This window comes from Coenobita brevimanus, chromosome 15 (assembly GCF_032717465.1).
Source record: "Coenobita brevimanus isolate Jiangsu-jjx chromosome 15, ASM3271746v2, whole genome shotgun sequence".
NCBI lineage: Eukaryota > Metazoa > Arthropoda > Malacostraca > Decapoda > Coenobitidae > Coenobita > Coenobita brevimanus.
In genome coordinates, this window is record NC_136968.1 from 19,931,204 (window position 1) to 20,003,292 (window position 72,089).

General features: G+C 41.8%; 1 protein-coding gene across 1 annotated transcript; it reads left to right on the forward strand.

The window, feature by feature from the left end:
• The first annotated feature begins 38,497 nt into the window (after positions 1-38,497).
• Positions 38,498-44,120, forward strand: LOC145390693 (sulfotransferase 1C4-like). The gene is made up of 5 exons (XM_080265483.1): positions 38,498-38,604; positions 40,712-40,868; positions 41,468-41,594; positions 41,863-42,141; positions 44,029-44,120. Exons 1-5 carry the CDS (start codon positions 38,498-38,500, stop codon positions 44,118-44,120), a joined length of 762 nt encoding a protein of 253 aa, XP_080121609.1.
• The last annotated feature ends 27,969 nt before the right edge of the window (positions 44,121-72,089 follow it).

Below are 72,089 nucleotides of genomic sequence, written 5' to 3' on the forward strand. Positions count from 1 at the left end.
TCCATTGTCGCATTTGCTCGGGATTTACCAGTCCCATCTTCGAGCTCTGCCACTGCTAGTAGCTTCCTTCTATGTAGTCGGGACCTCCAGAAATGAGGATTGCTTGTCTGCTCCACTGTACCTAGACACTGTCTAGGTACAATACATGTGATTTTTATTCCTTTACTCCTCATTTTCTCATCAAGGTGAACAAAGTGAGATGCAGGTTGGAGGATTTGAATAAAGATTAACACAGTAAGCTAAAATCACCAAAAAATTAGCATCACAATTTTTTAGCTCGATAAGGAACCTCAGGATGAAATTTAATTTCATTAAAAATGATGTCACTGACTTTCTATTAGACCAAAGAATGGGAAAAAAATACCATCACCTACAAATTTAAAACTTTTTATTTTTTATTTTTGGAACCACCCTAGTGTGGAAGGTGGAGTGGGGCAGCACCTCCGTCACTAGGCCGTAGTTGTAGGCCTCATCGCTTGTTAACTGAAAGGCAGGCGTAGCAATACAACAGTTTTATGGAGAGTATGAACTTCCTAACACCTCCTGCCGCAGCGATTTATTCTGAACATCAAACCCCATCGCTTGTTAACTGAAAGCAGACATAGAAATACAAGTTTTCTGCATACCATAAAATACGTAACACCTATTACCTTAGAGATTTATTTTTCACCTCAACAAATCGCCAAAGAAAAGGTGTTTGGAAGCCTGCTTTAGCTCCTACAAAACCGTCCTGTGTCTACTGTTTGTAAAGATAACTCACCAGTTATGAAGATCAGAACTACAGGGGTTAAATATATCTTTCACTAATCCATTTACTACAAGGGATATCCGAAGCAGAATTATAATATTTTACAGGAAATAAAAAGAAGTTGAGGTAGTGAACTGGCCATATGGAAGCTGAAATTGCCTTGCATGCAAAAAAATTATTAAAACAGACAAACACAGACATACAAATACATACAAAGATGCAGACAGACACAAAGACAGAAGGGCAGACAAAAACAGACAGAGAGAAAGGGACACAGGCAGACAAAAGGAGACAGACATACAGAGACACAGGCAGACAGACAGTGACAGATAGACAGAACCAGACACAGACCTAGACACAGAGACACAGACAGAGACCCAAGCACAGACGGACAGACAGGCAGACAGACAGACAGGCAGACAGACTGACAGACAAAACGACCACAGTCAAGGAGAGACAGACCAAAAGACAAAGACGGAAACAATCGTTTGTTTACCTTTTCCTCCAGCATGAGTGTGGTTGCTGCTTTGGTGTAGCCCATGAGACGAGGGAACGTGAATGTACAGCACCCGTCTGGAGTTACACCGTCAGTTATGTAGGTGGTGTGGAAGGTGGCCTGGTGAGAGAGAGAGAGAGAGAGAGAGAGAGAGAGAGAGAGAGAGAGAGAGAGAGAGATTGATGCAAGTACTGTAGTGTTAAAGGTTGGCCTGCTGGTGAGGGAGTTGTCATGGTGAAGGTTAAGTTAGAGAATGGGTGGGGGCGATTCAAGGACGGGGCGGGGGATCAAGGACGGAGGGGTGGGGTGAGATGAAAGTACAGCGTCCATGGCCATTGTTTTGGTTGTGTGAAGTCAGTGTGAAGGAAGTTACTCTGTGGATGGCAGGAACACATGGGTGTACACGACATATTGGAGAGTTACAGTAAGTTAGTGTTAAACAAAAATCTATCTATCTATATACCTAGGCTGCTTCCCCCAAGGAAAGGGAGGTAGCCGAGACAGGACGACACACTCTCCATTTACTTATCCATTCAAACACATTCATTCACATCTTAGCCCCAAAGGGGAGAACGGACAGATCCTCACCGCACCACACCGCACAAGGGTCAACTGCGCAATGCAATCAGTGACATTCGCAGCAGGGCCCGACAGCAGAACTGGTTTACCCCTGCCTCATCATCACAGACCCATCCCCTTACCCGCACCTGACCTGACTAGCTGATCAGACCAAATGCGGGAGAATATCCCCTCAAGGCTGCGTCATCACTTATTTATTCACAATTTCTCTCCATTTATTTCTGTCACGCACAGCCACACTTCCTTGCTCAACAGACATCCCTCTCACATCCAGCGCTCTCTTCACACTGTCCATCCATCCTATTCGTGGTCTTCCTCTCAGCCTTACACCTCTCACATCAGATCTAGTTATCTTTTTCACCAATCGCTCATTATCCATTCTCTCCATATGCCCAAATCATCGCAACACCCTCTGCTCAACTCTACCAGCCATCTCCCGAACAACTCCAGTTCTCCTTCGCACTTCATCATTTCGCACCCGATCCATACGCGTCACTCCACACATACTCCTCAGACACCTCATCTCCATTACATTCAAACTTTACATTAAACAAAAATAATTAACAATAAATATGCTCAGTAAACTTGAATATGGCGTTGCGCTGCAAGTGACTTTAGAAAACCTTAACACCTATTGCATTAGCGATTTATTCCGCACATTACACTTTAGTATCCCCTTGCATGCTACTGGTGCACACTGTGTCTATATGAAAATAATATCTATCTATCTATCTATCTATAGCCCGACGCCCGAATCCCGCAAAGGGTGGCCGCAGACAAAACGCCTCCAAGTCGCTCTGTCACCCACCATTTGACTACCCTCCCCCCAACTCACCCCCCCTCCCTCATATACCTCTCAAACTCCATCCCTCCACCTCATCCTCGGTCTACCTCTCCCTCTCCCTCCCTCCACCTCACCTACATACACCCTCTTAGTCAGTCTTTCATTCTCCATTCTCTTCACATGTCCAAACCACCTCAGTGTATTTCTCCTAATCTTCTCAACCACATCCACATCCACCCCACATCGTTCCTTCACTTCTTCTTTCGTCAACCTGTCCCTCCACGTCACTCCACATGCTCCTCTCAAGTAACTCATTTCCACTGCTCTCACTCTTGACTTGTTCCCCTCTTGCAAGGTCCATGCCTCGCTTCCATACGTCAGGGTAGGGATCACAATACTATCTTGCAGTGACTCACCTCCCTATTTCTCATCACTGCTTTCAGCGTACCAACGACATAGCACATAAGATTGTTAAAGTATAGTAAGCAAAATATATATATTTTTTTTTTGAATAACAGAACAGAGGAAGGAAAAACAAATGAATAAAAAAAAAATTCATGCACCATATTACTGGTGTCCTCTGTTCATAAAATATCTGTAACAGTTAGACCTGAACAGCTGTAGGTTGAAGTTTGGAGGGAAACAACTCTGGGGAAGCGAGTTCCAGAGAGATGCAGTTCGAGGAATGAAAGAATTCTGATAGGCAGAAGTTCTGCAGTATGGCTGAGTGACATTCCGGTCATGAGCACTGCCAGCTGCCCGTGTAGCACGAGGGAAGGCATGGAGAGGTGGCACCATGGACGCAACTCCGTCTGAGCATTTGCTATAGAAATATCAATAAAATAACGCAAGGGAGGCAACATTCCTTCTTACTTGTAGGGGAGGTAGTTTATTAGTAATAGCAGGGTTAATAATAAATCCAGTAGCTTTGTTCTGAATTTTGTCTACTTGTTTTAGTGCAACCTCTCCACATCCACTCCACAAGGGTTAGCAGTATTCAAGCTGACAGCGCACATGACTCTTATAAATTATAACTAACTGCTCGTCAGTGAAGAAGTTACGGACTCCGTACAATAATCCACGTTTCTTTGAGGCGGTTTTAGCAAGTGATCTAACATGAGAGGTCCAGCTGAGGGCGAGTCGCCGAGAATTTTAATACTTTTGGAAATGGCAATATTTGTAGCACTGAAGGTAATATACAATCCTGGAAATACCTGTCTATTAGTAAATTGTATATATTTAGTTTTACTAGCTTTAAATAAGACAAGGTTATTTTGTCCCCATTCACTGATCGTGGATAAGTCATGGAAGAGGCGCTACGATGCATCACATTAGTTTGATGGCGGTCAGATATCAACACTCCCTCTTCTGTACCACCAACGACACGTAGATAAGATACAGATAGGATACACACATACAGACAGGATAAAGATATATAGGACACACAGACAGATAGGATGCACAGATATATGATATACCTAGATACACAAGGATAAATACAGCGAGGGCAAGTGATGGTAACAAACCTGCCTTGTATGCCATAGACACGTATAGAATCTAGGAAGGATATATTGTATAGATAGGATATACAGATGGAAACTACAACTTTAGGTAAGAACACACATGTGTAAAGAAACATAGAGATACGAAAGGATACATACTCATACATAGATAAATGGATTTATAGATGCTTCAAGATACAGATAAAAACTAGTCTTATCCGAGGCATACACAACGTCGTATAGAGGCAAGATAGCGGCCATGGTGCCAACACACTCGCCGTTTACTAGGGCCACCAGAGGCTTAGGGAAGCTTATCTATTCCCTCACCAACCTGTAGGCAAGCATAGAGCAGGTCAGTAAATGCATAGAGAGAGAGAGAGAGAGAGAGAGAGAGAGAGAGAGAGAGAGAGAGAGGTTCGTTAGTTCAGGTCAGTGGGAATTCTTCGGAATAAAGTTTATTAGTGACGCAATACAAAGAGGGTGGCAGAGGTAGTACAAAGATGGTGGCAGAGGTGGTAGAAAGAGGATGGCGGAGGTGGTACAAAGAGGATGGCAGAGGTGGTAGAAAGAGGATGGCAGAGGCGATACAAAGAGAATGGCAGAGGTGACACAGACATGTGTAGAAAATGAAGGTTAACTGTGAGAAGATATGTGATGAAACCGAAGGAGCAGACGTGAGCAGACATAAAAACCTTACGTAAAGATCCCTAATTAAAGCAGCACAAGACTGACTAACCCTGAAGAGCGGGTATCCAAGGACCAACGTTTATTAAAGTTAGACGGTCAAATTCTGTAAAATGTAAATGATAGGGTGAAAATGATGGGATGTAAAATGACGGGATGTAAAATGAAGGGGTTAAATGATAGGTTAACTGATGGGATGTAAATGATTGTGTTAAGTGATGGGATGTAAAAGACAGATTTCATCGACGGGATGTAAATGATACGGTTATTTGATGGCATGTAAAAGATACGGTTCATTGATGGGATGTAACTGGTGGTTAATTGATGGCATGTATATGACAGAGGTTATTTATGGGATGTGAATGATAGGGTTAATTGATGGGATGTAAATGATAGGGTTAATTGATGGGATGTAACTGATAGGGTTAATTGATGGGATGTAAATGATAGGGTTAATTGATGGGATGTAAATGATAGGGTTAATTGATGGGATGTAAATGGTAGAATTGATGGGATGTAATTAGAGGGTTAATTAATGGGATATAAATGATAGAGTTAATTTATGGGATGTAAATGATAGGGTTAAATGATGGATGTAGATGATGGGGAAGCAAATGATCGGGACTCAAATGATGGGGATGCAAATGATGGGGATGCAAATGATGGGGATGCAAATGATGAGGATGCAAATGATGGGGCTGCAAATGATGGGAATGCAAATATTTCGATGGAATGCAAAATAATGGGATGCAAAATGGTGAGGACGCAAATGATGGGGACACAAATGATGGGGACACAAATGATGGGGACGCAAATGATGGGGACACAAATGATGGGGACACAAATGATGGGGACACAAATGATGGGGACACAAATGATGGGGACGCAAATGATGGGGACACAAATGATGGGGACACAAATGATGGGGACACAAATGATGGGGACACAAATGATGGGGACACAAATGATGGGGGCACAAATAATGGGGATGCATAATAATGATGGGGACACAAATGATGGGGAAGCATAATAATGATGGGGACACAAATGATGGGGACACAAATGATGGGGACACAAATGATGGGGACACAAATGATGGGGGCACAAATAATGGGGATGCATAATAATGATGGGGACACAAATGATGGGGATGCATAATAATGATGGGGACACAAATGATGGGGACACAAATGATGGGGACACAAATGATGGGGACACAAATGATGGGGATGCAAATGACTGGGATGAAAAATGATAGGGATGCAATATGGTAATAAAAATGATAGGGATGCAATATGGTAGGGATAAAAATGATAGGGATGCAATATGGTAGGGATAAAAATGATAGGGATGCAATATGGTAGGGATAAAAATGATAGGGATGCAATATGGTAGGGATAAAAATGATAGGGATAAAAAATGATGAGGATGCAAAATGATAGGGATGAAAAATGACGGATGAAAATTGATAGGGATGGAAAATGATTTGGATCATAATGATGAGACGTCAGCGATAGGATGTACATAATACAGACTCCCGCCTGCACTAACACTTAAGCAGTATAATGACCACTTTAGTTACGTCACTTAGTAGAGAAATAGATTACAGAATTAGACGTTTAAAAAGAATGTGGTTAAAAGAAAAAGTAATTTGAAAAAGGTGATACTTGTTTACAAATGTTCTGTGACTGTTTAACGACGATCAAGACGTGTAATGAAATTCGAAGTCTCTCCTAAATCAATAAAACAGATGGTAGTAATATAAACTGTAGAAATGAAGAGATTAACATCTAAACGCCGCGTGACGATTATATCCAACATGAAACTGGTGGATAGGGGGCACTGGGTGACGGCTAATATCGCACGTGTCTTCGCGCCACAGTTTGAAGTGGCCGCCACTTGATCTCTTCACAAAAAGGTAGGGATAGCCTCCCAGCACCCGAGGCAAACATACCGCAGTTGTCTCAGTGACTCTGCCAGCTCTAGGACGATGTTTTCTTACGTCTTTTATCAGATTTTGTTCCCAATTTATGTTGACCTTTGCATCATCCGCCCCTGCCAAGCCTCTTTCCAAGAATACTAGAATAAGGCTCAATGATAGTGCGATAAGACATCCCTTGGATGTAGCACTGTCTAGTTTATCTAGTAGTGGAGTAAGTTATCACCTTGTGAGCAGAGCCATAGTTGGTGCCGTGGGCAGATGAACGAACATGTCCTGTTTGCACGCCGCTCCCGCGGCGAACATTAGTTCTCTTCCTCACGTCATTACTCATTAATGCAAAGACCTATAAACCAGAGAATACCTTCATTTGCAAGAGGAAGAGTTGATGAGTAAAATGGTTGTAATTCGTTTCCCTAAGTGCAACATTTTCCTAGATATTAAGGTTTTAAAACAAGTAATTTTCAGCACTCTCCAAGAAATTGTCCATAGTGAGGTGACTACTGCGTAAAATGTTGCCTGGTGTGTAGGGTTTAAAAACTAGTAAAAAAAATTAAAAGCTTCTGAAAGAAACATCAGTGGCTTCTGAGTTCAATGACGACATTATTCTTGAGTCCTAGCTTATCGTATCATGTTGTATTATTTATGTAGGCTCCGTGCGTCGGCCTTGATCACCTATTGGCGACTCTTCACGCTGGTTGATCACTAGCAGCCCTGAGGTTATACTATGACCTCATCCCAGACCATTAGTGATCTGTCGCTAGTTACCCTAACCCAGACGATCACACTTCTCACCTCCACCCAATTGTCATCCTCCATCCTCCCAACATGCCCAAACCATCTCAGTCTACCGTTCCTCATCACTGCACCCATACATTCCAGTCCCTTCCTTCCTCTCACCTCTTCAATCTCAGTCCTATCTCCCTCCCCCCTTCAGGCCTCGCATTCAAGGACGCACTACATATTCATCTAATCATTCTTATTTCTGTGCATCTGAGCCAACGAGTATCCACTTCCTTTACAGCGCAGGTCTTACTACCATAGAGCATTACACTCCCAACACATGCTGCATACAAAGATCCTATGGCATGGAGGGAGACCTCCCTTAATGCTAGTAAAGGCACCAGCTCCCTGAAATACAATAAATAAAATGACTAGGGATAAACAAATGGTGTACTCACACAGGAACAGCTTCAGAAATCAGCATCTCTGGTTGCTTAGTGAAGATCATGACTGTCTTTGCCCGTCCCCCACAATAATAATCTCCTGTAGCAGTGGTGACGGTTGTAAAGGAAAATTGTCAAGCATCTTCAGCTGTTGAGTGAAGGGAGATTTTTGTTCCACTATTCTATGTTCGCTTGAAGTAGGTGTAGAGTTGCGTTCTCTCCATTTTGAATGAAGAGTTGTAGGAAGATATTAAATTTAGAATATGTTGGTAATCAGGAAGGTGCGTTATGGAAAGGATATAGAACCGTGGTATTGTCTTATTCCGCCACTGACCAGCGAGAAGTGTTTCAAAAGGAGAAATTTCTGCAAATTTAGAGTGAATGGACTATAGGTAACTAATTCTCTCTGCCTGTACAGAAGCCAAAAAATAATCCAGTATGCACCCTAGGTATTGATTTTTATATTACTGTAATTAACCCTTTCATTCTGGCGACGTGACTTGTTAATTTCCTCTTGTTAGCTTCACACGACTTAAGTATTTGGTATCTGTTGCATGGAAAGATTAAATGAAGACTGCCTCACCACTCGTACAGAAAGTTTCTTCAGTATTAAAACCGAGAGTTTAAAAAAATCATGAAGGGAGTTAAGCTTAAGAAAAAACAATGCAAATATAAAAGATGTTAAATAATTCCTTGTTGTAATTAAGCCTACCTGAAAACAAATGCCCCACAAAATTTTGAAAGAGCAAACTGTCCTACGGGTCCTGAGATGGTGTTCTTGTGGTCCTGCCTGTCGAACACAATGACCCTGACCTACCCATTTCTTCCGTCTGGAAATGTATACGCATAATAGCTGGTAAGCATCTTCCCATGCCTTCCCCTGTCCTCCATTTGGATGGGGAGTCAGTTGCAGATGCTCGTCTAGTTGCTAACGGCTTAGGTCTTCATTTTAATAATGTTAGTAGCGGCTCTCATCTCTCACCTGAATTCCATGCCCTTAAAGCTGCTACTGAATATACGCCTGTTGTCTTCAAGCTGTCGTCTAGTCAGTTGTACAATGTGCCTTTTACACTTCATGAATTGTCCTCTGCCCTTCGTCTTTGTAAGAACACTTGCGAGGGTCCTGATGGCACACACTGTAATATGCTCCGTCACCTTTCCACCCAGGCCCTGATCTTATTAACTATTTATAATCATATCTGGACAAAGGGTGCTTTTCCTTCCTCTTTTCCTGATGCTGTCATTTTCCCGTTTCTTAAACCGGGAAAGCAAGGCCATGCCCCTCAAGATTATCACCCCATTGCCCTTACTAGTTGTCTGTGCAAACTGTTCGAGCAAATGATAAATCATGGTCTTATGTGGCTCCTAGAATCCAAGCAGGTTTTGTCATCTGTACAGTTTGGTTTTCAAAAAGCTCGCAGCACCTTAACTCCCCTCCTAAATCTAGAGACTTATATCCGCTCAGCCTTCGCCACTGGGTAATCTGTTGCCGCGGTGTTCTTTGACCTTGAGAAGGCTTATGACACACCCTGGCACTACCATATTCTACGCATAGTTCATTCTTGTGGTATTGATGGTAACCTTGGGGTTTTCTTAAAGAATTTTCTATCAACTCGTTTCTTTTGAGTCTGTGTTCAGCATACGTATTCAGATCCATTTCCACAACACGAAGGTATTGTTCTTAGTTAGGCAGTGTTCTTAGTGTTACTCTTTTTTTGTTGGCAATTAATGGGATTGTTTCTTGCCTCCCAGTTGGTGTTTGCTCTTCTTTATATGTAGATGATTTTGCTTTTGCAATATTAGCCTCAAATTCTGACATCTCTGCCCTTGATGCTTTTCATCAACGTGCGGTTTCTGCTGCCTCAGAATGGGCTACTTCTCATGGCTTTTGGTTCTCTCAAGTCTCATGCTATTACTTTTACTCACTCTCATCTTATTTCTCAACCACCTCTTTTTCTCTATGGCTCTCCTCTCCTATACAAAACCTCCACTTCCTTTTTTGGCCTTCTTTTCGACTCTCATCTTAATTGGAAGGATCTTATTGCCTCCTTGAAAATCTCAGCCTTACAACGTCTCCATCTCTTACAAACTTTGTCTCATATGTCATGGGGTACTGATCGAACTACTCTTCTTCGTCTCCATATTGTTCTCGTTCTCTCCAAACTTGGTTATGCTTGCCAAGTTTATTCTTCTGCTTCAGACACCATCCTCCATCAACTTGAATCTGTGCATCATCACGGTTTGCGTCTGGCTCTTGGCGTCTTTAAGTCCTCCCCAGTTGAGAGTCTGTATGCAATCAGGAGTTCCATCACTTTCCCGTCATCGTGCTCTGCTTTCTCTTCGTGCCTATGCTCCCCACATTCAGCACTTCCCAATAGGGTGGAGTAAAAGGCTTTTCGTCTCATTAATTCTCCTCCTCTTACTGGCTTCCTTCAACCTCTGACTCTTCGCTGCACTGTTGCATCTTTATTTCTTTTCTATTGCTACTTCCATGGTCACTGCTCCTATGAACTGTCTGCTTGCATCCCTCCACCTCTACGATGGGTGTGTAGCACCTGTCTAGCAACAAACTCTCGTCCCTTTTCTGTCCAACTCTCTAATGCAAGATTTAACCTTGACTCCCAGTCGTTCATTTATGCAACCGGTCAACTCTGGAACTGTCTCCCTCCGTCTGTATTTCCTACTTCCTATGATCTCTAGTCTTTCAAACGCAGTGTTTCCAGGCATCTCGAAATGAACGGATCTTGAATTTGGCTCTCTTTCGTAATGTTTTTGTGTTTTTCTTGGAAGGAACAGTTTGCAGGCTCCTAGCCTTTGGTTCCTTCTTCCTCACATAAAAAAAAAGTTACACTGTTTTCCTCATACCCCTTCTCTACTTCGTCCCAGTCCTGACTTAGACATGTTTTCCACTCTTCAGACCAAGCCATCTTTTGCAATTCGAGCTCGTACTGTCCTCTCGCACTCTTCCCTTAATGTTAGTAATGTTTTTTCTTTCTGTACATGTGTTCCCCCGTGGCTACTTCCGCTATCCCACGTTTGTCCTTCCATTTTCCCTTATTCCAGATCCGATTCTTCTTCAGTCATTCTCCATTCCTGGTTTTCTGACCGTCTATCTCACCACTCCTCTGCAGTCCCTATATACACTGATGATTCAAAAGCCCCAGCAGGTGTTGGATTCGCGATTCTCTTTCCTGACACCTTTTATCATTTTAGCCTTCTTTCTTATGCAAGTGTTCTAACAGTAGAGTTATGTGCCCTCTTGTTTGCATTGCAGTATGTTTGTCGTGCCTCCTATCCCTCATTTGTGATATTCTCTGATTCATATAGTGCTCTGTCCCTTCTTCAGTCACATTCTGCTTCTCACTCTTTAGTCCTTCGTATCTTGATATGGTTGTCCCGTATCTCCTCTCGTCGTAAAACAGTTTATTTCTGTTGGGTCCCTGGACATGCGGGCATCGCTGACAATGAACATGCTGATCAGTTGTCTCGCTTGACTGTTGCCAGAGATGCCTCTTCTTCCTTCCTCATTCCAGTCTCTGATTTTCTTCCTTCCCTATCTTCCTTCCTTCAACACCGGTGGCAGTCTTGCCGGGAATCTATCACTATAAATAAATTATATGTTGTTAAACCATTTATTTCTCCTTGGTTGACCCCTTGCCAAAGTAATAGGAGGTGGGAGACTGCCTAAGTTTGTCTTAGAATTGGCCATACTAGCCTTACCCACTCTTATTTGATGTCTGGTGGTCACTCTCCCCTTTGTAATTGTTGCAATACCATTCTTTCCGTGTGCTATATTGTCCTTGATTGTCTTGTTTACACTATACAGCGACATATTTCATTTCCTTTTTTGTCTCATCTCCAACGTCCCCCCCTTCTTGCAGACTTTCTCCGAGAATAACTGTATTTTTCCTTCAATATCATGTTCTTCCTTACCTCTATTGGTCTTCTTTATGACATCAAATTCCGTTCCTTACTTCAGTAGCCCCATCTGTGATATGATACACTTTTTCCATTGATACATTTCCTTCATGGTTCCGTGTCTGTGCTCCCGGCTTACCCAGCGTACACAGCTTGTAGCCGATGATCCGGCTTTGTGCTGGATTTTGGCACTAGGTTCTTTTTGTTCTTCTACAGAGGTCTGAGATAAAGATACAGAAGAACATAAATGGCTAGGGAAATATGAGACAAGTAAGTCAAGGCCTGAAAGTAACCTTCAAGAGTGTAAATACTGCAGAGGAAATGTTTAAAATTGCCAACAGACCCATAGGAATTTTTGAAGGTATTAAGGAAAAATGCCTAACTCAAGAGGAACTGGGAACACTAAAGAAGAGGGAGGAAGCAAAAACAAAGAACGAGGAAAGATCAGAGGAAGAGAAGAGTAAATTTTTTTACAAGGTAATTGGATTGCAGGTACAAAAGTGGTACATAACCAGCAAGGAATAAAAGAAGGAAGGTAGTAGACTCAACCTATGGCAATTGTGTAAACAAGATGATTAAGTTGATCTACTCAGATGTAGATGGAATGGCGTCTAAACGTTTGGAGATGAAAGACTATACCAAAGAAATGGATCCACACATAATCTGCCTAACTGAAACAAAATTAACCCCAAGGATATCAAACGATGCCCTAAACTTAGAGGAATACAATATACAGAGAAGAGACAGAAATTTAAAAGAAAAGGGGAAGGAATTATAACATTAACAAAGAAAAATCTACAAGTCAAAGAAATACAACTAGATATACCCTCAATAGTAGAACTAATTGCAGTAGAGATTAACCCGTCACGTCCCGAGCTATTTCGCACCTCCGACACCCCCCAATCCCGAGGAATTTTTGAAAAAAAATTTTTGTGCTAAAACCTCTGCTCTTGGTGAGAAACATCGAAATTTCATAGAGAAATCGCTCACCTGAGGTTTAAAATACTCGATCCAGGTAGCAGGACCTCCTTACCTGACTGGGTTTTCTAACAGGCTGGCACCAAAGAAAACAAGTTCTATGGGAGGGTAACTATTTCACACCATTCACAAACGGTATTTATTTATTTACTTGGTACGAATTTATATGTAGTACGAGAGTATATTGGTTTTCAAACAGTAATATAGGCATTACACGCATTGTTTCACTCACTAACTCATCACCATACCTGACCTTCTTTTGCCACATTACCTGATCATCATTTCTGACTGTTTCTTCCTCTAATGCTATGTAAACTTTGTCCTCTACATTGTCATCGATTGGGGAATCACTCTGGCCCTGAATGTCTTTATTGGCCAGGTCACTGGTAACAGATAAATTGCCGAGACAATGGTGTGCGAGGGGGAGGGGGAGGTTATGCAGTGTAAGGCATTGTCCCTGCTTGGCATCTTGTAGAGGAATAGAGGAAGGTGTCCCGTGTATACGTACAAAAAATCACTCCCGAAAATTGAAAATTGTGCAAATTAGGGACCTTGCAATTGCACGACGTACCAGTACATCGTCAGGACTGGCAAATGCAAAATGTTGCAACGTACCCATACGTCGACAGGACGTCTCAGGTTAACACATCTGAAGAGAAACTTATTGTAGCTAATTCATACATGCCACCCAAAACAAACACTTGGGAAACAGGCGAATATGTACACATGGCAGAGAGTACAATTTTGAGTTTAAGAGCATTACTTCATAGAATGGAAGAGAAATCTGAAAGAATTATATTAATTGGGGATTTCAACACAAAAATAAATTGGAGTACTCTAGATGTAAGAAGCCATGAAAGATGTTGGGACCAAAAGCTCCTGGATCTTGTGCTGGAGTTTTTCCTAGCACAACATATAGAGGAAAACACCAGAAAAAGAGGACTTGATGATCCATCAGTACCAGATCTTATATTTACTAGGCAAGAAAATGACACTGACAATGTAATCTATCACTCTCCATTCGGTAGAATCGACTATGCAGTATTAAACTGCAACTTCAGGATTGCATTTGACATAGTTAACAGTAATGAAAGTTACAAAATGAGCCTAAACTACAAAAAGGGCAACTACCATGACCTAAAGAAGTACTTCTTAGAAACAGATTGGGAAAAGGAGCTTAGAGGGCAAGATTTAAATGTTATATGTAGAAAATGCTGCGAATTTTATGAAATATGAGCCCAAAACTACATCCCACAGCACAAAGAAACAGAAATGAAAATGAAGAAATGGTTTAATACAAAATATAAAAAAGCAAAAGAAGAAAGAGACATGCTGTGGAATAAAGAAGACACAAAATTGAGAAGGCATATAACAACTATAAAGGGGCAAGAAACGTGTATACAGGGATAAGGAGAGAAGCTCAAAAAGAGTTTGAGGAAGACATTATAAATAAAAGTAGTGATAACCGAAGCTATTTTACAGTTACATCCGAAGCAAAACCCAAGTTAAAGTTAAAATACAGTCCATTACGGACGAAGGGATCATCAATACACAAGAAAAAGAAATTTCTAAAGCACTAAATAAAACATTCCAATCAGTAACAGAGTAAAATAATTTTGAGGGATAATATGGAGCATGCATGCCCACAAATATTTTTGAGGGATAATATGGAGCATGCATGCCCACACATATTACCGTATATACAAACATCAGAAAAAGAACAGGAAGAGATGAGCAAATTAGACAAAGGAAAGGCAAATTGCCCTGATAAAATTTCAGGTTAGGTGCTACATGAATGTGCAAAAGAGTTAAGTAGACAAGTATATCTAATAATCAAGGAATCATTAGGTCAAAGTAAACTACTGTACATGATATCTGGAAGAAAGCAAACACTATTCCCTTATTCCAGAAAGGGAAAGACAGAATCCACTAAACTATAGACCAGTATCACTGACCAGTGTTGTAAGATACTAGAAAAACTGATAAGAAAAATTTGGGTAAACCATCGAGAAGAACGCAATATGATAACAGAAAGGCAGTTAGGTTTTAGGAAGGGAAAATCATTTGTTACTAATCTATTAACCCTGGATAGGCATACCCAGGTGAAATTCATCCGATGATATTGCAACACTGCATTATACACATGGTTCCGTTACCTTCAGAACATTGTCTCTCTCAGTAGCTGCATTGTGTGTCGAGATTCAGTGTTAGGTGGGTGGGAGACCCTCAACACCTTGGTCTTCATATAGCATCTACAGGTAACGGGTGATTATCACCCGGCTATGTCTATTGTGTGAACAATGTTTCTCATGTATTTTTCAATGGCGTTTTTTTTAAGTTGAACTAGCAACCTGTGTTCGGGAGGTTTTGAGGTAAGGGCTATAAAATAAGCACACAAAAAAGCTCTTACGCATTATATTTTTCGCTATCAGCTCTTGAATTCGTTGTGTTTTTTCCCCAAAAGTGATCTCAGGACTTTTTTAATACATTGCTACCTCTCATAGAATTTTCTTTGATACTTATATCAGTTTGGACAAGAGAGGTTCTTCCACACTCATGCAAATAGAAACAAAGAAAATATTGATTAGAAAATTTTAATTTTTTTCCAGGGCCAGGTGAATAATACCCAGGTATGCCTGTGGTGTTTCTAAAGAAGGCCTATGCCTATCCAGGGTTAAGCTACCATGATAGAGTTGCAGAAACGTTACAGAAAAGAGAAGGATGGCTGGACAGTATCTATCTAGATTTCAAGAAAGCATTTGACAGAGTACTGCACCAAAGACTTTTATGGAATGTGTACCATCAAGGAGGAATCCAAGACAACCTGTACTGTTGGATGCAAGATTTTCTTAGAAAAAGGGAAATGAGAACAGTACTAAGGGGCAATTACTCATCATGAAGGGAAGTGATTAGCGGAGCTCCACAGGGCTCAGTGCTGGCACCAGTTGTGTTTTAGTATATACAAGTGCTCGTGGGCCCTTCAGGCCTCTCGCACTTGCTCCTGTGGAGTGCTGTCACGCTGTGCGTTAACTTTCTCTTGCTTCTCACTCGTTTCCTCGCGCTTTGCGCATGCATTGTCATCATTTTAGGTACTCCGAGTCATGTTTATATAAAGCCATCAAGACCTCTACTGTGAACGCAACCCTAATTTCACGCACTTACCTGGAGCGGCGTTTCTAGGTCAAAAGTTTGATCGCACATTGAATATAGTTAAAGTTTTTCAATCGTGAAGGGACTAAGTTTTTTCACCTCAACGAATTTTTTGCAATTTTTGTGCCAAGTTTGGTGCGATTTGAACGTGCAGTTTCGGCTGCCCAAAATACACACACAGACACAAACACAAACACACACACATACACACACACACATATGCACGCGAGTGCGCGCGATGTGAGAAACACAGACACAAGAAACACACACACACACACACACACACACACACACACACACACACACACACACACACACACACGGCTAGTGCTATAGTACTGTATATTAGATAAATGACATAGTAACATTGGAAATGGAAGCTACTTAATATGTTTGCTGATGATGCAAAAATACAAAGGAGAATTTCTAGCACAGACCCTTGCAGAGAGCTACAAGAAGAAATAAATAAACTTCATGAATGGAGCAATAAATGGCAAATGGAATTCAGTACTGACAAGTGTCATGTAATTAAGCTTGGTAAAAATGGAAAAAGATCAGATTGGGATTATAAGGTAGGAAGTTCAACCCTACGCATATCAGAAAGAGTGGACTTAGGAGTGATTATCAGTAACAGACTATCTTCGGCTGACCACATCAGTGAGAAGGTACGGAACTTGTATATACTGCTTTCTAATATGAGAATAACTTTCATACACATAAATGAAGACATGCTGCGAAAGATATCATTCATCAGACCAGCCCTGGAGTGTGCTTCAGTAGTCTGGAATCCTCATCTCGAAAAATACATAGATAAGATTGAAAAACTACAAAGGGCCACTACAAGATGGGTACCAAGCTTGAGGGTTCTAAGCTATGAAGCAAGACTAGAAAAAATGAATCTACCAACACTACAGGAAAGACGAAAAAAAGGAGCTATAGATATGCGTCTCAGGGAAAGAGAAAATAGACATAAATGAGTATATAACATATGGGAAAGCATCAGCAAGAGAACACTGCAAAAAAAAAACTACATAAAAAGAGAGGCGATAAAGAAGTAAGGAAATTCAGTTCCTCAAATAGGGCAATTAATGAGTAGAATGCACTGCCATGTGAAATAGTGTGTGCCAAAACAATTTATAAATTTAAGGATATTTGTGCCAAGTGATTTAATACACGGAACAGGACGAGCTTGACTCCTTCCTGTTAAGATACAATTAGGTAAGAAAAAATTAGGTAAGAACACACACGTGTAAAGAAACAAACACACGTGTAAGCAACACCACACGTGTAAGAAACACACACACACACAAGAAACACACATCTGCAACACACACACACACACACACACACACACACACACACACACACACACACACGAGAGCGCGCGCTCTTAAAGAAACACAGACACAAGAAACACACACACACACACACACACACACACACACACACACACACACACACACACACACACACACACACACACACAAGTAAAGAAGTATACACACACGAATAAAGAAACACGGACACACACACACACACACACACACACACACACACACACACACACACAAGTAAAGAAGTACACACACACGAATAAAGAAACACGGACACACACACACACACACACACACACACACACACACACACACACACACACACGCACGCGAATGCGCGCGATGTGAGAAACACAGACACAAGAAACACACACACACACACACACACACACACACACACACACACACACACACACACGCACACGCACGCGCGCGCGCGCTTTAAGAAATACAGACACAAGAAACACACACACACACACACACACACACACACACACACACACACACACACACACACACACGCACGCACGTGAGCGCGCGCGCTTTAAGAAATACAGACACAAGAAACACACACACACACACACACACACACACAAGTAAAGAAATACACACACACGAGTAAAGAAACACGGACACACACACAAACATAGACACAGATACACACACACACGCACACACACACTCACGAGCGCGCGCGCTTAAAGAAACACAGACACAAGAAACACACACACACACACACACACACACACACACACACACACACACACAAGTAAAGAAATACACACACACGAGTAAAGAAACACGGACACACACACAAACATAGACACAGACACACACACACACACGCACACACACACTCACGAGCGCGCGCGCTTAAAGAAACACAGATACAAGAAACACACACACACACACACACACACACACACACACACACACACACACACACACACACACGAGTAATGAAACACAAGTAAAGAAACACACAAGTAAAGAAACACACATGAGCAAAGAAACAATGAGTAAAGAAAAACATACGATATACACACGAGTAAAGAAATACAAACAAAGAAACACGACCAAAGAAATGCACACGAGCAAAGAAACATAACACACAAGTAAAGAAATACAACAGACAAATAAAGAAACACACGCAAAGAAACATGCACAAAGAAATGCACACGAGCAAAGAAACACACAAATAAAGAAACAACACACAAGTAAAGAAACACAACGCACATTAAAGAAAGAAACACGAGCAAAGAAACATAACACAGAAGTAAAGAACGACACCAGTAAAGAAACGCAACACACAAGTAAAGAAAGACACAAGTAAAGAAAGATAAACACAAGTAAAGAAAGACACCCACACGTAAAGAAAGTTACAGAAGTAAAGAGAGACATATAAGTAAAGAAAGACACACAAGTAAGGAAAGACTCACACAAGTAAGGAATGAAACACACAAAAAAGACACACACACAACAAAAAAAACACAAAAAACGAAAGACATAGGTAAAAAAAAAAAACACACAAATAAAGAAAATAAAGACACAACTAAATAGAGACATACAAGTAAAGAAAGACTAATAAACACAGAAGTAAAGAAACATACATAGGAAGAAATACAGACAAATAAAAACAATCAAGAAAAAATACAAAACAGATATAGAAAAACAATGAAAAGCATACGAGTAAAAAAAAACAGACGCCAAGAAAAACATTCAGCATCCCCTGCCGGTGGATGTAAGAAATTTAAATGAATATATTCGATTTTTACATACAAGTAAAATATAAATCTTTAATATATTGGTAGACCTATAAGCCAAATTAGTTTGAAATACCTCTAAGTAAATTATTGTGTACCATTAGGCAGGGGTGGGAAACTATGACGATCCATTCCCTGTTTTAACTTGTATATAATTTTACAGGAAGAACTAGACAAGGGAAGACTGGACACCTTTCATTGCCATAACTTTTATACCTTATCAAAGGATGAACTAGACAAGGGAAGACTGGACTCCTGTCATTGCTCTAACTGATTTCGTTTTACAGGAATAACCACACTAGGGAAGACTGGACCTCTTTCCTGCCATAACTTTCATACCTTTTTACAGGAAGAATTACACAAGATAAGACTTTGCACCCGTTTCATTGATCTTCCTGCAGAAAAATCATTAAAATCTACTGTAAGTTAAGTTTCGCAACTTTAGATTTACTCATGAAGTTAAGACAGAGAGGAAGGTTTTACAGCCTCTTTTTCCCTCCTGCATATCAAAACCTGATTTAAGATAGAGAATCAATCGTAAGTCTATATGTTTGTCGTAGTTGCGTTGGTGTATTTTGATCCAGGATAAAGTAGCCTCCCCAAGCTGCCAAAACTAAAGACTATCGAGATAGTACAGTAAATTATCACAAGGGGTGGAGGGGTCCTTCCTGAATCAATTTTCTTTTAAAAAATAAGGTAGGTATGAGCCAGAAATATCGAAGTGAAGGGGGTGGTAGGTAGGAATCAGAAAAATCAAACTAGAGAGGTTAAACTTAAACACAACAATAACAGCAACAACAACATGGGAGAAATTGTCCATCAAAACTGGCACTTCACCTGCACCTGTTTCTACCAAATCCTCCCCGCCATCACTCCAACCTTCGTCTTGCACCGTCCATCAGGCTGCTATATTCCTAGACAGCTGACAAAAGAGCCACTCACCTTACAGTGGAGCAACAGTTCTGATCTTGGGGTATCATTGTAGTGTGTAGTGCTTTCATCTCGCCACCAGAACTGGCGTGTTTACTGCCATGATGGGAACCCACTTTCCTCGGACCTTGAGTTTCTTGGAGCAGAAGTCCAGCTCACATCCCATGGACATCAGATAGCCCAAACCAGGAAGGCAAGGATCCTCCATGTTGGCCATGTAGACTAGAAGTATCTCCTCTTGCCCTGCTACTTCAGTTCAGATATTCAAAGGTCCCCTTAGTTCAGTGTGGTGCCCAGATCGCCACACAATTGTTCTGATGACTCAGGCAGATACCGATGACATAACACATCAGGCCACACAAAAACCTGTTCTGAGGCTGAATCAATCACCAGGAAACACCTCTCACTGTATTTTCTTCCGTCTGCATACACAATGTCAGTCGAAGTTCTCTTCCATTTTCTTGGTGGTGGGGCTACTTGGGAAAAAGCGGCTGGTTAATGCCCCTTAACATAAGCTTGTACTAATTTTCTGCCTTTTCTTGTTTTCTGCAGCCTACTTCTTATCCCCCTTTTTCTTCTTTGAAAAATCAAAACTGAAGTGTCCCACCTCACCACATGTCCAACACTCTAGTTGCGGTCGTAGGTTTACCTGCACTTTTCTGTACTTGCTCCTTCTTCCAATTGTAGCAATCCACCTTCTTGTGTCCTGGCTCCTCGCAGAACCAGCAACCTCCTCTAATCTTCTCCTGTTCCACTTTGCACTCGTAGCAGTCTGCTTACCCAAGTCGTGGCTTCTAACAATACCAGCAACTTACATCAAATTTCTCTGCTTCATGTACCTGTCCCTTTCTTGCCTTGAATCCTGCACTACGTCCTGCCTGTAAACTGGATGTATTTTACCTGACATAGGATTCAAATTCCAAAGGCCTGGCTAGTGCTTCTTGCATGCTTTTCGGTTGTGCCTGCATCAGTTGCACTTTCAACTCCGCACTATCAAAGGCATCAATGACCTAATCCCTCAGAAGAATAGCCAGCACATTACGTGCTGTTTCAGGGTATGCCTTGTGTGCCATACACTCGAGGTCATGAGCAAGCCGCTAAAGGGATTCACCTCAAGCCCGTACATGGTTCCGGAATCTCTCTCTGTAAGCCTCAGTCTGGCACATAATCCTGTATCTGCTCTAGCACTTCAACTAAGGACTGATCACTGTTCCTCTCCTCCAGTGACAGCTGGCCAAGAATCTCCATTGCAGCACCCTTGAGGTTAATAGCAAGCTGCATTGCCCTCTGCCTATCATGCCAACCATTCTGATCTTCAACCAACTCAAATTGCACACGGTAGCTTCCAGAGATACTATACCATTAAGTTCCTGAGGTTTGTTTTTAATTGGGCCCTCATTATAGCCATGCACTTCACTTTTAAGGACTAAAAACTGGGGCATTATAATTAAGTGCTGGACTCAAAACTTCAACATTCTAATCTTTCAGCCCCATATTGCTACTTTCAGATGCTTGGGATTCAAGGTTCACCATACACTGTCCATTTTTTACATATGCTCCCTGTACACTAACCTGAAGCTCAGCAGTGCAAGATTTCTCTACAATCTCAATAATTCTTCCACTAATTATCTTCAGCTGGTCATCTATATGCTGTCTGCACTCCATCACGTTATTGCTCACCTCACGCTTCTGCTACTGTAGCTTAGCTAATAATTCATCCTTCAACTGTTGCTGTTCTTCTTTCAGTTCCCTCTTGAATATGTCTTGTTGTTCCCTGATCACCAGTTGTAACTCCTTCTGTTGTTCCTACAATGCCTCTTGAAGCCATTCATGTCGTTGTTTCTGCCCTTCACTTGTGCTTGTCGTTGTTCTCTTTGTGCTTCCGGTAACTTCATAACTGCAGCCAGAGACGCCACCCCCTGCATAGTTTGCCTTTTTGTCTGTACACCTTCTGGCTCTATGTCGAAGATTTGACTCACTACAGCACTTTTCTATCCCGACTCCTGACAAAACTTGTTACTTCCTCATCCCACACTGCCACAGGCTCCAACATCAGTACTTCAGCATAGGAAGGCCGTCGCTCAGTGAATTGTTCCTTGAAGGGTCAGCCTTTCAATGTACACAACATCAACTCAGAATTTAACATAGGCTTCTTGCGTTCGTGGTCTTTGCCTTCCAAGTAATTACACTGTCTACTTAACTAATTTCACAAGTGCCAGAGCTACACTAACTTCACGAGGCCACAAGTAAACTCACTCCTGTATTCACTCCTCCATCCTGTTATAACCTTCTCGGACGTTCTAGGTACTCCTAGCGGCAACAGTTCCAAGTTGGAGCCATCCAAAATATTCCAGAGTTTTCTTAAAGCACGTGGCACCAAATACTTTTAGCATGCAAACTGAAAAGTATGAGTGGTACATAATTTAGCAACCATCCAAGTAAAACATTTTAGAGTGACAAAAATAAAAATTAACGCATAACTCTACAAAATACCTTCACTCACAACAGCAGGCTACCTGGCACCTCTGACTAACAACTGAAAATGCGCAAACTATCCGGAATATTCCACTACCACCTAGCTATCACTCGTGCTTCTCAACACCTGTATATTATATACGTCTTTTTCTGTTTTTCTGCAAGGAAGAAGGAACCAAAGGCCAAAAGCCTGTAAGATTGTTCAAGAAAAAAAAAAAAAAAAAGATAGCAATGATAAGATGGTTTGCACCAGTTACCTACAAGATTACACCAAGAAGTGCAGGATAAGTTGCAAAGGAAGAGGCGTTACGGATCTCCCAAGCCACTGAAAATAAAAACAATATCCCCTCTGCAATCACTCACGTACTAACATAGTTTCATGGGAAGAAAAGGTAGTTCCGTACACTGTAATTACTATCATCCTTGGAGTACTCAAGGAAAAGATGATGTTCTGGCACCCATTCGAACATTCATCTAAGCTCGTTCATGTTCGATTATACTCGCCAGATCAGCCTTACATTCTCACTGCCTATATTCCCTAGTGCTTGTTTACATTCGTTCATCAGGTGTAACTCCACCCTTTGGCCCGGAACCATTCTCACGGCGGCCTTGAGAATAGTTGAGACCTTGTGAAAGCGAAAATTGTTACTCGATTTTAAAATTTGGTGGGGGTGATAAGGGGTGGCCCATGATGAAGCTGACTAATTTTCAGAAAAATAGGTTAAAGGTCAAGGTCAAGGGGCCAGTTCGTACTGAGTTAGCCCTGTAACCCTGATCGTTGCCCTATTCTCCTCAAACATAATAGGCTGTGTTATGAGCTAAGATAAAACGTGCAATCCTGGGCAAAAAATTTTAACTTTCAAATGTTTAACAAGAGACCTCCCTTCCAACATGTTTTGGTACTAAAATAGAAGAGTGTGTGTGTGTGTGTGTGTGTGTGTGTGTGTGTGTGTGTGTGTGTGTGTGTGTGTGTGTGTGTGTGTGTGTGTGTGATGCATGGATACACAAAAGTCTTAATACTGAGGTAAAAATTTAAAAGGTAAATTCTCTTTCCCTAGGTAACACATATGCAACATCGATGCAACAGGAGAGAGAGAGAGAGAGAGAGTCTGATAGAAGCACACACACACACACACACAAGGACACACACACACGGCATCGTCGGATGTGGACGTCTGTACCGGCGCTCCATACAAGCTCAACACGGCCAGAGGCATTACCTAAATAAGTATCTTTGAATGAGTCAAGCTCTGTACCAGGTTAGACTAAATGATTTTTCATTATTAAAAGGAAAAGAAATAATAAGTTTAAATAAGACTGGTTGAAACAACAAAGAACCACGATGCGTTGAGTCAGCTGGGTTTGTTTATACTACAGAAAGACCGGGAAAGCGTGCACACTGTAAGTACATACTCTGTTCATATAGTATTACAAAATGGATACATACTTCAGTAAAACAAATTTGGAAAAGAAAAGGGATAAAAGTAAAAAGCAAAATGACGATTTCTACCAAGAACTAGTTGAAGTGGAGACTCACAATAGACTGGTTGAACGTGTACACAATCTAGAAATGGCTTTCAAAAATGAAATTGATGAAATAAAGAAGCAAATGCACTTGCAAAAGGAAGAGATAGATAAACTGGGAAAGGAGGCCAATAAGAAAGACACAACCATCAGTGAACTAACAGTGGAATTGAATACCCTTAGGAAGAAAGTGAGTGAAATGGGAAGTACAGTATTTAATCACGAGAGTGTTATGGAAGAGTTAAAAAATGACACAGAGACAATTAGACAAGCAAGCAGTCTTATGGACCAGAGCAGTGATATTGAGGAGAAGATAACACAGGTGAATGAAGCTGTGCAAAGCTACAAAAATGATGTAGAAATCACGTATGCTGAAATGGTGAAAGTAAAGAAAGACTTGGAAACAAGGGTGGAGGAAAAAAGCATTAAAAAGGAAGTGAAAAGAATAATCCAAAACAATCCAAAGTTAGTCAGAGATTCAGTAGAAATAAATAAATCAATAGTAATCACTGGTATAGAAGAGGAAGAAATTAAAAACAAAATCACTAGAGACAAAAAGGAGATGGCAAATGTAATGAACTTACTGAAAGAAGTATCAGAGGAAATCTGTAGTAAAGACATAGAGGAACACAAAAGGTTAGGGAAATACGAGAAAAGCAAGACAAGACCTCTAAAGGTGACTTTCCAGAGTGTAAACACTGTGGAAGAGATACTAAGAAATGCAAAGAATCTTATGGAAAAAGAGGAGTTAAAAAATGTATGGATAAAAAGATGTCTAACACAAGAGGAACTGGAATTACTGAAAGAGAAAAGGGAGGAAGCAAAAACAAAAAATGAGGGAAGATCAGAAGAGGACAAGAAGAAATTTTTTTACAAAGTAATAGGATTGCAGGTACGAAAGTGGTACACAAACAGGATGGAAGAAAAAGGAGGAAGTTAGTAGAACCATGTCATGACAAGTATATAAACAAAATGATAAAGTTGATGTACTCAAATGTGGATGGAATGGTATCTAAATTACTAGAGATGAATGATTATGTCAGAGAAAATGAACCACTAATAATATGCCTAACTGAGACAAAATTAACACCAAGGATATCCAATGACATACTAAACTTAGAGGAATACAATATATGGAGAAGAGACAGAAATTTAAAAAAAGGAGGAGGAATTATAATATTAACTAAGAAAAATCTAAAAGTCAAGGAAATAAACCTAGATATACCATCACAAGTAGGACTGATTGCAGTAGAGATCGACACATCTGAAGGTAAAGTAATTGTAGCCAATTTGTATATGCCACCCAAATCAAACACATGGGAAAGAGACGAATATGAGGACCTAGCAGAGAGTACAATTCAGAGTATAAGATCCTTGCTACATAAAATGGAAGAGAAATCGGAAAGAATTATACTAACTGGGGATTTCAATACAAATATAAATTGGAATACTCTAGATATAAATAGCCAAGAAAGCTGCTAGGACCAAAAGCTCCTGGATCTCGTACAAGAGTTTTTCTTAACGCAACATGTGAGGGAAACCACTAGAAAAAGAGGACTTGATGTACCTTCAGTGCTAGATCTAATATTTACTAGGCAAGAAAATGACATTGACAGTTTAATATATCACCCTCCACTCGGCAAAAGCGATCATGCAGTACTAAATTATAACTTCAGGATAGCATATGACATAGTAAACAGCACTGACAGTTACAAAAAGAGACTAAACTATAAAAAGGGAAATTATCAAGACCTAAAGAAGTATTTCTTAGAAGTTGATTGGGAAAATGAGCTTAGAGGACAAGATTTAAATGCTGTATATAAAAAATTTTGTGAATTTTATGAAATAGGAGTCCAGAATTACATCCCACAGCACAAAGAAGCAGATAAGAAAATACAGAAATGGTTCAATACAGAATGTAAAAAATCTAAAGAAAGAAGAGATTTGTTGTGGAATAGATACAGAAGACACAATAGTGAAAGGGCATATAATAATTACAAACAGGCAAGAAACGGCTATACAAGAATAAGGAGGGAAGCCCAAAAACAGTTTGAGGAGGATATAATAAATAAAAGTAGTGATCAACCAAAACTGTTTTACAGCTATATCAGAAGCAAAACCAAAGTAAAAGATATAATACAATCCATCACGGACGAGGGAATCACTTATACACAAGAGAAAGATATTTGTGAAGCACTAAATAAGAATTTCCAATTAGTTTTTACAGAAGAAAAAAATTTTGAGAGAGACTATGTGGAACACGCATGTCCACACATACTACCAGATATACAAATAGCAGAAAAAGTAATACAAGAGGAGTTAAGTAGATTAGACAGAGGAAAAGCAAGTGGTCCTGATGAAATTTCATGTTGGGTGTTACGAGAATGTGCAAATGAGTTAAGTAAACCATTAATTTTAATTTTCAAGAAATCTTTGAGTCAAGGGAAACTACCTGATATTTGGAAAAAAGCAAATATAGTCCCCTTATTCAAGAAAGGAAATAGACAAAATCCTCTCAACTACCGACCAGTATCACTGACTAGTGTTGTAAGCAAGGTATTAGAAAAACTTATAAGAAAAGCTTGGGTAAATCATCTAGAAAAACACAGTATGATAACAGAAAGACAGTTTGGTTTCAGAAAGTGAAAATCATGTGTTACTAATCTGTTGAGCTACTATGACAGAGTAACAAACACAATACAGGAAAGGGAAGGATGGGTGGACAGTATCTATTTAGATTTCAAGAAAGCTTTTGACACAGTACCACACCAAAGACTTTTATGGAAGCTGTACCATCAAGGAGGAATTCGAGGCAGACTGTTTTGTTGGATGCAAGACTTTCTCATAAAAAGAGAAATGAGGACAGTACTAAGAGGAAACTACTCATCATGGAAAGAAGTGACTAGTGGAGTACCACAGGGTTCGGTGCTGGCACCAATCATGTTTTTAGTGTACATAAATGATATAAACAGTAACACTGGAAATGAGAGCTATCTGAATATGTTTGCAGATGATGCAAAAATACAAAGGAGAATTACTAGCACAGACTCTTGTAGGGAGCTACAAGAAGAATTAAATAAACTTCATGAATGGAGTAGTACATGGCAAATGGAATTCAATGTGGACAAGTGTCATGTAATCAAGTTTGGTAAAAGTGGAAAAAGACCTGCTTGGGATTATAAGTTAGGGAAATAAAACCCTATACACATCAGAAAGAGAGAAAGACCTAGGTGTGATTATCAATAACAGACTATCTCCGGCTGACCACATCAGCGAGAAGGTACGGAACATGTATACACTGCTTGCAAATATGAGAATAGCATTCACATACATAAATGAAGACATGCTAAAAAGGATAATAACATCATTCATTAGACCAACCCTGGAATATGCATCAGTAGTCTGGAGTCCTCATCTCAAAAAGCATATAGACAAGATTGAAAAAGTTCAAAGGGCCGCTACAAGATGGATACCAAGCTTAAGGGACCTAAGCTATGAAGAAAGACTAAATAAACTGAATCTACCAACACTACAGGAGAGAAGGAAAAGAGGTGACATGATAATGCTATATAAGTGCATATCAGGAAAGGAGAAAATAGACATAAATGATTACTTAACATATGGAGAAGCATCAGCAAGAGGACACTGCAAAAACTGCATAAGAAGAGAGGTGATAAAGACGTAAGGAAATTCAGTTTCCCAAACAGAGCAATTGATCAATGGAATGCACTACCGAATGAAATAGTGTGTGCCAAAACAATTCACAAATTTAAGGATATGTACGATAAATATGGTCTAAGACACGGGACAATACGAGCTTGACTCATTCCTGTAAAGATACAATTAGGTAAGAACAATTAGGTAAGAACACACACAGGACAAGCTTGCATCCCACCAACTATTATAACTAATGACCGCAATTTTGAGTGCTGCACATCGGTCAAATTTCCATTATTACACATATACACGTGACATGCAGGGGACACATATGTACCTCTCGTCTTCCACTCCACAGGGTGATTTCTCGTGCGTTGCGAGGACGGCTTAGTCAGCGTTATCAGTGTCCATCCTGCATCTTCTGTTCATATCCTCCTCACACTCTCACTCTTATGCCCACACCACAGGCAGCATTATCAGTGTCCATCCTGCATCCTCTTAATGTCCTTCTCACACTCTCACACTTACGTCCACACCACAGTAGGAGCTATCAGTGTCCATCCTACATCTTCTCTTCATATCCTACTCACACTGCCCCACTCACGCCAACACAACAGACAGCGTTGTCTGTTTAGTCCCTACTCACACTCTCAGACTCACACCCAAATCAAAGACAGTGGTATCAGTGTCCGTCCTGCATCATTTGTTCATTCCCTACTCACACTCACACCCACACCACAGACAGCGTTATCAGTGTCAAACCTGCATCATCTATTCCTATCTTACTCACAATATCACACTTACGCCCACATCACGGGCAGCATTACCAGTGTCCATTTAGCATCATCTATTCATTCCCTACTCACACACTCACGCCCTTACCACTGACAGCATTATCAGCATCCATCCTGCATTATGAATTCACTCCTTTCTCACACACTCTATCTTACTTCTACGATGAAACACATCCTATCCGTTCCTATTTTCTTTGAAATCTCCATTCTAGGAGATGTCAACGTTCACCACCACCTTTGGCTCTCCTATCCTTTCACCGATCCACGTGGTGAACAAGCCTACATCTTTTCTATCCTTAATGACCTAGTGCAGCTTGTACAGCACTATCCCATACCCCTGGCTGCCCAGGCGAAAGTCCCAACATACTTGACCTCTTCTTTACAACTAATCATTCTGCATACGCTGTTAATCTTTCCTCTCCATTGGGCTCCTCCAGTCACAACCTTACTACCTTAAAATATCCTGTCACTGCAGTACGGTCTGTGGACCATCCAAAAAAAAAACATCTATTGTGACACTTTGCAGCTGCTGATTTGGAGGCCCTCAGGCAGTACTTCCTTGATATTCCCTGGAATGATTATTGGCTCCATGGCAGGAGCCATCTGAAAATGCCTTGCGCCTTACGGAGGTTATTTTCTCGGGCATGGAAGCATACATTCCTTTCTCACATCCTTTGCCTAATGCAAAAAAGCTTTCCTTTAATCATGCTTGTTCTAATACTGTCCACAACAAGGAGAAGGCCTACAAAAAGTAGCAGAGCGAACCCACTCCTGAATCACACCATTTTTTACCTTTCTGTCCGGAATCATATTAAGCCTGTTCCTTGCTCTGCAAAAAAATACTTTCATCCATATTAAATGCTCTCAACTCTCCAATTCGAATTCTTCCTGCTCCTTCTAGCACCTTGGCAAAAACCTTTCTAACAACTTTACCTCATCATCCTTCCCTCCTCCGTCTACTCTGATGGCTCTGTAGCTATTTCTCCTACTGATAAAGCAGAACTCTTCGCTCTGACATTCTCCTCCAATTCCACCTTAGACGATTCTGGTGCTGTTCCTCCATCACTTCCCCCATCTGACTTCCTCATGGCTGACATTAAAGTTTCTTCACCTGATGTATTTTCTGCCATCACAGGCCTCAGTACTAACAAGGCATATGGGTCTGCTGGTTCCCTTCTGTTGTCCTCAAGAACTGTGCTTCTGTGCTTACATCCTGCCTAGGTAAACTCTTTCGCCTTTGTCTGTCAACTTTTACCTTTCCTTCTTGCTGGAAGCTTGCTCTCATTCAGTCTGTCCCAAAGAAGGGTGACCATTCCCAACCTTCTAACTATCGCCTAATTCCTTTAACATCCTGTGTCTCAAAAGTTTTCGAGTTAACTCTTAACAGAAATATTTTGAAGGATCTTTCATATCACAACCTTCTTTCAGATCGTCAGTATGAGTTCCACAAGGAATGCACCACTGGCGATCTTCTCACCTACATTTCAGACTCCTGGTCATCCTCCTTTTGGGACTTTGGCAAAACCTTTGCCATTGCATTTGACATCTCAAGAGCTTTCGATCGAGTCTTGCATGAATCTTTAATTTCCAAACTGCCCTCTTACTTTGCCTTCATCTCTAGCTTCTTTTCTGGTCGTTCTGTAGCTGCTGTTGTAGATGGCCACATTCTTCTAGATCTATCAACAGTGGTGTTCCTCAAGGCTCTGTCCTATCATCAACTCTCTCTCTATTATTCATCAGCGACCTTATCCACTCATACGCTGATGATTCCACCCTTCACCTTTCCATTCAGTTCCTGCAGCATCCATCTCAACAGATATTTCAACAATCAAGGGATGAGGCTATGGCACACCTAATGGCTGACTTGGCTTGTATCTCTAACTGGGGTAAAAGTAATCTTGTTTTCAATGCATCAAAGACTCGGTTCTTACACCTATCAACCCAACAAAATCTTCCACAGGAACACCCACAAATATTTTATAATATCCAGCTCAGTCCTGCATTATCCTTAATCATATTTGAGGTTTCATTTTCTCGAAATTTATCTTGGAAAGATCATATTACCTCTCTTGTAAAATCTGCTTCCAAGAGATTAGGTGTGCTAAGCCGACTCAGTACCTTCTTTACCTCTGGACAGTTTTTGAGTATATACAGTACTAGGGTTTTGTATTTGCTCCTGTGTAGAGTACAACTCTCATGTGTGGGGAGGCTTCCCACATAGAGCTCTCTTCAATAAAGTGGAGTCAAAGGTTATTCGTCTCATTAACTCCCAGCATCCCATCAGCATATTGGTAGGCTACATCAGAAGGTTTTTTCACTCTGACACCCATCAATATACTGGTACATTCTGCAGTTACAATGTCCGACATTTCCACATTTTTCAAGTTTCCTTGGTGATTTTTGGTAGGTATAAGTGGGAGACCTTCCTCTACCCGCCGCCAGGCAGCGACACTGCCTGACCCCGCGTGACCCCCCCCCCCTGCACGCCATTGTCTCGGCAACTCACCTGTTAGCAGTGACCTGGCCAGTAAAGACATGTTGTACCACGGTACGAAATTCAAGGCGAGAGTGATTCCCTAATCGATGATGATGTGGATCACAAAGATTATGTGGAGCCAGAGGAAGAAACGAGCAGAAGTGATGAGAAGGTAACGTCGCCAAGGAAGGTGCGGTATGTTGATGTGTTCAATGGGTGAAAAAACGCTTATGTTGCCTATATTATTGTGTGAAAACCAATATATTCTTGTACTACACATAAATTCATACCAAATTAACAAAATCTACCTATTCTGAGTGGTTTGCAATAGTTACCACTACCATAGAAAACGGGATGGCAGCAGCAAGGCTCCAGAGAAGACGGTACCAACCGTGGGGAGGGTCACCTGTACAGGGCACTTCTAAGCTCAGGTGACCACTTTGTTGTGAGTTACCATTGTTTCTCAGAAAAAGCAGAGGTTTGAGCCCAAACAAATGTCAAAATCGGTCGGGATTGTGGAGGGGGGGTCATTGGTGAAAAATTGGTCGGGATGTGGCGGGTTAACTCTCCTCTTACTGGTTCCTTTCAACCTCTATCTCTTTGATGCACTGTTGCATCTTTATCTATTTTCTGTTGCTACTTCAATGGTCACTGCTATTCTGAAGTGTTCATTTGCATCCCTCCACCTCTACAATGGGTGTATAGCACTCATCTAGCAACAAACTCTCGTCCCTATTCTGTCCAGCTCTTTAATGCAAGAGTTCACTGTTACTCCCAGTCTTTCATTTATGCAACAGTCAACTCTGGAACTGTCTCCCTCTGTCTGTATTTCCTATTTCCTATTGGCACAAGATACCACCAGATATATTTCAAGTGCTGTGCTATTCTCTGTAATATATCCCACATACACTCTTATTTACATTTACAGTGCTAAAAAAATGGCTGAGAAAGGAGACTCCTGCCCCGTGATGGCCTTCCCTTTGGCCCTGAAGATCCAGCAGGAACTACGGGTGAGATACAGATCTTTTGATAAGGGACTGGTGGAGGTTGGGCAAGGGCGGCACCTCCTGCCACCGCACTGCAGAATGTACCTTGATAAATATGCCCAGTTCAGGTGAGTAGATTTGAGAGAGAGAGAGAGAGAGAGAGAGAGAGAGAGAGGGGGGGGGAGGCAGGGAACGGTTTAAGGATTTGAATTTCTTTAACCCGCCATGTGCTGGCTATTTTAAACCCTATGGGTCACCCCAGTGCTGGCCATTTTTTGACTTTTTTTTTTTTTGGCTAAAATGATAGATTTTGATGTGGAAACAATGAATTTTGCCATTAAAATGCTCACCGAGGCTCGGAAACAATGAATTTCGCCTTTGAAATGCTCACCGAGGCTTAGAAATGAGTTTTATTGAGTCCTGCATACTCGTGTACATGTATAGCCGCTCTCTCACGTTCACCACATACGTGAGAGAAAGCCGTTTTCTATGTAAGGTATACTCAGGTATTTATGCTGGGAAGGTATAGCAATGTTCAGTGCACTTTTCTGATTACTGATGACTTCAGCATCTCTCACAATTTGAGTGTATTTCTCACAGTGAAACCATTATCTTACACTTACTTGAAGATAGGTACAACCTGACTTCATTACGTACAGTCCTGGCACTTACAAGAAGGTATTTACAACTTGACTTCACTATTTAGTCCTTACACTTACAAGAAAATATTTACAACTTACACTTACATGAAAATATTTACAAAATGCCTTCACTATGTACAGCACTGGGTGAGGCACACAGGCAGAGTGAGGCAGAGCTAGCGTGAGGGGGGAGCAAGTGAGTGTATGGCCTTGACAGCCTGGGGGATGGTAGAGGAACAGTTACCTTACATGCCTGCCAATTTTTACCCGTGAATCTTGAAAAATGCGGTCACAGAAAAGTTTTTTATTTTAAATCGTTTTAAAATGGCACTGGCACTGGCCACGGAATTGTGTCAGACCATTTTAAAACAGCACTGGCACGTGATGGGTTAAAGCAGACTTACTGGTCAACCATAAGACCTGTCGATATGTCATAAAAACACCCCTGCTAAAACCAACACACCAAGTCCTGTATGCAACAGCACTACCATGTATTCAGTATAGACGGTGGCTCTACCATGTATTCAGTACAGACGGTGGCTCTACCATCTATTCAGTATAGACGGTGGCTCTACCATGTATTCAGTACAGACAGTGGCTCTACCATGTATTTAGTATAGACGGTGGCTCTACCATGTATTCAGTATAGACAGTAACTCTACCATGTATTCACTATAGATGGTGGCTCCACCATGTATTCAGTATAGACGGTGGCTCTACCATGTATTCAGTATAGACTGTGGGCGTTAGCACCCAGGTGGTGACATGTGGAGGTGTATGATATGTAGGAGGACTGCTGGGCCTCACGGAACGGACACATTAAAAAATAATCATACCTATTTCATATACCTCACCCGAAGCAGTATTATCCAGACTGAATCTTCCTCATCATTGATTCTGCCATCTTCCCCACTCCACCTTCAGTTCATCCCCAATCCACATCCATCACCCGTTACCCCCTCCCATACCCTCATTCACCGTGACATGTAGGTTGTTGAGCAGACCCATTAACCGCAGGCAAGCAACCACTCTCCACCCAGTTAACCATAGAAGGCAGTGCATCACCCCATTATTTGATTATATGGTTGTCACTAGGAAGTGTAAATGGTTTCCTGAGGTAAAGGAAACCATTAGGCTTGTCACTCAGCTTAGAGCCACCTGATGTTGAAAGAGTAGCAATAAAAGTGACAGGAAGAATGGGAGAAATAGGAGGAGAGGAGACCAGACACAGAGAATGAATGATAAATGTGAAGAAGGCTGTAAGCAGCATTATATTGTGTGAGTAGATGATGGTCGCCACCACCTACCTACCACCGTAAATAAGACATATTGTATTCTTGACGATGGGAAAAAAATCAGAGATCTAAAGAGTATATGACTAGTGATGACTAACTTCATTCTTTACAGTAAATATGAAGCCCTTAGAACCACAAGGTACACTCCGCCAGAAATACAAAATGAAGAAAAACGCATTTAAAGTTTTCATACTTTCAAAATGCCATAACTCTGAGACTATTGGAGATATTTCAATATTTTTTTTTATATAATTTAGCTAATGGCATCTACTTTAACACTGAAACACTTTCATCTTGAAAACTGTGTGGCATTTTGAAGCAAAAAACTTTGGATGCGTTAAACTCAAAATGCTCAATACCGCACTGCAACATTGTTCAGCAAAATAGTAATATTTTATTCCCCCCAACAAAGATATTCAGTCTATCGTATGTCTGATCGTAAGTATAAGCCTGTACTATATCCCATAAATGATTTCACAGAAAAAAATGATCCTTTCCAAACCAATGGAGCCAAAGGAGTCGTCAATAATCGAAGTGTTGAGTGTTGACTCCAAAATTTTCCAATGTTTTGCACCACAAAAATATTCTTCCATAAATGGGTTTGCCTTGCCCTTTTCCAACCACGAGGAGCTTCAGAAACTTCCCCTACTTCACTGTCACTACTTGAATCACCCACATTAACAGTAATTCCACCAAAAATAAGCAAGAAAATGCCGAGCAACAACAAGCCCTGGCGACGCGGGTGAATGTAAACAACAGACTTGAGAAGAGAGAGAGCATTAAGACGCTCCGATTGGTCGAGAAAACATGGCTCGGGCCACTGCATTGGCTCGGGGATTCCCAAACAACTTGCATCGCGTCTTCTCATTGGCCCACTGAGACATGTGGGGTGGTGTGGCAGAATATAGCTTATGGACCTAAACTCAGGCCCTCAGATGACCACTCACCTGAACGGCTTCACACCTCACTGTAAAGAATGGGAATTTCAACCACTTTGACAAGACCACAGAATACACCCAGTGTTCTCTCCAGACAGAGCGGATGTTAGTGAATATAATGCTATAAAAAAAAAAAAAAAAATTCCCCAAACATGGTGGAAAGTACCGTATGGTTCTAAGGGCCTCATATGTAGTTGAGTTTTTATGTGGTTCTTCAAATGTCTGAGCTTTTCTCTCCTTCCCTTCCTCCCTCCCTCTCCCCCTTGCTCTCTCTCTTTCTCTCTCTCTCTCTCTCTCTCTCTCTCTCTCTCTCTCTCTCTCTTCTTCTTCTTCTTCTTCTTCTTCTTTATTCTCTATGTGCCATGTCTGGAGGGTTCAAACTAGAAAAAAAATCATCATGAAAGATGTAAGCCTAAAGATATTCCATCAAGAATTCGGGTTACATAAAAGTTCCCCACAACGACTGGGTACTTTACTGGAAGACCTCTTGGAGTCTATTTATGCTCTGTCTCTCCTAATTTCGTGGAGAGAGAGGTAAGTGAGCTTCAGTTTACCATTATGTTACGCTGAGTTAAGGAATTCTTGGATTTGTACGCGTAAAACAATCTTCTCATTGTTCTCTTCCTTAGATTGCAAATTTGTCAATAGGAAACTCTCAGCTACAGTCAGCTCATTCTTTTTCTCTTTTCTTTTTTATGGGACGGTTTTTTCCCTTCGATTTTCATTTTTCTTGGCCAGGTTTCGGCCGGATGACGTAGTGGTGATGGGGTTTCCCCGCAGCGGCACGATGTGGATGCGGGAGATGGTGTGGTGTATGATGCACGACCTTGACTTCACCACAGCCATTAACACGCCACTCAGAGAGCGATCCCCCTTCCTTGAGTAGGCATCAACATCACTTGATTCTGCTTCACTGGTAGTAGTAGTAGTAGTAGTAGTAGTATCAGTAGTAGTAGTAGTAGTAGTACTAGTAGTAGTAGTAGTAGTTTTAGTAGTAATAGTAATAGTAGTAGTATTAGGTATTATACATCCCCAGAACGGTAGTGACACAAACAATGAGAAACAGCACAACCTCACAGGTCTATGCGAGATGGTCATCCCACATACTGGATGGGCAAATTCAGAGAAACTGTAATAACCTGGGTGAACACAACATATAATGAAATTGTTGGATGGTGGTCAAGTAACTTTTTCGAACCTCTCAAATGCAATGCTACAGTTGATATGATCAAGGAAATCACTCGCCTAATAGCCAATTACAATAATAACTCACCCATTGCCTCATTCTCTCTTAAAGTCTTTGCACTGATACCACATCTCTTCCTCAACAAGACCCGCCCAAGGGAAGCATTGCAGAAAATATTTAGGCCGTCCAAAGGCGGGTTGAAACATGGAAAAGAGGTGAAATTGACAACCTTACTTGAGGAAGCTAGGGCCTTGCAGATGAGAATAAGCAACTGAGGCAGAAGAAACCACAACACAAACGATGTTGCAAGGATTTTGGGCAGCAAGATGAGACAGAGGAAGGTCTCGATGACAGCAAGATCCCTGTCAGCTGAATCACTAAACAGAGTACTTGACAGAAGGAACAATGCAACAACTAAAGAAATAACACTTGACTGCAGGACAAGCAAGTGCCCAGTCAAAGCTTGACAGGAAGTACACTTCGCTCAACCCTATCAAACATGACAGGATAACTGAAATATGGTGTGGAGGAAGGCAATGCACACAGGAGGGGGAAGACTATTAGGCCTGGATACAAAATCTTAGCAAGTAATCCTCAGAAGTTTTGGGAGGCAGCAACAGACCTGTGTAGCACCATTGCCTCACTGGTGAGGAAGCTGGCTTAAAGTCAGTGCACTGGCGGCTTGCAGACCAATCCCCCTTGATAAGAATCCAGGATGTAGACCAATCAGGGTGGGTGAAGTCTTAAGACGAATTATAGGAAAATGCATCGTGGAGGTGCTGAAAGATGATATGATGCAGGCAGTTAGCAACGTTCAAGTGTGTGCAGGCCAGCAGTCAGGAGTTCACTCCTTGAGGAAAATGTATGAGGAAGAGAACTGTCAGGCAGAATTAGTTGATGCCTAAAACACATTTAATTCAATCAACCGAGAGGCAGTGCTGCACAACATCAAGATTAAATGCCCAGCATTTGCTCAGTATGTGGAAAACACCTACAAAGAACCAGCAGACCTCTACACTGTGGGTAAGACAGCTGCTCACGTTGTCAGTGTCATCCAGTCCACAGAGGGAACTACTCAGGTGGATCCCGTTGCCATGGTTGTGTACGTCCTGGCTATGACAGTGCTGCAACAACAGACCAAATACGAGGCCACCAATGTAAAACAGGTAGCCAATGCAGATGATCTTACAGGTGCTGGTGAGTTGGACAATGTGAGAGAATGGTGGGACCTTGTAACATCTCATGGCCCTGACACAGGTTGGTGCCCTAATGCAAGTAAGTCCATCTTGATCATGAAACCAGCTTACTATCCAGATGCACAGGATGCCTTTAGAGACACAAAAGTGGTAGTGACTAAGGAAGGTCAGAAGCATCTAGTCGCTGTGATTGGAACAAAGGAATTCAAAGACCAATATGTGACCAATAAGGTAAAGACATGGGTAGAAGAAATTCATGTACTACCCAGCCACGCAAAACGAGAACCTCCTGCGGCATACAGCGCATTTACATATGGTGCCAAACACAAGTGGACCTTCGTGATGAGGACCATACCAGATATAGAGTTGCTGCAACAACCACTGGAGGATGCTATCAGGGATTCATTCCACCCCATCTCTGACCAATGGCCACATCCCTACACCAGAAGAGAGGGACATTCTAGCATTACCACCCAGGATGGGAGGCCTTGGCATTGGAAATCCAGCAGCTGTGGCAAGCTACGAACATAGAAATTCACTTAGGCTCACTGAATCCTTATCACAGAAGATTTGCTCCCAGGTTGAGACGAGTGAAATCGACCATCAAATGCAGAAAGACATAAAGACACAGATAAACAAGGAGTGAGAATCAAGACAATAGGACCAGCTGCAGTACATAACCGAACATCTAACACCAGATCAGTGCAGAAGAGTTGAAATGGCACAGGAGGTGGTGGCATCAAACTGGGTGACAACCCTGCCTCTCAAGGCAAAAGTCTTTCACTTCAACAAACAAGAATTTATTGATGCCATAGCCTTGAGATATGGGTGGCCAGTAGAGAACACTGTGTCTGTGGCATTGCATTTGATACAAACGATGCAATGGTTTGCAAGAAGGGAGGCTTTGTGTGCATCCGACATGGTGAAGTATGCAACCTCACTGCCAAAATGCTGCAGGAAATATGCCATGATGTCACGATTGAGCCAACTATGCTACCCCTAGACACCAAGCACTTCACCCAGAAAACAGCAAACACATCAAATGATGCAAGAGTGGATGTCAGTGCTCGAGGTTTCTGGACGCGTGGGCAGAGGACTTTCTTCAACATTAGGATATTTGATCCTATGGCAGCATGTCATCGTGAACTGTCTCTCGAAACTGCACACAAAAGGAATAAACAAGATAAAAACAGAAACCATGAAGAAAAGATCCAACATGTGGACCATGGTCGATTCAATTCCCTTCTGTTCACATCAGGTGGGATGGGTCCAGAGGCGGAGAGATTCTACTCGAGACTGGGAGAGGTTCTTTTTGAGAAGAAGTGTCAACCCCAGAGTTCTGTTATGGCCTGGATGAGATGTTGACTGTCATTCTTCCTCGTGAGGTCTGCACTCCTATGTCTCAGAGGCACAAGATTATCAGCCCTCAGGCGTGTCACTCTGGCGGGTATGGATCGAAGTTACTGTGGGCGAGAATCGCATAGACCAGCGACTCCATTAGATTAATGTCTTTATTGACACTGTAAAGTTAATGAATATAGAATAAAGTAATAAAAGTAATAGTACATGGTTGGTAACCACAGCTATTGGCATGCTTGGGGCCAACGGATTGTAATATGAGGGTTAGTGTTAAGCTTCACGTAACAACTCCAAATGGTGAACTGTATTAGGAAGGTTGGTTTTGATCCTCAAAATATAATTCCCTAATGGATGGAGGTGATCTAAAATAAAAGTAGTAGTAGCAGTAGTGGTGGTGGTGGTGTGTAGCAGTAGTAATAGTAGTAGTAGTAGTAGTAGTAGTAGCAGTAGTAGTAGAAGTAGTGGTAGTAGTAGCAGTAATAGTAGTAGGAGTAGTAGCAGTGATGGTGGTAATCCACGTTCGTTTGAACGTAAACTACTTTGATTTTATTATTTGTCTCACCACCCACTCACTCGAGTAGTGCTGTTCTCGGAGAGACTGCCCTGTCCTCTCTTTCTTTCTTATTTTCTTCTGTCCTCGTCTACATTTCTTTCCTTCGTTTCTTTCCTCCTCCGTCTGTCTACGGGTGACTCTACAGTGAGTGAGAAGCCAAATGGTTTCTTGTAAACCAGGAAACCTTTTACTATGCTGGGTGGTAACCATAAAACCAAAGTATGGCACCTGGTGATCTAGTGGGTAATTTAGGCGCTTCAGTCGGACTGAGCCGGTGCATGTTTATCCAAGGAGTGGTTGGGGTTTATTGCTCACGTAATGCCACTTAGGGATGAGTGAGGCCGGTCACTCTCATCTTAAATATCGGGACTAACTTGCCTAGCCCCGGGCTCGTACGCTCTTCCTGGGGCAACACTGAATTAGATGATGGATGGATTAACTCTTCCATCTTCTGATATATTATTATAGCGTTCAAGCCATATTCTCATTGATCTGGACTACGTAACGCCGCTCTCTTAGCGATTTGTTTTGCCTATCAGCCAACACGTCAATATCATAGTAAAGGAAGAAGTGTTGCTTAGTCTTCTGTGTCCTCCATTGAGTATGTATAGTGAGGGACGCCTTCTCGCGGTGGCACTGAAATGAACAGGCCACTCCTCTCCCTGGTTATACAAATGTCCCTCAGATCCCTCCCTATGCTCGAAAGGAGAATGGTGAAGGGAACGAGGAGGACTCCTACTACCACCACTACTAAATGCCAACAGCACCACTACCACCACCACCACTACTATTACTACTACTACTACTACTACCACCACCACCACCATTACCACTACTACTACAGTTTGGCATAGATGTTAGGAACTGGAGTGGTCAGATACAGCCTTCATTAACTCTTTTACTGGAAAATAAGACAATACTACGGCTCTACATCCTTTTCCACAACCTGGCCTAAAATTGCCGTCTTTCCATCGTGAATGCTGAGTTGTAACAGTGGGTTAATACTAGATTAGGATGCTGATCACGAAGAAGTGCCGTGTAAAAGTAGTAGAGACTTAGAATTGCCCTTTTCTGCCCCTGAACTACGAGAAGTAAGCTGCGTATGGACGGAAATTTGTGCCAAGTTAAAGTGAAGGGAGTGTAGGTGGATATTTTGATCCTTTCTCAGTTTATATCCCATAATTCACTGGTAGAATAATATACTGCCACGGTGCGGCATCCTTTCCACGGCACTTCTTCGTGACTAGCACCATATTCTAGAGTTCATCTGTTACAACTCCACATTCTAGTTAGAAGGGGTAATTTTGTGCCAAGTTAGAGTAAACAGAGTATAGTTATTATATTCTTCTAATTTTTATTTCGCCCAAATTTGCCATCTCCCCATCTTTACTGCTGGGGTGTAACAACAGATTAACATTACGATATGGTGCTAGTCATGAAAAAGTGCTATGTAAGGGATGTAGAGCCACAGCATTGTCATTTTTTGTCAATGAGCCAGGATTAATACTAGAATATGGGGCTAGTCATGAAGAAGTGGTGAGTAAAGGATGGAGAGAGAGAGAGAGAGAGAGAGAGAGAGAGAGAGAGAGAGAGAGAAACTGACAACCATCCTTTTTTTCAGATATGACTCGATTTACCGTCCAGATCTTCCCCGGCCCAGTTATCTGGTTGACAGTTTTTTAAAGCAACATCCAGACGTGGACCCGGGCACCAATGGGGTATTTTTGGCCCATGCTGAGTCCGTTCCTTCTCCTAGAATAATCAAAACCCATCTGCCCTTCTCACTTCTCCCGCCATCCATTCTTGAGAGCTGTAAGGTTGGTGACGTACATTCTCTCTCTCTCACTCTCTCTCTCTCTCTCTCTCTCTCTCTCTCTCTCTCTCTCTCTCTCTCTCTCTCATTCTCTGGCGACAGAAACTTAATTTCGGCTTTGCCAGATAAATGGCGAAGCTTCTTGTTTTCGTCAGTATTCTTCGCACGTTTTTCTTTGATCTTGATGGTAAGGTATCCTAGCTTAACCCAAGTCCTTATGCCAGATATAAATAACCTTGACCTATTTTTGAAGGTGATATACACAGTTTTATTCTAGAAACAGCATATATGAAATTCAAATCTCTCAGCATCTAATTGAGATACAGCTATTTGGTTGAAAATCCTTTGATAAAAATGTTTGGTGAATAATTTCGGCTTAATATTTTGCCATTTAGCCTAGTGGAAAATAACGAATTCAAATCTGCTCAGTTTTTTCTTTGCAACACATTTTACAGAAACTGTTAGTTGTGATCTACTGTTGTCGATTGAAATCAGAATGGTGGGTATGAAAATTAAGATGGTGATGATGACGATGATGATGATGATGATGATGATGATGATGATCTTGATGATGATGATGATAGTTTACATTTTCGTTCATAGGCGATATATGTGGCTAGACATCCGGGTGACGTGTGTGTGTCTTACTACCACCTTCAAAGACTCGTCAAGTCAGTGAATTTCAAGGGCGACCTGGAAGAGTTCCTGGATTTGTGGTGTCGGGATTTAGGTAAGAAGAGAGAGAGAGAGAGAGAGAGAGAGAGAGAGAGAGAGAGAGAGAGAGAATGAAGAAAGCGACTTTGGACAAATTTATAAACTGATTGTTGATGTTTGATCTTAAGGCAGTCGGTAGGTATACATTGCTGTATATAATCCTTCTTTTTCTTCTTCTCCTTTCCCTGCCTCTCTTTCTCCTTCTCCCACGCCTTCACCTTTTCCTTCTCTTCTCCTTCTGTCATTATTTTTCTTCTTCTTCTCCTTATTCTTCTTCTTCACAGTTCTGCGAGGGCCATACTGGAGTCACTTAAGCGAGGCATGGGCAAAACGCACCCACCCAAACCTCCTCTGGCTGTACTACGAAGACATGAACAAGGATCCGCTGAGGGAACTTCAGCGCCTGGACCACTTCCTCGCCACAGGCCTGACGGAAGACGAGCTGCTGCAGGTGGCCCAGCATTCCAGCTTTGCCAACATGAAGGCCAGACCTGTCACTAATCTCAGTCTCACTTCAGAATCGCCTGAACTGATGCCGGGAGAGGCCGAGTTTGTGAGGAAGGGTGAGTTTAATTTGCGTCGTCCTTGTTGTCATAATTTTTGCCATCATTATAATTATTATTGTCTTCATTACCATCATAATGATCATCATCATTGTCCATTGTCATTGTCACCTCTGGCATCACTATCGTTATTGTTGCCTTCATTTCCATCATCATCATTGTCTGTCGTCTTCGTCATCAGTTGTCATCATCGTCATCATCAACATCATCATCATTCCTGTCTTCATCTTAGTGTTCATCATCATTGCCGTTACATCATCATCATGATCATCATCCCTGTCTTCGTCTTTGTGTTCATCATCACTGTTGTTACATCACTGTCATCATCTTCATCATCATCATCATCGTCCTTGTCTTCGCCTTAGTGTTCATCATCATTATCGTTACATCATGATCATCATCATCATCATCATCATCATCGTCAATATCGTCATCATCATCATCATCATCATCATCATCATCATCATTCCTGTCTTCGTCTTAATGTCATCATCATTGTCGTTACATCATCATCGTCATCATCATCATCATCATCATCACCATCATCCCTGTCATCGTCTTAATGTTCGTCATCATTGCCATTACATCTTCATCATCATCATCATCATCATTATAATTATCATCATCATCCCTGTCATCGTCGTAGTGTTCATCATCATTGTCGTTACATCATCAACGTCATCATCATCATCCCTGTCTTCGTCGTAGTGTTCATGCAGTCAGTGAAAGCAAAATAGTGGAGAGTATTAAGGATGAAAAGATTTATGGAAAGTAGTTACATCATTATCATCTTCACTCACCTCATTAATGGATGCAAGCCAGTCAGACAAAATAGGTTAAGCATGTCAGGTTTGAATGACCAGGTTACAGTATGCTAAGCTGGGCATACAACTATACACAAGATGGATGGTATATTGCACCCTTGTATCGTGTGGTCCTGGCTCAGTCTGCTGGTATGGGGAAAGCAGAGATTTAGGCTTCTTCGTGAAACTACTAATCCACCATGCAGTCAGTGAAAGCAAAATAGTGGAGAGCATTAAGGATGAAAAGATTTATGGAAAGTAGTAAAAATGTAGAAAAGAGGGAGAGGGAGTGGGAGACGGAGGATGAGATGGAGGGATGGAGTGGACAGGTATATAAGACGGGGATGTGAGTTGGGGAGAGGCCAGCGAAATGGCAGGAGACAGGGTGACATGGAGGCTATTTGTTTGTGGGCACCCGTTACGGGATTAAGGCGTCTGGCTATACACAGAGAAGCAGAAAAATTTATGCGAAGTAGAAATTGTTTTCGCTGACTGAGCCGTCCTTGCAACACATGGACCTATATTGTCACTGGGTAAGGAAGCTCCCTAGCACCTCTTCCTTAGTGATTTATTTTGAGATATGGCTGGTTAATATCCTTCTGTACGTTATTTTTCCAGAGTATGGTGATTTAGAAGTAGTTATGTAAGACTGAAGAGTACAGTAAGGTATAATAAACAAACCGCTTAGGAAAAGGTGTCAGGGATCTTCCTTAACTGACAAGAATACGGGCCATGGTGTAATACATGGACCATCCTTTACTAGAAATAGGTAGATATAAGCTGGGTGAGATTAAGGTGAGCCCACAGATAAAGGTGAAATAGCATGTTTTACCTGACAAAGATCCATAACCCTTTGCAGCTCAGTTGATGGCCAAGTGAAGTCAGATTGGAAGATCAATTTAACTATTAATGAAGGAGGCTCATGTCCACCTCATTACTAAATTTCATCTAAATTCACGCAACTGCGACTTAGTTTTCAAGTTGTAGGAGTGGCCCAGTTCCATCAGGTGAATTTACACTGAGTATTGTATGCTCTTAGTGGCACTGTTCTCAGTGTTCATCCTGTGTTCTTCTCTCCCTACAGGTGCCACTGGGGACTGGGTCAATCGCTTCACTCCCCAAATGAAGGCCAAGTTCCAGGTACCATACTCACAAATTTTCTTGGGCATGATTTGAGTATGAGATTGTTACTTTATGCTTTTATTTCCACTCCTGACACTTTATAGCCAATCTTGAGTTAGTATTATGATGAAAAATTTATACCAAAAACAATTATCTGTGATATTAATGAACCACTGCAATTGAGATTTGTTTATTGCAAAAATTGACAAGGATCTTTATTCTTCTCCAGGCTTGGGTGGAGACGGGGAGTAAGGCAGTCGGGGAGGTGCCACCTAGGTACACCCAGGGATAAAAGTTCACTTAACTTTACACCTTGTCTGTTTCCCACTCTTCTTTGTTGGGTAATGTTCAAATGCTGAGAAGCCTGGTGTGTTTCTCTTCCCATTAATGATGCCCTCTAATCTAAACTATTAGTTGTGGAAGGCTGGGTGTTGTCCTGCTCTGAGTGATGCTAAGTGAGCTCATTCAGCTCAGTTTAAGGACACATCCGATGCGTGGATGTCCGGAGGGGTGGGTGGGTTGTAGTATGGTGTTGTGATCGAGGTGTTGTATTGCCCTGCACATGAATACAGTAGGTAGGTGTTTTTTCATTGCTTGTGTTGGAATATCTGGAGGTGGGATATTGTTGTAGAGGGTTTGATAATGTACATATGTGTGGTGAGTGTTTTATGTGCCTAGGTGTGTTGTGTGTTTGTTTCATAGAAGGGCATGGGTATTGTGAATTGGAGACGGCTGCTGCAGAGAATTGTGTGCCCCTCATATCGAGGTAGTTCTGACAGGGAGGACTTTTGTTTCAGACTGCAAGTAAGCTGTTGGTGTGATTTTGGTGGAACCTGTGGTGATGCATAAAGCATTATTCTGTATGATCTGCAATGTGTTGTAGCAAACATTAGATAGGATGGGAGCCCATGCCGGGGAGGCATATGACATTACTCATCTAATGTTTGTTGGGTAAGAAGAGTGTTTCTTTTTGTTCAACATAGTGTGGCCTTATACTCGTAGTTGCCCTTAGTGCATTGAGTCTGGGGATGCACCGCCTCTTGATGTACCTGGCCCTTGAAGGTGAGTCCAGTGTTATATGTCACTCCAAGGGTCTTAACAGAGGGTGTGTGTGGCACATGTACATTGTTAAGTGTGATGTGGGGGGAGTGCCTGTGGTCATGTTTACTGCTAATGATGAGTGTGGTGCTGGAGTTGACTGGGGCAATCATCAGCCTGTCGTCCACACAAGTCTGTAGTGTGCTGAGCAAGTCCTGTTGCGGTGTGGAGTCTGTGTTTGCAACGAAGTGTGTGGTTATTTTGGTGATGCCATCTGCATAATGAGGCAATGTTTGTAAGTGGCTGGGGTGTGGGAATATGTGTGTATAGTTCGAAGAGTATGGGTGAGACAAGAAAGACCTGTGCAACTACGTTAGGGAAATTTCTTGTTCATGATGACTTGCCGTGGAATATAACATTTGCTTATCTGCCAGATAAATAGCTGGCAAGCCAACAGTTAGTGTTGTTCTCCATATTCATTTTCATTATCTTGGTGATTACTTTGCATCGCGGGATGGCATCTACTGCTTTACTTATCTGTTGTGAGAAGTGTACTCTGACCTGGTGTCGTGGAGTTCATGCCACTCGATGCTCGTTGCGTGAGATTAGCCAGTAAGATGCTTGTAGAAGACATTGCTTTGAATCCGTGCAAGGGGGACATGGGGAATGACTTTACTGAGAGTGAGACATTCACCTATTTTGGATGGTGTGCTAAGTAGTGTTACGAGTCTGTACAAAGAAGGGAGTGTCGGGTCATTGTTTGCTTTAGATATATTGGTGACCGTTCCATGTTTCCAAATACTGAGAATGCTGCAGTGTGAATATGAGTAGTTTCTGATGTTTGTCAGGGTCTGGATGCCTTGTGGTCCTTAATGCTCCAGGTGCAGGTTGCTGATACCATCTGGCCCTGTGCTTGTAGAGTTCTTTTTGTTGATGTTAAGTGTCTCTTCCGGAGCGAAGGGGGATGCACTGTGATCGAGAGAAAAGGATGGCCTATGTTGAAAGGTTTGTTTTCAGACCCTGTGCGTGTTGTGACTTATGTTTTGTAGTGATTTGTGAGAATATTTGCTTGTTCATTGTAGGATGTGATGCGTTGGGTGTTGTAGGTGATGGTACTGTGGGTCTTGGAAGTGCATGTTTGTGATTTAGTGATACTGTTAAATATTTTGTACAGTCTAGAGGTGTCTGTGAAGCGACAAAGTGTTGTTACAAAGGCCTTCCAGTTTTCCATATTCTTTGTGCAGAAATGTTGTTGATCACTTTGTTTAATTCTTGAAGCCTTGTGATGGTGTGTTGTGTGTGTGGGATAGGTGAGGTGTGTTTAAATCTGTTGCATTGCCTTATGAGGCAGACAATCTTTGGTGAAAGGTTTGGGTTTTAATGTATCCTGTTGCCTCGTGGGTTGTGGTGTTCGTGTGTGTTGAGTATGATGCTGTGGACTAGTAAACAGGCAACTGGAGCTGCATGTTTCTAAGCCCTTAGATGATTTTCCCTGATAGTGTGTACCAGGGAGCAATATGATGGACATTCCCTAACTGTGAAGTAGATGCAGTGGAATGGCTGAGAGAGGCTTGGTATGTTTCTCTGTCAATAGCTGATCCTCTTTGGTGTGAAATGTCAGGAAGAAAGTGACACTTGCTTGATCGTGAACTAGACGCAGTGGAACAGTAGGCTAACTTGATGGTGGAGTTGTTGATTCATGAGTTCAAACCTTCCTATATAAAGGGTATATCAACTCTTGCTATACTATATATCTGTGGCAATATTTTCTTAACACTTTGAAGATTAATTATATATTTCTGTATATTTGTAGTTTATTCTGCTACTATCACTATTTTTGTTATTATTACTCTGATCGAAAATGAGTTTTACAAAATAAAGTTTTTGTTCGAGTTTATGAATATTCTGTATTATATGACCCATAACTCTTGTACAAAATTTGTTCAAATAATACCAAAATTCTGAGCTGACCCTGTCTTATAAATATGGCCTTTGACCTTTCTCTGTGACCTTGACCTTTGATTGTGCTTATAATCACACCCTGTTATTCGTGTCTTATCCACAACCTTTCACAAATGGTGTAAATCTGATGAAAATTTCAAGTTGACCACGCCCCATGATCTAGAAATTTGACTTATAGTACTTAAAAAAAAAAAAAAAAAAAAAACTTTACTCCATGCCCCACCCTCAGCCATTCAGCCAAGCTATAGTAAAAGCAGACTACAACTTTTTGAGTTATTTTGTTAACCATGACACATACGATTCGAAAATTTGATCTTGACCTGTGACCTTGATCTTTCAATGAGCGTTCTCAAAACATAATCACCCAATTCCTGCCATACCCTCAGCTCTTCCTCCAAGTTTTGTCATAACTGGATAAAAACTGTTGACGTTGATTTTGCTGAATCAACGTTTGACCCAGCCCCGTGACCTACATCTTTGACCTATTGTTCTTGAAAGACAAGAACATTCCTCTTGTTCTGTTCTTCAACCGTTTCCCCAATTCTGATTGAAAGCAGATTACAACTTTTTAAACTTTTCTTTCACACACACACACACACACACACACACACACACACACACACATCACTCAAAACAAAACATCCTTTCTCGTTTCGCGAGTCCTGGGTACAAAAACGTGATTTGGGTTGAGAGGGGTAGGGAGGATGGGTTTGGGTGGTGGTGAGTGTTGGAGCAAGGAAGAAGTAATACTTACCTGTTAACAAAGGTGGTGCAGGTTGCCTTCAGTGGATCTGTCTATCCCATTCTCTTCTCTCTCTCCGAGTATGCCTGGGCAAGTCCAGTCCAGCTGTTGTAAACAACAATAAAAGCAATAAAGCCGTTCAGTCTCTCTCCCAGTAGTGCGTTTTACCACCCACCTCCCTCGGGAGTCGCCGACCCCCAAAACCGAGTCAGCAGACTTTCGCTTTGTACAAATATTACCTCACTTTTATTTATGCCTTGTGCTACTACAGCATCACTATATTTATTCCTATATTTATTGTGGAAAAATATCATAAAAAAATTTTCATTCCTTTATAAATAACATATTGTAACGAAAGATGTAATTTTTCTTGATTTGTCTGGAGATAATTAAAGTTGATTTAAATGTATATAAATGAACACTTTTGTTCCCCATTTTCACATAGGATTAAAAGAGGCCAAAAAAAGTAATTGTAATATTTCTTAATTTAAACAATGAGGAAGTAATTAAACAAATATATAAATAAATAAAAGCGAAACAAGTTCCGAACTGCTACATCTTGCTTACTATACCGTTGGAAATATGGAACTGCTTGCACCACACATGCTTGGCAGTGGGATCGCCACACACCTAGGCCAGCATTGAGAGATGAATTGGATAGACGCCTCGTCTTGTATGACAATGAACATTTGCGAGTTAATACTAGTTGGTATGGAATTATTCATACCAAGTCAACAGTTCACTAAAAGGTCGAACTCTCCAAAAATGATTTGACAGCAATTATGCCAGAGCAACAGCCCAAACATCATTAGCATAAAACTCTTACTGAAAAACAAAAACATCTGAATCACTCTCTCAGTTTAAAATTGTTAGAAACCATGCAAAAGCTGTAATAAATATCGCTAAATCAAACTTTCCTCAAAATCAAGCATCAAAACTACTTAACAGCCCTAATGACAATTGAATATTCTGGTCAACTATCAATTCTTTCAATAATAACTTTAACAAATCATCATCCATTCCCCCACTAAAATCTTCTGATGGCAACATTACAAATGACCCGCGTGGGAATGCAAATATCTTTCTTTGCCTGTATATTTGCCAGAAATTCTACCATACAGGAAGTCAGCCAGAACGTCCCAGTACTAGAACTTGACTCTCCCGAAATTTTTCCACTTAAAATTCAGACAAGATACGTAAATCCATCCTAGACATTTTACGTACCAACAAAGCTCCAGAACCAGATGGAATTTTTCCAATAATTTTGAAGAAGTGTTCCCCAGAGGCTGCCTCTGTTCTAGCTAAATTATTCAGACTAGGCATACTATGCTTCTTCATTCCCTAATTCATGGGAAGAAGCCAATATCCACCCAGTTCCAAAGAAAGGAAATTCCTCTGATGCCTCTGATTACAGAACAATAGCTGTCACATCTCTTGGTAAAGTATTTCAAATTTTAAGTAATAAGCACATAGTTAAACATCTTGAATCCAACAACTTAATTAGTGATAGACAATATGGTTTTCGCTGCGAAAGATCCACCACTGACGTATTTAATCTCCTGACTCGTACCATCCATCAGTCAATCGACCTGCATGGAGAAACTCATGCAGTAGCCCTTGATATTTCTAAAGCTTTCAACAGAGTATGGCACCATTCCCTGCTGTCCAAACTCCTTTGCTATGGACTAATGTCTTTTCTTCCTCTGCTTTCCTCATACCTCAGCGACAGAAAAATAAGATTAAAGGTAGATGATGTACATTCCACTCAATTAATGCTGGCGTGCCACAAGGATCAGTTCTGGCGCCAACCCTGTTCCCGGTTCATACTAATGATCTCTTATTTGTCACCCAGAATCCCATCCATTCATAAGCAAATGACTCAACACTTCATAGTTCATTCACACTCACCCATTTACAGTGTCTAATATCTCTAACTCTCAACTCAGTACAGCCATCTCCATAAATCAAGACTTCTCTACGATCAATGAATGGGGACAAAACAATCTTGTCTCATTTAATGCTAGTAAAACCATATATATACAATTTACTAATAGACTGATGCTGCCAGATTCGTATATTACCTTCAATGCTACCAATAATCCCATTTCTAAAAGTACTGAAATTCTTGGCGTCTCACTTAACAATGCCCTCAGCTGGACCTCTCATGTCAGATCGCTTGCTAAAATCGCCTCAAAGAAACTTGGATTATTGTACAGAGTCCGTAACTTCTTCACTAACGAGCAGTTAGCTATAATTTATAAGAGTCATGTGTGCTCTCAGCTTGAATATTGCTCACCCTTGTGGAATGGATGTGGAGAGGTCGCATTAAAACAACTAGACAAATTTCAGAACAAAACTGCTAGAATTATTTATAATTCTCCTATTATAAATAAACTACCTCCCCAACAAGTAAGAAGGAATGTTGCTTCCCTTGCATTATTTTACAGATATTTTTATAGCAAATACTCAGACGAAGTTGCGTCCATTGTGCCACCTCTCCATGCCTTCCCTCGTGCCACACAGGCATCTGGTAGCGCTCATGACTGGAATGTCACTCAGCCATATTGCAGAATTTCTGCCTATCAGAATTCTTTCATTCCCCAAACTGCATCTCTCTGGAACTCGCTTCCCCAGAGTTGTTGTCACGAATCAAATTCGCGACATTTCCCTTTTGTGAAAAACACGAACTATTAGTGCAAAACTCACTGTGTATCGCTCAGTTAACGGTTTCTCTCTCCACTTCGGTGGTATACTTTTCAAAACATTCGTCACTGTTTCAAAAGTGACCGATTTAATGCACGTCACTAAGTGCTCTACTGAGCGATACTATTGTTTCTTTATTGTTCGCCCCTGCTTGCCTCGACCATTAGAAAAATGTGGCCTAGTGCTCCGCTTTTGTTTCCCAAGACTTAGTCAGTCCAGTGTTTGCTCTGACGGAGAGAGGTTCTGTGCTCCAGAAGTGCGAGAGAAGAGGTCACTAGCACCCAGACTCCACTGAGTATAGTTTTCTCCAAGCTCCCACTCCCTGGGTGATACACAGCATTCATCGACCAGTATTTCCTTTTTGTATTTTCCTAGGTTTAAGAGTTTAAATAAGGTGTTTTTTTTTTCTAGGCGTAAGAATTTAGCTCGTGTGTGAGTGAGTGAGTGCGATCTCATTAATTTGATTTTGAATTGTAACGTTAAATTTATTTTGTAATCAATAAATTTAACAGTTCTTTTTCTTGAGCTTAATGTAAAGTAAACTCTTGTTTCATTTCTCCACAATTAAGCTTATTTTCCATATAGCTCCTAGCTTGCATAAACGTTTTGCTATTCATAACTGGTACTTAGGCCAGCCTTGTATTAAACTTAAAATCCGTTGTGCCTCCTAGGAGTTAAGCACCAGCAAGAACCTGATACTATTATTAGTATTAGTTATTTATTGTCAGGGGTGAAGTAACTTTCTCCAGAGGCTAACAGTAACAGCAATCGAGTAATTAGTCTCTGCTGTGTACTGTTGAGAAAGTTTATAAATTCTCGTTCTTAGAGAATCGCGCGAAGAAGTCAGCGTAAAGTAATCGTTGCTTGATGTAGTAAGACGATCATTGTCCCTGCTCTTCAATATTATTGAATATTATTATCAATTAAATAATATTTAGCATTTATTTTAAAAAACACCGTGATATTTTAAAAACCCCGTGACAATTGGCGACCTCGCCAGGATATTAACTCCTAGCTCTAAAGCTATTCACGAGATAGTACTCACTTGTTCATATTTAGGTATTTATCATTAAAATTTATAGGCACAAGCTTACTGGTGTTTACCGTTAATTTAGCAAGTGAATTTTTGTTTTATTAATCCATAGAGTATTTAACTCTATTTAGTACTTTATTTTTGGTAAGGCCAGACGATTTTATTCGCTCCCGGGTAGCCGCCGTACCCATTGTGTTAATTACTGAGTTCTCAGATATTTGCATTTTTGCTTTAATCTTTGCCAGTTCACTAGATAAGACTGGTCACCACTAGCTTGTGTACCCCCTCCACAATATGTCTACCCCCGATGTATATATGTTCCCCCCCCCAATGCATACATGCCCCCACTAAATTTGCTAGGTCAGCATGCTCTCCCACGCCTGAAGACGGCGCTATTGCATCAGTTCTTAGCAGACAGCTGACACGGGTAGACTGTTTTACTGTGAGCTTGTAATAAACTCCTTATCTAGCTGTTTGTACACGGAGTTTCTATCACCAAAGTATTGCAAGTTACATTTGGTAGCAGCGGTGTTTCGAACCATCACATTCTGACTGCCTCCTTGGATTTTTAGTGATACAACAAGATACACGACGTCTCGCATCTGCCAGCCTCGCCCCTTTCTCCGTGCCTCTATACCTTGGCTGTGCTTTTTGAGTGTACCATTTTTCTTGACAGTGCTCACCTCTCAAACAACCGCACCCATACGCCTTGTTCCTGACCGCAAGTGTCATCGTCGCTGCCCTACGCACCTGTTGCACCTGTTCCCAGCACCTGTTCTGGACTCATCATAGCTCCTGCCCCCACGGTGCCACTTATCACTGTCTGCCCGCTGTCTGCCCACCACCATTCTCTGCATTTGCAATTCACCAGCTCTACACCTGCCTTGTGCCGACATCTGCCTCACCACCCACCACCGGCCTCCACCGTCGCCCGCATCTGGTCTGCATTATGGAGCCTCCTAAGACCGCCACTCCCTGCCGGTGATTCATCGCGGCGTCTCCTCTCCTCTCCACCCAGCTGTCTCTACCCCGCAGCCCAGCCCCGCCCAGCCCCACCCCGTCGCCCCGCCCCGCCCCGCCCCGCCCAAGCCCAGCTACGCCCAGCCACCCTGCACGTCATACCTCTCGATACTCCCGTTTCTACTGTGTAACTATGGTATATCTTTCCTTTCTATAGAGATTATCCTCGATTTTCTCTACAGATTGGTTATTGTAAATATTCCATCTCATTTCCATTACCCCGTTTTCATCTTCACCTACGTTATTTATTATCCATCTCATCCTTCGCATTTTATTTAAACCATCCATGCCCGCACCTTCATTCATTTTCACACCTAGTGTATTCCATTCTCTCATTGTTATTTATACATTTCCACCTACGTATCCATCTTCATCCTTTCATCTTCCATTGCCGCATTAAATGTCATACTTTCCACGTCAACCGCTTACCGCCAGCCCTCTCGACCCGGAAACATCACCTGCTCATACCCCGTCTGCCGACTCTAACACAATCACTCATTTACGAAGTGGCAAAGAGTACCACCGCCCTGTACCTGAGACTCCCGTTTCACTTCCCGCAGAATCACTTACTACCGGTCCTACCCTCGTAAATCCAGATACTTCCTCCTCTACTCCTGCCTCTACTCTCCCTTCTTCTTCCTCTACTCCTTCCACTGTCGTTACTTCTCCTGCCTCCCTTCATACCCCGTCTTCCTCGCCCTTAACTGCCACTGCCTTCTCTCTCTCCCACACCTCTCCTCCCGCCACTTCTGCACTTCCAGCCATGGCCAACCCTCCACAGTCTATCTATCTCGACGATGCCAATCGTCCCAAATTTACCGGCCAGGACCCAACTTGGTCTGTCTATGATTTCCTCAGAGAAGTCGAAACCGAAATAAATAATAGACAAATTACCGAAGAATCGCTCAAAGTAGCTTACCTCCTCAGTCGCTTGCATCACGGTAAATCAGACATCGGATCCGCGATCCGTGCAGGACATTTCGATAGCATTCGTACCTTTGCTGATTTTCGTACGGAACTCATCAGCCTTTGTTGCCAACATTACCATCACCTCCCCTCACTTGCGCATGCTCACCTTCCTCAATGACAGTGATTTCATTATGGATCAATTTTCTCTGGCCTTCAGCCGTTCATGGGTTCATCCGACAGTTGTGTTTCCCCCTGTGGTTATCGCTTTCATAGGTTTTCTACCCATCATCTGTGCAGTGCATTGTTGTGTCAGACAAATGGAACGTCGACTCCAGGAAATCAGAGTCGCTACAGGCATAGTACGCCCTACACACGACGTAGAAACTCCCCGTACTTAGTGCCCTCACATTCAGTGACTAGCAATGCCATCTGACAATTAACCAAACTGTGAACAGCACTCTGCCTACTAGAAAATGATGGTATTTCTTTCATGCATTACTCAGTGACAGTGTGTCCTACAGAAAATCCACAAAAAAAAAAAAAAAATGAAGGAAGAACAACAATAGAACTCTCATATCTACTCCTTGTTTATCATGTATCAAACTATTATTGTGTAATTCCCATTATGTTCATATATCCCTTCGACCCTTACTGGTTTTGTACCTATTATTCCTTGTATATCTTATATGTATATATCCTTCTAATTCCCTCCCCTCAACATGGCCATGTCTCCCCTACTGCCCCTGTATCATACTTATCCCTTGTACAAACCTCCCCGGTCCTGCCTTACTACTATAATCACCCACCATTTACCTCCTGGTGTCAGGAGACACCATCTCAGCTACCCGGGGGAGTAGTGTACCCCCTCCACAATATGTCTACCCCCGATGTATATATGTTCCCCCCCAATGCATACATGCCCCCACTAAATTTGCTAGGTCAGCATGCTCTCCCACGCCTGAAGACGGCGTTATTGCATCAGTTCTTAGCAGACAGCCGACACGGGTAGACTGTTTTACTGTGAGCTTGTAATAAACTCCTTATCTAGCTGTTTGTACACGGAGTTTCTGTCACCAAAGTATTGCAAGTTACACTTGTGTCTGCATTCTTTATTTGTGTTATTAGCATTCGTTTGCGAAGCAGTCAGTACTCAGTTTCGGTTTGCTTAATTAGCGTCATGGCTACCACCATTTTTACAGGAAGCCAAAGATATGGGTCTTACAGACCCAACCGAAATTAAAGCGTATATACTCTCACGGCATAATCAGGAGCAGCAGCGCGAGAATGATGCCCGTGAAGAGCGTAAGATTCAGCGCGAGTACGAGCGAGAACAACGCAAACACGAGCAGAAACAACTCGAACTCGACTTAGAACACGTGCGGGAACAACGTGAATACGAACGTGCCGAGCGAGAGGCACGAGAATAACATGAACTTGAAGTGCTGAAGCTCAAGTGAGATTCCTTGGCTTCAGACACGTCCGGTGCAGTTGGTCCAAGCTCCACGAGCGTTCTCCCTGCACATGTCCTGGCGACCCCACGCATCAAGCTTCCTTCATATAAGGAAAGCGAGCGAATCGAGCCATACATAGCTCATTTTGAGGACATGGCAGACATGTATCAACTGGATGAGGCAGCTAAGCGGCTCCAATTTCTTAGTTTATTTGAGGGCCCTGCCCTCAATATTCTCCACAGAATTCGTGGAGACAATCTCACGTATGAGATGATGAAAGCTGCACTCACTAAGGCATATGGTCTCACAGTAGACGACGCCAAAGTTCAGTTCATGCGACCTCGTCTCCAAGACAAGGAGACAGCTGTTCAGTTCCTCGACCGTCTCACAGCTTACTTAAATGAGTGGATGGAAAAAGATGAAACTCCTTCCACACGTGAGGGGATAATTGACCTTCTGCTGCGTACACAGCTAGAGAGGTCGTGGCCTGCTGAGCTCATAGCACAGCTTAAGATCTGCCAGGTGAAAGATGCCAGCCAAATGGCAGAAAAGGCTGACGCATTCTTTACTGCATACGGGTATCAAACTCGTAAGCAAAACACCTGGAGCAGAAAAGATACTGCCAAATCTGGGAAATCGTCTCAGACTGAACCCCAGCAACAAGGCCATTCTCAGAATAATGGCCAAGGTCCAAAACCGCAGTAGAAGGACCAGGGGCAAAACACTCAGAAACCTGAGTGGAAGAGGTACAACAAGTACCCTAACCAGCAGCAGTATCAGCCACGCAACCGACCGTCGGGACAAACTTTTTCACCACCAGCTCAAAAGAGGCAGGAAGCGAACGCAGCCTTCATTCCTCAGCAGCAGCACGGTGGTCACGTCCCTACCAGTATGGGTACTTCCCCACAGTTCACTAGTCCCACAGTGACAGTGAACCCCCCTCCACAGATGGCCAATGTTCCATCTTCCCAATATAATTCACAAGGCACAATGTTTGCCGCATCAGTTCAGCAGCCTCATGAGTGGCTAGCTGCTTCCTCCACAGGCCCTCCCACAGGTGACAGTAGCTTCCTTGTTCAGCCAGGGTTTGTGGGAGACATTCCTGTGAAGGGCCTTGGAGATAATGGTTCCTCAGGTTGCTCTGTCAAGCAAAGTTTAGTTCGGCCTGACAGTATACAGGTCGACAGATCCATGCAAACCTTATTGATGGATCAGTGAGATTGTTCCCTGAGGCATGTATCCAGGTGGCATCTCCATTTTATACTGGTACGACACTTGCAGTTATCATGCCAGAACCTCTATTTGACCTTATAGTAGGTAACATTCGTGGTGTCAAGGATAGTTGCACCAAACATGACGCTACTCAGACTTCGGCTGCTGTGGTAACACGAGCCATGGCTGAGGCTCCACACTGTGTCACCCCAGTGATCATTGAATCGCCGCAAGATCTGATGTGTAGTCAACTTCTTGTACAAGAACAACTTTCTGACCCGACACTTGCTGCCGTGCGGAACAAACAAAAGGGTCGAGTGATTAAGTATTCACGGGGAGGTCGAGCCAAGTTCCTTCGCAAACAGGGACGGCTCTACCGTGAGTCACGAACACCCAAGGGCGAGGTTCGACTGCAGTTTGTCGTTCCCGCCAAGTACCGCTTTGCAGTGTTACAATGGGGTCATTGTTCAGCCTCAGGAGGTCACATGGGCAAAAGGAAGACCCAGGGCCGTATCCGAGCTGACTTTTTCTGGCCAGGGATGGGACGAGACATGGATAGTTTTGTCCGTTCCTGCAGTGTGTATCAAAGTAACACCACTAATCAGGGACATGTCCTTCCTGTGCCGTTCATAACCACACCTGTAATCTCTGAGACAGTTGAGAGACAGGGTAGTGGTGAAGTGGGTGCAGACCTGACGTCTCGCCCATTGGCCCCACAGGACACAGTATGTCCAGGGCCTGTACATACATATTATGTACCGTAAGTTAAGGGGGAAGTTTGAGAGAGAACTCCGCAGAGGCGACTCGAGGCTATGGAAGACCCGAGTTTGCACAAGGATTCTCAGCTTCCCGGTACTAATATAAGTACTGTAGGCTAAGGGGGAAGTTCGAGAGAGAACTCGGCAGAGGCGACTCGAGGCTATGGAAGACCCGAGTTTGCACAAGGATTCTCAGCTTCCCGGTACTAATATAAGTACTGTAGGCTAAGGGGGAAGTTTGAGAGAGAACTCCGCAGAGGCGACTCGAGGCTATGGAAGACCCAAGTTTGCACGAGGATTCTCAGCTTCCCGATACTAATATAAGCACTGTAGGTTAAGAGGGAAGTTCGAGAGAGAACTCCGCAGAGGCGACTCGAGGCTATGGAAGACCCGAGTTAGCACAAGGATTCTCAGCTTCCCGATACTAATATAAGCACTGTAGGTTAAGGGGGAAGTTCGAGAGAGTACTCCGCAGAGGCGACTCGAGGCTATGGAAGACCCGAGTTTGCACAAGGATTCTCAGCTCCCCGATATTAATATAAGTACTGTAGGTTAAGGCACAGGTTAAGGACCCGTGTGCAGTTCGAGGCTATGGAAGACCCGAGTTTGCACAAGGATTCTCAACTTGCTGACAGTAATCGTGTGCTATAATTAATGGCGACCTCGAATGTACGAAGCTTAGGCTGTCACTTGTATTTTTCAGCTAGAGCGTACTTTTTGTAGCATGTACTGATTGCTAGGCAGAGATAGCAATTGTAACTTAATAAGAATTTTGTCTCATTGACACTTTTGATGCTCCAACTTAATTGGTTTTGCAGGTACAGCAATGGGTGTAGCAGTTTTGCTGTGCGGGCCAGCTGATCGTCTGCCGCACACTGCCGCCTCTTCTCCTCTGCCTTCGTTGTCGCCATATTATTATTTACTGTGTCATTTTACACGTAGGTACAGTTACACTACAACTGTCACACCTACACTGTGTATTACATACACCATGCTACACAACAATTAGTTGTCAGTGTAAATGTAGCGACTTTTCACTCAGTTTGACCTGAGTACAGGATTTTCACCGTCGTCACAGAGTTTTCCCTCAAGCTTGCTTCTATTAACGTAAATACGAGGTTTTTTCGCTCACAGGCGACTGCAACTTTCTCCTGTAGCAGGATAGCACACACACACCACAGTGTGAATCTTGTGTGACTGAGTTAGGATGTGTACATACTGTATATATATATTTCACAAATTTTTTCCCATTAGGAAAAAATTTAATTTTGTAGGGGTGTAATGTCACGAATCAAATTTGCGACATTTCCCTTTTGTTAAAAACACGAACTATTAGTGGAAAACTCACTGTGTATTGCTCAGTTAACCATTTCTCTCTCCACTTCGGTGGTATACTTTTCAAAACATTCGTCACTGTTTCAAAAGTGACCGATTTAATGCACGTCACTAAGTGCCCTACTGAGCGATACTATTGTTTCTTTATTGTTCGCCCCTGCTTGCCTCGACCGTTAGAAAAATGTGGCCTAGTGCTCCGCTTTTGTTTCCCACGACTTAGTCAGTCCAGTGTTTGCTCTGACGGAGAGAGGTTCTGTGCTCCAGAAGTGCGAGAGAAGAGGTCGCTAGCACCCAGACTCCACTGAGTATAGTTTTCTCCAAGCTCCCACCCCCTGGGTGATACACAGCATTCATCGACCAGTATTTCCTTTTTGTATTTTCCTAGGTTTAAGAGTTTAATTAAGGTGTTTTTTTTTTCTAGGCATAAGAATTTAGCTCGTGTGTGAGTGAGTGAGTGCGATCTCATTAATTTGATTTTGAATTGTAACGTTAAATTTATTTTGTAATCAATAAATTTAACAGTTCTTTTTCTTGAGCTTAATGTAAAGTAAACTCTTGTTTCATTTCTCCACAGTTAAGCTTATTTTCCATATAGCTCCTAGCTTGCATAAACGTTTTGCTATTCATAACTGGTACTTAGGCCAGCCTTGTATTAAACTTAAAATCCGTTGTGCCTCCTAGGAGTTAAGCACCAGCAAGAACCTGATACTATTATTAGTATTAGTTATTTATTGTCAGGGGTGAAGTAACTTTCTCCAGAGGCTAACAGTAACAGCAATCGAGTAATTAGTCTCTGCTATGTACTGTTGAGAAAGTTTATAAATTCTCGTTCTTAGAGAATCGTGCGAAGAAGTCAGCGTAAAGTAATCGTTGCTTGATTTAGTTAGACGATCATTGTCCCTGCTCTTCAATATTATTGAATATTATTATCAATTAAATAATATTTAGCATTTATTTTAAAAAACACCGAGATATTTTAAAAACCCCGTGACAGTTGTTTCCCTGCAAACGTCAACCTTCAGTTGTTCAAGTCCAACTGTTACTGATATTTTATGAATGGAGGACACCAGTAATCTGCTGTATGGATTTTTTTTTTTTTCACTCATTTGTTTCCCCTGCCTCTGTTCCATTATTTAAAAAAAATAAAAAATAAATAAACCATCTCCACTCTACTCCACATGACTGTTATTCGGCTTAGGGTATACTTCTCGCACTGAAGGGATTAATGAACGTTGCATCTAACTCCTCTAGTTCACAGTCTCGCCTAAGCGGAATAGCATCGTCTGGAGAGAGCAAGAATAATTATGAAACAATAATGGCAAAGAATGGGTTAATTATCTTTCAAGTTTCAGTTAATACCAGTGGTGTATACGGGGGGGAGGGGCACTCAGCCATGCCTTCCCCCCTTTTGTCCCAGTAGGCCTTCATATCTGCGGTCCTAAATACGTATATAAAACAGACCGCTATCACAAAAACTGCAAGGTATTGAAATGGATCTAGTGCAAGCTCTTGACAGTGTGAAAGACTGTATAGATGTGTTGCAAATGTACAGGAATGATGATACATTCCCAAATGATTGTTTGAGGCTGTTAACAAAAGTGTGGAAGAGAGATTCAAGCCCCAAGGAGTGTAGGCCGACAACAGTACCGGTCTAATCCCCCACTGAATCTGGTGATGCAGAAGCATACTCCTACCACAAACGAGCTGTTTTTTTGCCTTATATTGATACAGTATTACGGCTGCTGAATGAGCGCTTCACTTCAAAGCATTCTTCATGGCAGAAGCTATGCTATCTCTTTCTTTCCCTTTGTGTAAGTAAGCATTCCCAGATGTACATGAAGCAGCTGCAATATACAATAAGTTCCTTAAAGGTAGCATAGAGGAGTTATGCTACAGATGGCAAAACAAATGAAAGAATCGGGAGGAGAAAGATAGACCAAAATCTGTTGTTGCATCTCTGAATGTCTGCAAAGAATTTGGCACTTATCCTAACACTGAAACACTGTTGCATATCTTTGCAACACTTCCGGTGACAACTGCTACAAGTGAACGGTCATTCAGCTGCCTAAAGTATCTGAATTCATACCTGCTCTCCACCATGTCGGAGCAAAGACTGAATGGATTAGCCTTACTTTTTGTACATAAGGATATTGAGTTGAACTATGATGAAGGTATTAATGAATTCAGCCGTAAAAACAGGCTGCTTGATTTCAAATGATCAACTCACACTACTCTAGTAAGTAATCTCTCTCTCTCTCTCTCTCTCTCTCTCTCTCTCAACTTCATTAATGCGAGTGTTAGTTTAATGTGCTTATTGTTTCATATGCAGTACCCTCTCTTTTTTCTCTCTCTAAGTCATTAATGCTAGTTTTAACTTTTTAAATGATTCACATAAAAAGGAACATTGCACCTTCCAGAATGAAGGAATCAATAATTGTATATTACGTTCTAGCATTTTTTTTTTTTTTTATACATGCTGGGTACTGTAGAATTCCCTAATTAAATATTTTTCAAATAGCTCATTTTTGTTTTAGCCAAGATACATAAGCTTCTTTATATTGTTTTGCCACTGAATATCAAATTAGTGCAATATATCCCTCCTGAGGCCTCAAAATGCCCCTAAAAATCCTTGATTTTCAAAAAATTTCCTGGGGAGCTTACAGCGTCCCCCCCCCCCCAGATCTCCCAGCTGTAGAGGCTTGATCGCTCGCCCCCTCCCCTTAAAAAAACTCCTGGATTCACCCCTGCGGACCCCCCCCCCCTTTTCCATGGACCTATATACGCCACTGTAAGAAATGAATAACATGAGGCAATGATATACTAGAAGCTAACCTGTAACCATTGAGCTCTATAATGGAAAGACTATCTCCGCAGCCAGCATGTACCTTTGGCCGTCACATTGAAACACCTGCACTCGTCGCCTCCACAATGGTAATGCAATTGGATCACTGTTCTTAGCTTGCTGTTTCTGTTTCGCTGTTGCTTACATAAGCTAAGCAGTGGGCCATGGCACTACGTTTTCCGAATTCATCGGCTGATTTCAAAAGACGTGGCCTTCGGTGGTGTAGATAAATAACATCAACGCCGTCCTGGGCCCCTGGCGGCGCTTACTCCAAACTACGTGGCGCTACCCATGAGAAAGCCTCTACATACTATACAGCTCAATGCCTGTAACATATAATTTTCACGATTTGAATGTGTACTGTATTACTCCGGACTCCACGCATGGTGCACAGAATATCCCTGTGCTCATGTTTATGTCCCAGGATTTCAATAACTGATGATCTACTTTCGAAGGCCAACCTAGGAAAATTCTAGTGAATGCAATACGCTACTTGCTTTTCAGATGCTATGGTGATGATATAGGAACAATAAGGATGCCGCAAAAATTAAACTATTCTTAGTAAGGATACCCTACCCGAAGCTTCAGCAAGACCTTTTCTGCCTCTTACTCCTTGCCTCCTCTTAGCATATAATAAATGTAATTATGCGCTGTATTCGCTATTGATGTAAAATTACTAGATATGGCAAATTATACCATTTTCTCTGACACTAAGCAATAAAGAGGACTAAAACATGGGCTTACACTCGTGCAGTGCAAAAGCTAAGGTGACCAGAGTCCCGCTTTTAGGCGGGACAGTCCCGCTTTTTTTACGTCTGTCACGCTTATTTATTTGCGACTAAAACGTCCCGTTTTTTTTTTTTTTTTTTTTTTTTTTAGCAAATTATCTTCCGTGTCCCGCTTTCAGAAAATTATTACATTAGATATAAGATGACCTTATTTTATGAAACTATGATGAATTAGTAAAATTATGCATAATCCAAACCAAATGAAATTCCGAATTATTAAAATGGAATCTGTTATACTCACTGACATCTCTGATCGGCTATTCACCGAACCATACGGTATGTTCGGAGTTTGTCTAAGACGTTAGTGTTTGATTAGCAGCCTCAGAGTAATATATATATATATATATATATATATATATATATATATATATATATATATATATATATACGTGACAATGTCCCGCTTATAGCTCCAGTAAATCAGTGGTCACTTTAGCAAAAGCACATACTTGTTCGATGTTTTAAATATGGAATATCTTTCTTTTTAAATAAACCGCTGTCTCCTGTCTAACTGAAAATGCTGAATCGGAAATTTTGAACTCATTGATAGGTTTATTGCATTTTATTACTCTTGGCAGTCGTTCAGGCACCGAGGATACTATAGACTGAGATACAAGTTTGCATTCTCCATGGAGCTCCGACTCACGGCAAATTTGCGAGGTTCTTTTATATTTCATTCACTGATAGTTCTCAGGCTTATACTTAGTCTTCCACAGATTTTTCTTAGTGAAAAAATGGCCGAATGCATTGAAGTAAAAGTTTTCATTCGTGCTTGTTGATCGAGCCATTTAAAATAGACTACTAAGTTACGCCGCATTCCCGCTTTCTGTCGTCGTCCATAGAGACAACAAAAACGGAAATAAATGACTTTCAACTATTCGCTAGTAGTCTAACGGTAAATATCTTGTAAATAATAATGATAGATTTTCATTGTTTACTGAAAGCCTTTTCTTTTCAGTTTTACGCCATTAAAAAAAAAAAAAATGCTTACTACGACACTCGAATTAAACTCGCAACTTATTCCTGACTGACCTTGAGCGATAGTTCTGAAATTTCAATTAGTTCCGTTTAGGATTATTTATTATCGTAACAAACAGTTTCCTACAATTTTGAAATGCATAAGTACTTTGCCATGTACTTATTGTTTTCTATTACAATTTTACATAACAGGTGTCTTCTTGCAAAGATATAAGAGGAGTAACATTACATTCATTATCACTGACCGTCACTTCTTTGCCCGACTCTACAAAGTCTACTGTTAAAAGTGGAATAGACTTTGAGGGGTGTATATTCGTTTAATACCCTACACAGAGTTCACAAAGTGAAATACCAGTATATTATGTGCCTTTGAGTTCCGGTTTCTGTTCCGCAGTCAAGTTACTTTACGTGTTAAGGAAAATTCTTTTTTCTACCTTTTCGCTTACTTTCCCGCAGTCGTCTGTTCATTTCTGCCACTTCTCACCTTGGTGGTTAAGACCTTCGAATTCTTCAAATTAAAGATCAGCAATGGCCGCCACAAATTTTACCGTAGTGTGGCAGCGCTGGTCTAAATTAGATCTCGTGATCAACGCCACAAGGCAGAAGACTTTTCAGCTTCAATACAGAGCCGAAGCGATGACATCACGTTACCATGGCAACGATCTGCTGGTTCTAAACAAACATCCGACGTTGCTGCTTTACAGCATCGCCTCTTGTTTCATTGTTCTGGGAGGAAGGCAGTCAATATGTATGTGTGTAAACCACTATAAACGTATTCATAAATCAACCTTCTCTAATCTAGTGGTGAAATATTAGGTAACCTTAAGGCTAGAATAAAAGAAAGTCTACAAAACTAGTCTGGAATGTGTTAGGATTCGCAGCAAACTTTTTTTCTTTTTTTTTACTATACACCTTTCCGTTATTTTAGGATAATATTTACTTTATCATTGCTGACAGAAATAGTTTCTTTATGTAGCCACCTTGTTTTGTGACTTGGAAAGCTTATGTCGGTGAATATACTGTATTAACAGATGATAAGCACTGTAGTTTGGTTGCGTAACAGAGACAGCACGTTCATATCTCAAAGAGAGACCTGTTTTTTCGAGGTATCAATGAGTGATGCTGAAAATTTTGCACAAGTCCCGTTTTTTTTTTTTTTTTTTTTTTACTTCAACGGGATGAGTAAGTTAGATTTTACACCACTGTAGGTGGCAAGGCTATCATTTTAGAGGTAATGTTTTCGGTCAGACAGGAGATATTAAATATCTCCTTTAGTGCTGGAGATCCATGATAACTTGAATAATTTTACATGGCAACAGCATGATTATAATAAAGTAACATTCTTAGGTTGAAGGGATTTATTCTTTCATTACAAAGCCAAGTCTAGAATGAGGCGGTGTTATGTTATGACGAGTAGACTGTAGCACCAGTCGAGCAGGACAGTACTCATAAGGCGGATGGAAAGCTGATGACAGGGAGAGCTGGAGCTCCCGTTTCATCAGCCCTCGGGACTAGTTCCTGACCAACTCCCTTTGCTGAACTTTTTCAGTGTCTCAGTAACAAGGAGAGTAGGCCAGCATGCTCTTCAATACAAGTTTCTCTAACTACCAACACCAAACTACATGCACAGTACACGTTACACTTCCTTTTCCAAAACTGAAACAAATTATGGCATTTTTAAACATAGCCTCGTAGTCCCCAGAGAGGGGGGGGAACCATAAATGTCCCCACCATCCGCGCCTCTCCCGGTGACGACTCGAGCTGCCTGTAACCATTGTCTGACTCCTTCTTCATTTCTGCAACATTCGCGGCCTTTCCTCTAACTTACGCTCTGTTGAGCACCATCTCTCCTCCTCTAAACCTCACCTTCTTTTCCTGTCTGAGACTCAGCTGTCTGAGGCAACTGACAGCAAACCCTTTTCTGTATCCTCCTACTTTCTCTATACTCATTTCAAAGCCAAAGTTGGCTGTTGTGTATGTATACTCAATGACTTATCTTGCTCTCGTGTTCCTGAACTTGATTCTTCTGAATTCTCTATACTCTGGCTTCGGCTTTCCTGTCATTCTCCGACTAAATATATCTGCGCTGCTCACTTATCCCATAATTCTACTGACTGTCAAAAATTCTTTGACTATCTTACTTCTACGATGGAACACATTCTGTCCATTTCTCCTTTCTCAGAAGTCTCCATTCTAGGTGATTTCAATGTCCAACACCACCTTTGGCTCTCCTCTCCTTTCACTGATCCACCTGGTGAACAAGCCTACATCTTTTCTATCCTTAATGACCTAGAGCAGCTTCTACAGCACCCTACCCGTACCCCTGACCACCTTGGAGAGAGCTGCAACATACTTGACCTCCTCCTTACAAATAATCCTTCTGCTTATGCTGTTAATCTTTCCTCTCCGTTGGGCTCCTCTGATCGCAACCTTATTGCCTTAACCTGTCCTACCAATCCGATACAGCCTGTGGACCCTCCAAAGAAACGTCAACTGTGGTACTTTGGAGCTGCAGATGGGGAGGCCCTCAGACAGTACGTCTTTGATTTTCCCTGGAATGATTATTACTTCCATCGCTGGGAGCCATCTGAGTGTGCCTAGCGCATTTCGGAGTTATTCTCTCGGGCATGGAAGCATATGTTCCCTTCTCATATCCTCTGACTAGTGCAAGAAAGCCTTGGATTAACCATGCTTGTTCTAATGCTGTCCGCAACAAGGAGAGGGCCTATAAAAGGTACCAGAGCCAACCCTCCCCTGAATCACATCTTTTTATGTTTCTGCCCGGAATCGTGCTGCCTGTTCTTAGTTCTGCTAAAAATAATTTCATTCGTACTAAATGCTCTCAACTCTCCAACTCGAATTCTTCCCGCTCCTTCTGGCACCTTGTCAAAAATCTTTCTAACAGCTTTACCTCATCATCTTTCCCACTTCTTTTCTAATCTGATGGTTCTGTAGCAATTTCTTCTACTGATAAAGAAGATCTCTTTGCTCAGACTTTCTCCTCCATTTCCACTTTAGACGATTCCGGTGCTGTTCCTCGATCACTTCCCCCCTCAGACTTCCTTATGGCTGACATTAAAATTTCTTCAGCAGATGTATTTTCTGCCATCACAGGCGTCAATACTAACAAGTCATATGGGCCTGATGGAGTCCCTCCTGTTGTCCTCAAGAACTGTGCTTCTGTGCTTACACCCTGCCTAGGCAAACTCTTTCGTCTTTGTCTATCAACTTGCACCTTTCCTTCTTGCTGGAAGTTTGCTCTCATTCAACCAGTCCCAAAAGAAGGGTGACCATTCCCAACCCTCTAACTATCGTCCATTTGCTTTAACATCCTGTATCTCAAAAGTTTTTGAGTCAATTCTTAATAGAAAAATTTAAATTATCTTTCCTATCACAACCTTCTTTCTGATCGTCAGTATGGGTTCCGTCAGGGACGCTCCACTGGCGATCTTCTCACCTACCTTTCAGACTCCTGGTAATCCTCCTTTCGGGACTTTGGTGAAAGCTTTGCCACTGCACTTGACATCTCAATGGCTTTCGATCGAGTCTGGCATAAATCTGCCTTCTTACGGTTTCTATCCTTCTATCTGTGCCTTCATATCTAACTTCGTTTCTGGTCGTTCTATAGCCGCTGTTGTAGACGGCCATCGTTCTTCTCCTAGATCTATCAACAGTGGTGTTCCTCATGGCTCTGTCCTATCACCAACTTTCTTCCACTTATTCGTCAATGACCTTCTAAGCTGTACATCTAACGCTATCCACTAGTATGCTGATGATTCCACCCTTCACCTTTCTATTCGGTTCCCGCAACGTCCATCTCAGCAGTTACTTCAACAAACAAGGGATGAGGCTGTGGCACACCTAATGTCTGACTTGGCTCGTACTTCTGACTGGGGTAAAAATAATCTTGTTGTTTTCAGTGCATCAAAGACTCAATTCTTAAACCTATCAACCCAACAAAATCTTTCGCGGGAGTACCCACTAATGTTAAATAATATTCAGCTTAATCCTTCATCATCCTTGAACATGATTCTGGTTTCATTCACTAGGGATTTATTTTCAAAAGATCATATTACATCTCTTGTATAATCGGCTTCCATGAGATTGGGTGTGCTAAGCCGACTCCGTCCCTTCTTTACCCCTGCACAGTTGTTGACTTTATACATGGGTTTTATCTGCCCCTGTGTAGAGTACAACTCTCATGTGGGGGGAGGCTCCCCACATACAGCTCTTCTCAATAGCGTGGAGTCAAAGCCTTTTCGTCTCATTAAATCCCCTCCTCTTACTGACTTCCTTCAACCTCTGTCTCTTAGTCACACTGTTGCATCTTTATCTCTTTTGTATCGCTACTTCAACGGTCACTGCTCCTCTGAACTGTCTGCTTGCATCCCTCCACCTATACGACGGGCGCGTAGCACCCGTCTAGCAGCAAACTCTCATCCCTTTTCCGTCCAGCTCTCTAATGGAAGAGTTATCCATTACTCCCGGTCCTTCATTTATGCAACAGGTCAACTTTGGAACTGTCTCCCTCTGTCTGTAATTCCTGCTAGCTATGATCTCCGATCTTTCAAACGCAGTGTGTCCCGGCATCTCGAAATGATCGGATCTTGAATTTGGCTTTTTCTTGTATTTCGTATTTCTCTTGGAAGGAACAGTATTGCGGGCTCATGGCCTTTGATTCCTTCTTCCTAGCTTGGAAAAAAAAAAAAAAAAAAAAAACTTTGGCCGAAGACTCAGACCCCAAGTTCTTGAGCTGCCCTCAGTAAAGACAACACTATAGTGTGATTTGTATATATCAAATTTTAATGAATGGAAAACACAAGGTTCCGTTTTCTTTTGTATTGTAACATTATGACGTGTGGCAATGGTATAATTAGCTTGTTAATGTATGTATGTATGTTGCTAAAAGGGCATTTAAGAAGAGTTAGCCTCTGGCCCCAGGTACTCCTAGTCGCACCTAACTAGTCCAGTAACGCTTGGTGTTCTTTTCACGGGAAAGTGAGTGATAGGAGCCTGAGATATAAAAAGAAGCTGGACATCAGTGACCTAAGCTGACATCAACTAAACCTGCAACCGGCAGTTGCAGTGTTGTCTGGAAAACGTCATCGTAGGGAAGGCCTAAGCATGGGGCGTGACTTCCTGATAATGACGTTGTGTGTCTGAGGAAATGTAAATATAATAATGTTGGATATTTGATTACATATGGGGCAATTCATATTTTGGCCACAGTGATGCACCAACACATTTAAAATCATGAAAATACTGATGGATGGACCAATTTATATTCTGTACTAATACCCACCCTTATGGAGAATCACAAGTTCACGAGATGTAAGCAGTCAGTGTTATTTATAGTAACAGCTTCGACTTTTTATTTCTCGCGAGTTTGTTGATGTCAGCTTCGGATGTGCGTAATTATGCTTCCCAGTTTTACCGATTCTATCCATAGTTCAGACATTTATTTCTTCAAATTGCAGTAGTCCTCCATCACATCAGACAGTCTCTCATGTCACCGCCTTGGTACTAACAACCACTCTCTATACTGAATATTTCTTTGGCTGCCTCATTCAGAACTAATGTGGTATGTTTTTATTACATCAAAGCCAACAATGACTGTCTCGTATTGAACAATTTATACCTCAGCTGGCCAGTTACAAACAGTACCTTCCACATAATGAACATTAGCTTTTTTACTGTTTCTGAAGTCATTCACGAAAACGTTTTCTGTTGCAGTCATCAATTTACTCTCCTCAAATCCTGTACTCTGTGATGCAGTTTCTCATGTATTGTACACAGGAGGGTCCTGCCGACTATGTACAATGGTGGACAGTACTATCGCTCCTTTTTATTTTTATTTATCTTTTTTTTTAGTACAGATGGAGTCTTTAAATATAGTGACAGTAGTCAACATATATGTATGATCGAATATAAACTGCCAAACACTTAATCGGAATACCGCTATCATTAATCTCAATAACAGAAAAAAATGTCGCCAAAATGCTTCAGTGCAATAAGGGCGGCACTGTGGACAAGTAATTAAACCCACAGGCTCCTGTGAAGGTCTCTTGGGAAGGATGACGAAATAATAAGACGGTTCACGTGCCGCTAATGGAAACCTCGGCCCTGCTGGTAAAAACTTTAACTGTGTGTGTGTGTGTGTGTGTGTGTGTGTGTGTTTGAGGGGAGCTTGCGAGGACGTGAGGTCCGTGTGTGGGTGGCGACAGGGGAAGGAGACGGAGTACAGTGGAAGTGTAGACAGCGTTTTGTGTGTGTTTGTTTTAGCTGCTTTGCTAAGATGACGTCTTGTTTACTACTGAGTGTGTGTGTGTGTGTGTGTGTGTGTGTGTGTGTGTGTGTGTGTGTGTGTGTGTGTGTGTGTGTGGTGTTCAGAGAGAGAGAGAGAGAGAGAGAGAGAGAGTTACATAATTACACACACCTCACAAATCATACGGTCCCTACAAGACGGCCCGGCATAAACACTAATACAGTACTCAGGTTTCAGGAATAAGAGAAAAGGATAGCACAGCGTTTGACTCTCTTGACTCTCTCCCGCACCCTCCAGGCCCTCCGGCTTTTTCATACAGGATAACAGTGAGACTAGAACTTTGCAGGGTTTAAAAAGCATGAAGGACACTTCATAGGATCAGCAGAAGCAGAATGTAATGGAAATGGAATGGCTGAGCATGTGGCCACATATTAATACAAACCTTTACCTATTGTATGTATTCTTGATTATTATTTTCATTTCTAAAGATAGGAAGAAATTTGAACAGAGTACTTTATTGCTAAGTATATATGCAAACATCTGGACACCCGTGTATGTGCACATGTGCGCATGTCACATATGTGTGTCAGCGCTTGAGCACATACAATATGTATACATATCCATATACACCTATATAACTGTTCTTGTGTCATGTGCCGAGAGAACAGGCAAAGTTAAGAATATGAGAGAGAGAGAGAGAGAGAGAGAGAGAGAGAGAGAGAGAGAGAGAGAGAGAGAGAGAGAGAGAGAGAGATGGCAGGCACATGGGAGTGTTCAGAGAGAGAGAGAGAGAGAGAGAGAGAGAGAGAGAGAGAGATGGCAGGCACATGGGAGTGTTCAGAGAGAGAGAGAGAGAGAGAGAGAGAGAGAGAGATGGCAGGCACATGGGAGTGTTCAGAGAGAGAGAGAGAGAGAAAGAGAGAGAGAGAGAGAGAGAGAGAGAGAGAGGCGGGGGAGATGGCAGGAATATGGGTGTGCTTCCAGAGAGAGAGAGAGAGAGAGTGGGGCGGGGTAGATGGCAGGCGCACTGGTATGCTCAGAGAGACAGAGGTGAGGAGGGGGAGATGGCAGTCGCGTGGGTGTGTTCAGAAGGAGAGAGAGGTGGGGAGGGGGAGATAGCAGACGCGTGGGTGTGTTTTGAGAGAGAGAGAGAGAGAGAGAGAGAGAGAGAGAGAGAGAGAGAGAGAGAGAGAGAGAGAGAGATGGCAATCGTGTGGGTGTTTTCAAAAGAATTTTACAATAATGAATGTCAAAACTTTGATCAACAGTGTCATCACAAATCCGATTTAGACTAAAATTATTGCATTCTGAATAGGCGTGGTATTCCTTTGAATTTTATACCTGTACTGAAACTGAACAACGAGAAATTGAAGTGACTTTTTTTTTTTTTTTTTTTAATTTTTTTTTTTTTTTTATGTGTCCGACTCAGGGCATAGGCTCCACAGCCTGCCCTCAAGGCCCAGTAGTCCTCCTACATACCATACTCCTCTCTACATGATTGTCTCTTATAAGCAAAATTTTTGTGGACTGGACTACTAATTCTCAGTATTCGCCAGAAAGTGACAGTAAAACCGAGAAGAGTACAGTTTTTCCTCATTTAAAACACACTCTTTTCCTTTTTCACTTTTTCTTAGCCAGTGACTCAGACAAGGTGAGTAATATCGTCTTTCCAGTTCCATACATTCCTTAAAAATGAACTTTGACTTTATTCGGGGTTATGGTCACGTTGGGATGGGGGTTACTACACATATTTTATTAGCACAAAACAGGGTTATATTTGTTATAGATATGGCAGGTATTCACATGTACATTGATCCGTCACTGAACTATTCCGTGTTCAACTGGGGTAAGCACTTGAAATATTAAACCACCTGAACCCAGGCATGAAGCACAGCCAATATATACAGTATCCTGTAGCTCATGAGAGAAAGAATGAGGGTCAATGTGTTTGGCATGTGGAAATGATCTGAATGTGTGCTTGTGGATGAAGCTTTCCTGTCAGGGCATAAAACAGTGAATGAATGAATAATTGGCTTCTGCGTATTCTTCACTAGTTCGCCACCTCTGGAAAACAAGAAAAACCTAGGTAGCTTATTTTCACTGAGATCCCATTGTTGCATAATTGCTTCCAAACATCGTTATACAGAGTAATCTTTGCCCAGCGATTTTGCTGATTGACTATGCAACAGGCTGTCTGACGGATGACTTGAGATGATTCAGGACAGAAAGTGAGTTCTTCCAGATGTTCTGGCTGCTGGCTCGCTGCTGAAATATTTACTGTGGTAAGATGATGCACTTTCCTGACCAGACTGGTTGTGGCAGTTAGGTAGTCCAGTATTCTGTTTTAAGATGAATGAGTCGTCCAGTATTCTGTTTTAAGATGAATGAGGACAAGAGACGATTTGCTATAAAGAAAGTCTGTTGGCTGCTGCAGGCAGGTTTACTGTGTACTAGTTTGAAACCTGTCCTCTCCCCGGGAGTCTTGAAGAGGCTCAAATGAACCGTCATAACTACCGTTTCAACGATTTTCTTCAGCTTAGGAAAATATTTAAAATATTCCACACTGGACGGGTTATGGGCTCTTCAGTACGGTACTGGAGACCATTTTAAAGCTGGATTAATTCATTTAGGGGGAAACGAGAATGAAATACACACAAAAACCCAACAAACTTTCTTCTACTATTCCAGTGCATCTATCTCAGAACACATCCGTCACCTTCCTCCCTACTTCATCTTATCAGAGAGAATCCTCTGTCAGCTGAAATATTTACCAAGGTTCTCTCAGTTTAGGGATCATACCCAGCAGAGGAACGTAAGAAGAATAAAAACTGCAATACTGGGCTATCCTTTGCCCACACTGTACGTCCTATGACCGAAGGGAATAAGTAAATATTGCATCCCTTAAATATACATTTCGTCACAGCCATGTTTGATAATTACCAGATATAATTCGATAGTTAATATGAAAGCTGACTTATTTTGGCCAA

What these genes read in the sequence shown, in the direction of transcription:
- LOC145390693 (XM_080265483.1), top strand. Translation starts at nt 38,498, where the DNA reads ATGTTGACTGTCATTCTTCCTCGTGAGGTCTGCACTCCTATGTCTCAG. An exon ending in CCATTCTTGAGAGCTGTAAG is followed by an intron (nt 40,869 to 41,467) that starts GTTGGTGACGTA and finishes TTTCGTTCATAG; the next exon opens with GCGATATATGTGGCTAGACA. An exon ending in GGCCGAGTTTGTGAGGAAGG is followed by an intron (nt 42,142 to 44,028) that starts GTGAGTTTAATT and finishes CTCTCCCTACAG; the next exon opens with GTGCCACTGGGGACTGGGTC.